The sequence below is a fragment of the Poecilia reticulata genome, chromosome 17 (assembly GCF_904066995.2).
Source record: "Poecilia reticulata chromosome 17, P_reticulata-male-v2, whole genome shotgun sequence".
In the NCBI taxonomy this organism is placed as follows: domain Eukaryota; kingdom Metazoa; phylum Chordata; class Actinopteri; order Cyprinodontiformes; family Poeciliidae; genus Poecilia; species Poecilia reticulata.
The window spans coordinates 30,183,607-30,255,695 of NC_088846.1; the positions used below are offsets into that span (position 1 = coordinate 30,183,607).

Below are 72,089 nucleotides of genomic sequence, written 5' to 3' on the forward strand. Positions count from 1 at the left end.
TGTGCTGGTTTAGGTGTTATTATGAGGACTTGACAAACGACTAACATTGTGTGGACATTTATAGTTGTGAGGACATTTTGCCATGTCAACACAATAAAAACATAATTTTTGAGTTAGGCGTTGGGAAACGTCAAGATTAGTTATAGAATCTATTGGGAATCAATAAAAGTGAATAAACGTACCCTGAGGCAGGAGTGTGTCTTTGTGTGTGGTGGCAGAGCTCAACAAAGGCGGTGCTTACTCAGTGCGGCATGCACACTGGATCCACAGCTGGCTGTGAAGAGAACAACAGTCAGACTGAATGTTGAACATCAGCTGCTTTCTCCTGCTGGTTTAAACCTTGTTGGACAGATGGAACATTGGCTGTGGATTATTCTGGCTGCTCTTTTCTCTGGTAAGATACAAAGATCAACATGTTTCCTCTGCATGGAGGAGAAGTCTGGAAAGCTGCTGATTGTTCTCCTTTAATCAATCATCTCTATTGATCCATCTCTTCCTCTGCATGTTCTGTTCTTCCCCAGAGTGTAAAGGAGACTCAGTGAAGCAGACAGAAGGAGAAGTTGTTGCTGCTGCAGGAAGCTCAGTGACTCTGGGATGTAATTTTAAACCCAGTGGTGGAACTGATGCCTTGTTCTGGTATAAACAAGAAGAAAACAGTTTCCCAAAGTACATGCTGAAAGAATATGCGAAAGTACCAGATAAAGCTCCAGAGTTCGACAACGACAGATTCAATGCAGAGATCAACGACAAATCCTTCAACCTGAAGATCCAGGATCTCCGTCCGTCAGACTCTGCTGTGTACTACTGCGCTCTGCGGCCCACAGTGACAGGAAACACCAGAACCCTGTACAAAATCCTGCAGTACTCCACAGCAGCCACTAGAGGGCCTCACTCCCTGTTAAACTACTAAAACCTGCAGTACTCCACAGCAGCCACTAGAGGGCCTCACTCCCTGTTAAACCACTAAAACCTGCAGTACTCCACAGCAGCCACTAGAGGGCCTCACTCCCTGTTAAACCACTGGTTGTTGAGTCTTTGCCCTGAAAACAAAGAGATGAGATGTTGTGACTGAGCTTCGTCTCAACCATCACCATTTTCTGCATTAGATCATGGAAAGAGGACAGGATGAAGACAAAAACAAAAAAAATGCTACAATAAAATTATTTGCTGTTAATGTTTAACTGGTTGAAGGTTCAGATCCATGAGCTTTTGTTGCTTTAAGTAGAAGATAAAGAAAATGTTTGACTAAATATCTCAGACTCCCTCAGTAAATAGACTCAGAGGAACCAGATTAAATAACATAAACTTTATTTAAGGGGGGAGAAATTACAGACAAGTCTTGGTCTTCAGCAGTGGAGTTTTGTTGAACAGTTGTTAATGCATTATAATCTGCAGTGACTCATAGTGGGATGAATATGAAATGAACAGAAACCTCTGAAATGTGTGTGTGTGTGTGTGTGTGTGTGTCTCCATACTGACGGCATTAAATGAACATCTTAACTGATTATGTACAGAAACGTTTCCTGATGTTCATCCAGCTTTACTCTGCAGACCAGAGTCCTCCAGTCCATCCTTCTGGATGCATCTCTGCTCCTAAACGTCTGAATTCAGCAGCGTTCATTCAGCTCTGCAACAGGCCGGTAACAAGCGCTTCACTTGATCCAGGTGTGTGAGCAGATATGCAGCTGGAGGCCTGCTAACCCTCCCCCATGAGAACTACAGAGCAGAACTGATCATCTGATCAATAACTGATCATCATGAGGCGTAACAGTTGGAACCGACTGATGATTTAGTAAATATTAAAACTCAAGTCACTTCTATACTGGTTATACTGGTTGATTTTAGGTAAACTATAACATTTTAAATAAAGCCAAAAAACATGTGTTAATTAATAGCTAAATGAAGCAATATGGGTTTATTATGTGAATTTTCCACTGCATCATATTTAAATATTTAGTTTTACTGGCTGATCAGCTGGCTGTCCAGCACCATGGACAACAGCAGCAGAGGTCAGGGGTCAAACAGGAAGTTCATGTTCTCTGGTTGCTGGAGAACTGAAGTGATTTCAGTCTGTGACATTTACTGAGGAAATATTTAGTAACTTTTGACTTAATTAATCTAGAAATGAACTGCAGCTTATTCAAATAGTTTAGCAGAAGAAGAACAAGATAAAGATTTGGTGATATTTAATTAAATATAAATCATTTCAGTTTGGAGAATCTTTAACGTAGAGTATGATTCTCTGTCAGAGCCAGCAGGACATTGAGGCCGACCCGTTTTAAAATGTTCTGTCGTTGTTGGATCTGAACCGAGCATCATCTTCCTCTGGGCACAATGAGTCCAGTTATCAGCAAGACTTCATCTCTGAGTAAAAATATTCTGCATCAACTTCACAGAACTCATGAAGTTTCAGACAGTGAGAAACTTCATGAGTTTAATATTTATTAAATTATTCACGGATTTTAAGAGAAAAACACGTTTCTTTGAATAAAACAGCTGAAGCTGTGAGGAAAAGGAGGAAGAGGAGGAGCTGATCTGTTCCTGATCTCTAAGAGACTCAAACTTCCTCCTTCAGTTCAGTTCAACTCTCCAACATTAACTCTGCTCAACATGGACTATTATGGTCTGTCTATGCTCATCGCCTCCCTGCTAACAGGTCAGATTGGATTGTTTTTATTAAAGCCTGATTATCTACTTTTTGTAACGGCCTCATTATGAAGAATGAATCACAGAACTTTAATGTTTCTCCCTTTTCCTTCAGCAGTCACCTGTGAAGAACTGACTCCAGTCAAACATGCAGAATCCAGACCAGAAGGAAGCCCAGTTTCTCTGTCCTACACTTACTCCAAACCAGCAGTTGGAACTGATTATTTCTTCTGGTATCGACAATATCCTGGAAACCCTCCACAGTTCCTGATCTCCCACACAGGAAATGGAGCAAAACTCCTGAATACGGTTCCTGGATTCTCCTTCAACATGAGTGAAGATAAAACCCGGATGGATCTGCTGATCTCCTCTGCTGCAGTGACAGACTCTGCTGTGTACTGCTGCGCTGTGAAGCCCACAGTGACAGGAAACACCAGAACCTTGTACAAAAACCTGCAGTACTTCACAGCAGCCACTAGAGGGCCTCACTCCCTGTTAAACCACTGAAACCTGCAGTACTCCACAGCAGCCACTAGAGGGCCTCACTCCCTGTTAAACCACTAAAACCTGCAGTACTCCACAGCAGCCACTAGAGGGCCTCACTCCCTGTTAAACCACTGAAACCTGCAGTACTCCACAGCAGCCACTAGAGGGCCTCACTCCCTGTTAAACCACTAAAACCTGCAGTACTCCACAGCAGCCACTAGAGGGCCTCACTCCCTGTTAAACCACTGGTTGTTGAGTCTTTGGACTGAAGACAACACAGACATGATGTTGCTACTGAACTCGGTGTAGAAATACTCCAGGAAGTCTGCAGACGTGTAACACCCGACATTCAGCATCCCAGAGTTTGACAGACTTTCTAAAATAAGTGATTTTTAACTGTTCAGATCTTAGAGAAAGTTGATCCTCTTCAGTTCTCTTTTGTCATGTGTCCCTTCAGCCATACCGTATGGAGAAGCTGGTTACCTCCATATGCCATGAAAAGGATTTCTGGAGATGCCATCACAATTGCTGAATTGACTATCAGATCACAGACGCATCAACACAGGCAGGTTGCATTAATAAAGTATGAACATGTGTTTCAACGTTATAGATTTTGTGCATAGTTGAGTCCAGGGGCATTTCATTGTAGCCACTAATCCAAAAACCCCTGGAGGTCAAAGGTTCAGTCCTTCAGCTTGCAGTCAGCCCAGATCAACTTCCTTCATCATCAGAACTCTTCAGTAATCTCAAACTATTGATCTCAATATTCACATTCATATGAACTTTATTAACCCTGAAGGGAAATTAAATGTTGTAAATCATTAATTTAGATTCTTCAGTTATTGAAGATGCTGTTGGCAGGAAACATCTCCTGTAGCAGTCTGTGTTACAGCGAGTCTGAAGAAGCCTCTGACTGAAGATGCTCGGGGTTGGCCATAATCTTCTTGATTTTATGAAGAATCATTGTTTGTATAATCATCTCCAGAGGTTCCACAGTCAGAACCAGAACCAGAACAGAACCAGAACAGAACCAGCCTTCTTAGTCAGGCTGTTGAGCCTCTTTAGCTCCTGGTTCTGGTGGTTCTGATGGTTCTGATGGTTCTGATGGTTCTAGTTCTCTCTCCAACAGACTGACAGCAGATCCAAACCCTGAAGGATCTTCTCTCTCTCTCTCTCTCTCTCTCTCTCTCTCTCTCTCTCTCTCTCTCTTCCTTCCTCTTGTCCAGATGAACATCCAGGTTTTATATTCCTCATCTCCTCCACTTCTTCTCCCATGATGGAAATAGGGTTTGACCTTTGACCCTGTTCCTCCTGAAACCAACAAGCATCTCCTGTGTTTTGTTCCCATTTCAGATGATTTGACTGTTCCCTCCGTGACCCAAAGCGGTCCACCAGGTCAGCCTCTGGTCTCTGATGAACCACCAACTGCAGAGTCTCTACCTGTGGTTTGTTACTGACCACCTGGTTGGACGCTCAGTCCTCCGGTCTCCACCTGTTACTGGCCACCTGGTTGGACGTTCAGTCCTCCAGTCTCTACCTGTTACTGACCACCTGGTTGGACGCTCAGTCCTGCAGTCTCTACCTGTTACTGACCACCTGGTTGGACGTGCAGTCCTCCAGTCTCTACCTGTTACTGACCACCTGGTTGGACGCTCAGTCCTCCGGTCTCTACCTGTTACTGACCACCTGGTTGGACGCTCAGTCCTCCAGTCTCTACCTGTTACTGACCACCTGGTTGGACGCTCAGTCCACCAGTCTCTACCTGTTACTGACCACCTGGTTGGACGCTCAGTCCTCCGGTCTCTACCTGTTACTGACCACCTGGTTGGACGCTCAGTCCTCCAGTCTCTACCTGTGGTCTGTCATCAGGTGTCACGGATCCAGGTGAGGGTTGAGGCTCCACCTGAGTCTCCTGCAGTTCCTCACAGAGCAGATCAGGCTGAATCGTGTTAAATGGGTTCATGAAGCAGGTTAAGATGGCGTCTCCGTCTCCATGGCGATAAGCAAACAGCAGGGGGTCCTGAGATGAGCTTGTTCAGGTGGGCCTGATGATGATGTGTTGTCATGGAAACTCACATCATTGTCGTTGACGACTAAAGTCCATCAGAAAGCAGCTGAAGCTGAGAGTCTGTTAAACAGGAGGAAGAGGAGGAGGAAGAGGAGGAGCTGATCTGTTCCTGATCTCTAAGAGACTCAAACTTCCTCCTTCAGTTCAGTTCAAGTCTCCAACATTAACTCTGCTCAACATGGACTATTATGGTCTGTCTCTGCTCATCGCCTCCCTGCTAACAGGTCAGATTGGATCGAGATGCTTTGAACTGTTAAGATTTAAATGTTTCCCTATAAAAATCTTTGCAACTTAAAGATTGATAAATATTTCTTCTTTAAGGTGTCAGCTGTGATCAACTTACTCCTCTTGATGATGAAGTCTTCACATTAGACGGCAGCTCTGCTACTGTGTCCTATAAATCTTCAAAACAAGCCACGTCTGATTCTTTCTTCTGGTATCGACAATATCCTGGAAAACCTCCAGAGTTCCTGATCTCCCACACAGGAAATGGAGCAAAACTCCTGAATCCGGTTCCTGGTTTCTCCTTCAGTGTGAGTGAAGATAAAACCCAGATGGATCTGCTGATCTCCTCTGCTGCAGTGACAGACTCTGCTGTGTACTACTGCGCTGTGAGGCCCACAGTGACAGGAAACACCAGAACCCCTGTACAAAAACCTGCAGTACTCCACAGCAGCCACTAGAGGGCCTCACTCCCTGTTAAACCACTAAAACCTGCAGTACTCCACAGCAGCCACTAGAGGGCCTCACTCCCTGTTAAACCACTAAAACCTGCAGTACTCCACAGCAGCCACTAGAGGGCCTCACTCTCTGCTCTGCTTCTATGGTTTGTTAGGTTTTAGTCTGATTGTTTACAGTGAGAGAAAACAATCCATCTGAGGAAGAGGAGGAGCTGATCTGTTCCTGATCTCTAAGAGACTCAAACTTCCTCCTTCAGTTCAGCTCAACTCTCCAACATTAACTCTGCTCAACATGGACTATTATGGTCTGTCTCTGCTCATCACCTCCCTGCTAACAGGTCAAACTGTCTCTGTTTTTTAAAAAAACACATTTTCAAAGTTTTATTAATGTGAATTAATTTCCAGAAACTGAAACTAACAGATTTCTCTTCTAGGAGTCGGATGCCAAAAACTCACTGAGCTTCAGAAAGAAGAGTTCGCTGTAGAAAAGAGCAACGTTACTCTGTCATACACTTACTCCAAACAAGCAGCTGCAACTGATTATTTCTTCTGGTATCGACAATATCCTGGAAAAAGTCCACAGTTCCTGATCTCCCATTTAGGAACAGGAGCTAAACTGCAGGATCCGGTTCCTGGTTTCTCCTTCAGAGTGAGTGAAGATAAAACCCAGATGGATCTGCTGATCTCCTCTGCTGCAGTGACAGACTCTGCTGTGTACTACTGCGCTGTGAGGCCCACAGTGACAGGAAACACCAGAACCCTGTACAAAAACCTGCAGTACTCCACAGCAGCCACTAGAGGGCCTCACTCCCTGTTAAACCACTAAAACCTGCAGTACTCCACAGCGGCCACTAGAGGGCCTCACTCCCTGTTAAACCACTAAAACCTGCAGTACTCCACAGCAGCCACCAGGGGGCCTCACTCCCTGTTAAACCACTAAAACCTGCAGTACTCCACAGCAGCCACCAGAACCAGAGCCAAACATGAAGAAGCAGCATTCAGCTTCTATGCACCAGAAATCTGGAACAAACTTCAGTAAAACTGTAAAACAGCTGAAACACTGAGATCCTTTAATCTCGACTAAAACCCACCAGTTCAGAGCTGCTTATGGATCATAAACAAGTGGAATTTGAATCCCAACCTGGGTTCATATTTTTGATTGTTTATTCAATGTTGCATGACTCTGTTCTAGAGTTTAATGATGTAAAGCACTGTGAAATAGCTTGCTGCTGAAATGTGCTATAGTGTGATAGGCTGAGTGAACAGACTGAACAGAAGCCTGGAACAAGCTACATGCAGCCTGTGTCTCCTGTAGCTGTCAAGGTATTTTGTAATTATGTTTGTAATACTTTGTGAATTTATCAGTTATGGTGATTTAATTACTTTATATTTTAATTTAGAGTGGAGAAGACAAAGACTGTTTCTTAAAGACCTCCGAAGTGGCAGGTGGCCATGATGCAACTTCTGTTAAAGTGTGTCGCCTTTCTGTCTGTCTGTAAATGTATCTATACCTACAGGTTTGTCTTTTATTTCTATATTGTCAAGGCGTTTAGTAAACAGCCCGTCTAAATGAAGCTGTGCTGTCTTTGGAGTTACATTCCCAGCTCTCAGAGCTTTGGTACCAAAACCCAACCTGGGGATAGGTTGGACCACCAAGTCTGGAACATCGGACTCCTGCCAGGACCAGCTTTTAAAAACTGCCATGTACAGACAGCTTTCTTTTATATGCTAACTAAAGCCTGGAAAGAAAAGAACAACACCTAAGGACTTTTTAAAAAGTCCTGTTTGTTATCTGATGGACAAACAGAATTAAGCAGGAACATGTTTACTGTCCCAGACCCCAGGCAGGACTCTGACCTGCAGTCTGGCAGTCACACCTGACTGCTTATCAACATGCTGACAATATTTTAGTAGTTTATCACATGTGAAGGACAGGTGTGGACATGTCCTCACCCACTCTGGCCTGATGGGGACAGTCCCCTCTTCTCTTTATGTGCCTTCATCTATTTGCAGTCAGTAACTCAGCAGCAGCTGCTCTGTACTCAAAGCAATAATAACCAATTAATGCTTTTTAAAACTCCTTTGTAAAACGTAAATGTCCAGTCCGCTCAGCGATCTGGTGGACTGGACATTATGTGACTTGCAATGCGCCTCATGCGCTGCTGCTTTGCAGGAATATCCGTGGTCGGGGAAATGACACAATCAAGCAAAGGATCTGAAAATGGGACGCAAAGTTTTGATATTAATTGTCAATTCTATGACGGCAAGATAACAAGATCCAAGGGGATCACATTTCACAGGTCAGTAAAAAGCTTTAATTAAAATAAAGTGGAGAGTAGGCTAGCTATGCTAGCTTATCTTCAGCGATAATAATTTAGAAAATGTTAAGGATTGGATTATAAGTCATTTTAGCACATAAGTGCTAAAATCCAAAATTTGGAATTTTGGATTTTACAAATTTGCTAAATTATAACGTTTTAAAACTGATTTTTAAGTGTTTAAATGGACTAGCACCCATGCCATTAAGCGATTGCATACAGACATTGCAGGGCAATAGCAGATCTACCAGAGCAGCCTTGGAGGGAAATTGTAAGGTTCCCTTTCGAAGAACCACTTTTGCTCAAAGTGCACTGTCTGTGAGAGGATCTGCAGCTTGGAACTCACTCCCTGTTCACTTAAAGTCTGTAACCAGTTTTAGTATGTTCAAAAATCAAACAAAACTCTGGTTATGCCAAACACAGACCTGTACTCATTCTTAATTTTTAATTTTTTTTATTTTACACCTCTCTGAATATATTACGTTTTGTTGTTTCAAATGATTTCACTTCAATTTTTAGAGATATTATTTTTAGGAAAAAAAAGCCCATCTAGGGACAAGTGCTGCGAATTAGCTGTTGCTATTGCACCATGATGCTAACATGGGACTGCTGTTTCATTCCGTTTGTCTATGTAAATGTGTGTCTGTCCCTATCAAATAAACTTTGAAAAAAAAAAAAAAAAGTATATATTTAGTGGTGTGTGTGTGTGTGTGTGTGTGTGTGTGTGGGTGTGCGTGTGTGTGTTAGTGTGTGTGAGGCTGAGGGTGTGTGTGCGTTTGTTTGTAATACCTTGTAGGGACAATTTTCCTGAGACATACTATGTTGTGGGGCCCAATTGCTCCTTGTGGGGACCAGGCTTCTGTCCCCACAAGGGGAAACCCTGTTTTTGGGTCAGGGGTCAAAGTTAGTAACAAGGTATGAATTGAGTTTTGGTTGGTTGGGGTTAGAAAAAGGGTAAAGGTCAAGTTTAGGCTGTAGAAATGAATGGAAGTCAATGGAAAGTCTCCACAAAGATAGCTACACAAAAATGAGTGTGTGTGTGTGTGTGCTGGTTTAGCTATTATTATGAGGACTTGACAAACGACTAACATTGTGTGGACATTTATAGTTGTGAGGACATTTTGCCATGTCAACACAATAAAAACATAATTTTTGAGTTAGGCGTTGGGAAATGTCAAGATTAGTTATAGAAATTAATGGGAGTCAATAAAAGTGAATAAACGTACCCTGAGGCAGGAGTGTGTCTTTGTGTGTGGTGGCAGAGCTCAACAAAGGCGGTGCTTACTCAGTGCGGCATGCACACTGGATCCACAGTTGGCTGTGAAGAGAACAACAGTCAGACTGAATGTTGAACATCAGCTGCTTTCTCCTGCTGGTTTAAACCTTGTTGGACAGATGGAACATTGGCTGTGGATTATTCTGGCTGCTCTTTTCTCTGGTAAGATACAAAGATCAACATGTTTCCTCTGCATGGAGGAGAAGTCTGGAAAGCTGCTGATTGTTCTCCTTTAATCAATCATCTCTATTGATCCATCTCTTCCTCTGCATGTTCTGTTCTTCCCCAGAGTGTAAAGGAGACTCAGTGAAGCAGACAGAAGGAGAAGTTGTTGCTGCTGCAGGAAGCTCACTGACTCTGGGATGTACTTTTGAGAGCAGTCGATCAGATGATACTTTGATCTGGTATAAACAAGAAGAAAACAGTTTCCCAAAGTACATGCTAAAAGAATATGTGAAAGTACCCGATAAATCTCCAGAGTTCGACAACGACAGATTCAATGCAGAGATCAATGACAAATCCTTCAACTTGACAATCCAGGAACTCCGTCCGTCAGACTCTGCTGTGTACTACTGTGCTGTGCAGCCCACAGTGACAGGAAACACCAGAACCCTGTACTAAAACCTGCAGTACTCCACAGCGGCCACTAGAGGGCCTCACTCCCTGTTAAACCACTAAAACCTGCAGTACTCCACAGCAGACACTAGAGGGCATTTTCTACAGTTTATTAGGGTTCAGTCTGATTCTTCTCCTGTTGATACTAAGATCATTATATTAAATCAAGGCAAACATTTTTATAAATCAGTCAAGTACATGGTAGAAACAGCAGCAATAACCTGGGTGGATATCGTAAAACCTTAAAGTCAAACTTTGAGAAACATTTTTGATGAATTTCAGTTTTTAGAATCTGAAAATCACTTTTGCCACAAGTTAAAGTGAACAAACATAAAGTTCAGTTCTCAGAGATATTTTGCTGACATCTGCTTTGCCTCTTCACTAGAGTCTGCAGCAACGTTACAGCAAATCTAAATGTTCAGACTGGAAGTGTAAGTCAGAAGAATAAAGATTCCAGCCTGACAGGCAGGAAACCATGAGGCCTTTAAACATGATGTCAAACTGGACACCAGGCGTTTGGCCACTGTTGCATCACTAAAGTCCAGAAAACCAAAATGCCAGAGTCTCTCAGGAGGAGGTTTTCAACTCAAAGACAAAATGAAAAGCACTCGGAGACTTTTCTGATTTCACAGAGTTTCTTTTACTTATAAAGATAAAAAATAATCTGTGAGTTGACTTCAAATATAAACGTTAATTTGTGGCACAAAAACCTTTTCACTCTTCACCAAACATTCAGATCAAACCAGCAGCTGCCTGTTGATCCCTGCAGGAGGCTGACCAGGAGGGTCTAAGCAAAACAAATACACAACAATAGATCTACCATTCACATCACCTTAGATCTGCGAAAATTAATAATTTAGAAAAAGATAATCTAATTCTTAACAGTCTCCAACATCAGATCCTGAGCAGCAGCAGGGAGACAGCAGGACATTATATGATCTACAACATGCTACACCCAGGCTCATGGTCACTTAGTTCAGACAAATTAAAAGGTACAAGTTGGTCGTTGAGTTAAAAAGCTTCAATAGAGTGAAATGTAACGTGACCCGTGCAGTCAGTCTGGTTCTAAATAAAACGTTGTTTAAACATCGTTTCAAAGTTCTGGGCTGAACATTTGCTTCTGATTTGCTAAAACATTTAGTACTTAGTCATTTGTTAAACCACCAACCATAACCTGACAAGATCCTCAGTAATCCACAATTTAGCGACTATGGTGAAAAGTTATCATGAAATTAGACTTTATTCTGGTCCAACTTTACTCGTATTTAAAACCCAAAGGAGGAGGAGGAGGAGGAGCTGAATGACTGAAGAGACACTTCATCATTCAGTGCAGATCAGCACAAACCACCAACATCAACTCTCTTCAACATGGACTATGAGCTTTTCTTGATCATTACCTCACTAACAGGTCAGTTTGATGTTTGGTCAGGAATTTGTTTATGACAAATCATAATAGAAATAAAAACAATGAAAAAAGTTGACATGTTTTCCTTGTTCAGGTGTCATCTGTCAACACGTTACTCCAGTGAAAGATGAGACGACTGGTTCAGTCGACAGCTCTGTTTCACTATCCTGCAATTACAGTAAAGGGGCAGCAGATTATTTCTTCTGGTATCGACAACATCCAGGGAAACCGCCAGAGTTCCTGACATTTAATACGGAAGTTGAAGAAACGCAGAAAGACTCTCAGTCTAAATTCTCTGGAAGAGTACGAAAAACGGAAACCCGGATGGATCTGCTGATCTCCTCTGCTGCAGTGATAGACTCTGCTGTGTACTACTGCGCTGTGAGGCCCACAGTGACAGGAAACACCAGAACCCTGTACAAAAACCTGCAGTACTCCACAGCAGCCACTAGAGGGCCTCACTCCCTGTTAATCCACTAAAACCTGCAGTACTCCACAGCAGCCACTAGAGGGCCTCACTCCCTGTTAATCCACTAAAACCTGCAGTACTCCACAGCAGCCACTAGAGGGCCTCACTCCCTGTTAATCCACTGGTTGTTGAATCTTTGGACTGAAGACAAAGACAACAGAGACATGAAGCAGTAAAGATCAGAGACAGAGCTGCTGAGGAAGCAGAAAACTCTCTGATTGGTTGAGTTGAAGTGGCCCCGCCCACTGACCTCCAGCTCATCCAATGACATCATTTCCTCCTGCTGCAGTGGAAGAACCTTGTTGAACTGCTGTGTGGCTCTAAGGCCTCCAAAGACATGTTGCTCTCCCTCGATTTGCTTCCGTCTCTCATTAGAGGTGAGTTTTATTCAATGCAGTTTATTTCTAAAGCCTCAGTCCACAACACATTTCAATGCACTACATATTACTGAACAAAAATATAAAGGCCCCATGTTAAATAATGTTGCCATGTGGAGGTAACAACTGTAAATGAACATTTGCTGACATTTTATTGTACAAACTAATATTTCCCTTAATCTGTGTATAATTTTCAAACCAACCTGCTGTCAGTGAGTTGTTTGTTTTTTTTACACTCAGTGCATTGTGGGGCATGTCCACTGGGTGATCAGACAGAAAAAGCAACAGCTGGACAATAAAAGGCCCTAAAATGTGACATTATGTCTCCAGTCATAAAGCCTCAGATGTTATGTGGAGCCATTGGCATGTTGGATGCAGGACGTCCACCAGAGCAGCAGCTGGACGACTCAGTGTCCGTTATCGGACCATCGGCCGTTGAAGAGCTGGTTTCCAACAGATCGGCTCTACTGCAGATCGACCTCATCCTCGTGTGACCAACTCCAGCACAACATCGCCACATCGACTCGTCCATCTGAGGATCGGCTCAGACCATTGACACACAGCTGATGAGACTATCGGTCTGCACAACAGACGCATCAAACCTCAGACTGTCTGTAATTGCCTACGGGAATCCAACTGGGTCAGAGTGTAATTCCTCAACCTGACCCCTATCAGGTTCATAGGACTGTCGATCCACTAAAAATGGCCGAACCATCATGTTATCAATGCTGATATGAAGATCAGTAATGAGAATATAGTTTATGTTTCTCTATATATTGCATAACTCAAATGTTCATAAAACTCTTATATTTGACAGGGGACTTTATATTTTTGCTAAGTGTGCATATATATATATACATATATACACAGATATATCAGGAGTCACGTTAACGGAATATTTTCTGTATTTTACCTTTTTTCTTTTTTTAAATGATGGAAAAATTTGAAGGCTGTCCGTCATTTGACAGGTTATAATTCAATATAAACTTTACGCAAAGAGTTCATTGCAGAGGAAACCAAGATCAATCAATAAAACAAGAATCTTTTCTGAGAATCATCTCATGGACACTAAACTAAATGCCTTTTTCTGACCTGGAGTGTTGAAGAGTTACGGATCGGATGCTTTGCAGCATCTGGTTCAGAAGCACATTCCAAAACTTTAGTTGAAATGGTGTGTGCATAATTCCAGTCTCCATTACATACAGAACAGAGAAAACTAAAGCGAATGCAATGTGGTGTTAATCTATTTATAGTCTAAACAGAGGAGTCGGCAGTTTATCTTGAGAAAATAAATAACGGTGCAGGAGTTCATTAGAACGTAACATGCGCAGTGCGCTGCATAATCAATGCATAATCCGCCTCTGCAAATTAAACTTAACTCACCCTGTGGTTTCAACAAATGGAGCAGTAAGACGGTATTGTCCCGCACACAGGGTAAAAAGCTTGTAGAGTTTAATTGATCGGTTTGATCAGACAGATCCAACTGACTGATGAACCAGCGCACATTTCTCTGCAGATGCGACCAGGAGGAATTCGTGAAGCTGAGCGTTCAGACACCAGCAGGTGAAGTGATGTAATTTAAGTGAAGTCGCTTAATTTAATTTATTATAAGTTATTGGGGCCACAGTCAGTGGTTTTGAGAGAAAAAGTTAGATGCATTTATCTGCTTTATGTGTGACGGGATCTGGATTTGTAGTTCAACTAGGTGAATATTAACCATATTCATAAAAATGCGGCTCAATAGCTGATGTTAATATGATAATAATTCTCTCCCTCCTTCCCTCCTGGGAACTTAAGGTTCTCCTCCAGTATCTTGGCTGTTCCTAGAACTGTACATTTCTGGACTGAGATGTCTGATGTTGTTCCTGTTTGAGCCACTGCTCCAGTTTGGGGGTGACTGCCCCGAGGGCCCCGATGACCACAGGCACCACTGTGGTCTTCACCTTCCAGGCCTTTTCCAGTTCCTCTGAGGTCCTGGTATTTCTCCAGTTTCTCGTGCTCCTTTTTCCTGATGTTGTAATCACTTGGTATTGCTACATCCACCACAACGGCTTTCCTCTGCTGTTTATCCACCACCACAATGTCCGGTTGGTTCTCCATTACCATTCTGTCTGTCTGGATCTGGAAGTCCCACAGGATCTTAGCTCAGTCATTCTCCACCACTGTTGGTGTTCCTCACTTTGATCTTGGAGCTTCCAGTCCATATTCTGAACAGATGTTTCTGTACACTATGCCCGCCACTTGGTTATGTCGTTCCATGTACGCTTTCCCTGCCAGCATCTTGCACCCTGCTGTTATGTGCTGGACTGATGCTGCTGATCCATGATCAGGAACCATGTTGTTTCTAGAGGATAAACAGGAGCCTGAAGGTCAGAATGACGTCAGGAGACCCAGATGTTGTCTCGTAGCTACAGCTGAGTGAGACAGGTTGTCCTTTTGTCCCTCTGACTTCATGTCCAGGAGAAGTTGAGTGTCCAGCTGCTGGTCCTGGAGACTCAATGAAATCCGTTGGATCACTGACTTTCATTTAGTGAGATACTCCCTGGGCAGGCATGAAAGGCAAGCAGATTTATTTATATTGTTGCCTTTATTCATGCTTGAATAAAAAACCAGAGTCCAGTGATGAGGTAGCAGCGAGACCTGCCCTTATGTCCTGAGTATCCAGACATCATGACAATGTCCAGGTTTTTATCGGGTTTCTTAGGCGTGTGGAATAAAACAGCCTTTTCTTTACAAAACAATAATAAATCGGATCCAATATATTATATTATCATTGTCCATGAGGCTGAGACAGACCTTCTTGGCCCCGTCTGTTTCACCCCGTCTCTCTCATTGTGGCAAATTTATTAGATCTCCTGTTGTTGTGACAGCATGAGCTCTCTTTCATACTTTAGCCTTTAAAACTAGCCTGGTAAAAACCAGCGCATTGTTCTACATTGTTGCTTCATACAGAAGCTCTCAGCTCTTGACAATAGTCTCCTCTCTGGTGAACTCTACCTCTCCTCTCCACCAGGGGGCGACATGCTCCAGCAGGCGGCGCTCTCCTTGTGCTCTGTGTTCCAGCATTGTGTCAATAAGAAGTGGTGCTGTGAAGAGAACAACAGTCAGACTGAATGTTGAACATCAGCTGCTTTCTCCTGCTGGTTTAAACCTTGTTGGACAGATGGAACATTGGCTGTGGATTATTCTGGCTGCTCTTTTCTCTGGTAAGATACAAAGATCAACATGTTTCCTCTGCATGGAGGAGAAGTCTGGAAAGCTGCTGATTGTTCTCCTTTAATCAATCATCTCTATTGATCCATCTCTTCCTCTGCATGTTCTGTTCTTCCCCAGAGTGTAAAGGAGACTCAGTGAAGCAGACAGAAGGAGAAGTTGTTGCTGCTGCAGGAGAAACTCGGTTTCTGGGATGTACCTTTGAAACCAGTGATCAATTCCCAAGACTGTTCTGGTACAGACAAAACAGAAATGATTTCCCAAAGTACATCATGAAACGTTATGGAGATACTGTGGAGACTGCTCAAGAAATAAACAATCACAGATTTACTGGAAAACCTCAGAAAACGTATTTTAACATGACGATCCAGGATCTCCGTCCGTCAGACTCTGCTGTGTACTACTGCGCTCTGCAGCCCACAGTGACAGGAAACACCAGAACCCTGTACAAAAACCTGCAGTACTCCACAGCAGCCACTAGAGGGCCTCACTCCCTGTTAAACCACTAAAACCTGCAGTACTCCACAGCAGCCACTAGAGGGCCTCACTCTCTGTTAATCCACTAAAACCTGCAGTACTCCACAGGAGCCACTAGAGGGCCTCACTCTCTGTTAATCCACTAAAACCTGCAGTACTCCACAGGAGCCACTAGAGGGCCTCACTCTCTGTTAAACCACTAAAACCTGTAGTACTCCACAGGAGCCACTAGAGGTCCTCACTCCCTGCTCTGCTTCTATGGTTTGTTAGGTTTTAGTCTGATTGTTTATGTGGCAATAAAAAACTGAACAGAGAGAAAACAATCCATCTGATAAGTCGGTCTAACTGGATGGCATTTGCATAATTATTTCTATGAAATATTTTCATTATTGATCACTGGATCCGATACATATTTTATAACCAGCAGTGTTTTATTAATTGCAGCCCTGATGCCATAAAGGTGCTGCTGTTTACCTGCATGGCATCTCCATCTGGATGTCAGAGAACAGAATGTCTCTGGCTCTTTCCATGCTCCCAGCTCTCAGTGCTTTGGTACCAAAACCCAACCTGGGTATTGGTTGGACCACCAAGTCTGGAACATCGGACTCCTGCCAGGACCAGCTTTTAAAGGCTGCCATGGACAGACAGCTTTCTATGATGTTTTAGGAATCCAAACTAAATTGGATCAGAGATCTGAACCGACAGAGCCTGGATCTGATCTGGGTTTCTATGGCTTGTATTTTATTCAGGAATATCAGCTTGGAAACAGGATGGAAGTGGAAAATCAAGGCAGAATCAAGACTAAGGTTTCTTTAAGACTGGCTTCAATTCACACGTTTTAAAATCGCTCAGGATTTAATTATTCCCAAAACTGATGAACCAAAGCAGATTAGAACCTGAACAAATAAAGATGGTGGGGAAAAGGTCTCGTCTTCCAGTTAATGAGGTCAAGTCATTTAATGCAATCAGAACAAAGGACTGAGAGTCTCATCTTCACAGGTAGACCAGCTTGGGGGCGCTGCAGATTACCACCCCTCCTGGTGAGCTAAACCCAGGGACTGTTGGACGCCAAAGGAAACAATGTGGCTCATAGCTGACCCTACATCTGACCCTACATTGGATCCTACATCTGACCCTACACATGACTGTACATCAGACTGTTGGGGTCCAGGAGTTGTGTTCACCTATTCCTCCAGTCCTGTTCTGCAGTTTGTGTGATCTGCCTCATGAGGGCGTCAGGCAGCAGGTACGATCCTCTGCAGCTTGTTTCCATCTCATCAGGTGTTCTACTTCAGAACATGCAGGGCAGGAATCTGGTGCCCGAGTGTTAACCAGTAGTGGTAAAGCTCCAACCCCTTCTAGAACTCAGCATCTCGTAGTGTCGCTCCTCCACCTTGATTACCTGAACCAATCTCTGGATCTGGATTTCCTGTTGTTCCATTCCACTCATATTCTGGTCAAGGCTCCACAGTTGGCTCCTTCCACTCCACTGCTGCTGGGTACCCTGTCTGCCCTCCTACTTCTCCATCACATGGCTGGTGAACAGGCGTGTCATGGAGAAGTAGGAGGCTCAACATAAAGACGTCAACGACTGACTTTGTGTTTCGTTGACTCGCCTCCAGGGCTGCATCCACCACCCCATCGTCAAAATGCTTCCAATCTTCTGTAAGAACCTCAAATCCTGCTGTTTTCACATTGTGGAGATCATGGGTTACCTTCCTGTCCGCTGATGAACCCATAGGCCACGCCCCTCACCGAGCGCTCTGCTGAATCCCTTCCACTCCTGAGTGCAGCTCTTCACTAGACTCTATTTATTAGAAATCTCTAAATTCTGCTTCTTCTCCTGAGAGAGGTTTGCATGTGGGTTAAACATATTCCAAACATCAACATCACACTGACCTCCCATCTAAAGAAAACAGGTAACAGGCTTCAGGTAAAACCATGTTGGCCCAGTCCAACATGGTTCTGCCTCCAGGAACCATCCAGAGCTCAATGTCCTCCTCCTCATTAACCAGAACAGCTAGTTCAACCATTTCCTGTACTGTTTCTGCATTGGCTGGTCTTCAGACTCACACCAGATCAGGTAACTCTGACAGAGCTGTTTCTTCCTGTTACAAGTAGTGAATGCTATAAATTAAGGACTTGATGCAACCCACTGGGTTTCTTCATGCAGAAAACCTTTTAGCCAATTTGAATAAACTGAGCTTAATGCACTGATTTAGAATTTCAATGGATGATTCAATTGAATTGACTTCAGATTTCTCAATTCAAACTTTATATTTATGTTTTATAATTGAATTTCATTTATTTCCATCAGAAAGCAGCTGAAGCTGAGAGTCTGTTAGCCAGGAGGAGGAAGAGGAGAAGGAAGAGGAGGAGCTGATCTGTTCCTGATCTCTAAGAGACTCAAACTTCCTCCTTCAGTTCAGTTCAACTCTCCAACATTAACTCTGCTCAACATGGACTATTATGGTCTGTTTCTGCTCATCACCTCCCTGCTAACAGGTCAAACTGTCTCCGTTTTTCAAAAAAACACTTTCAAAGTTTTATTAATGTGAATTACTAGCCAGAAACTGAAACTAACAGATTTCTCTTCTAGGAGTCGGATGCCAAAAACTCACTGAGCTTCAGAAAGAAGAGTTCGCTGTAGAAAAGAGCAACGTTACTCTGTCATACAACTACTCCAAAACAGCAGACGGCAACGATTATTTCTTCTGGTATCGACAATATCCTGGAAAACGTCCACAGTTCCTGATCTCCCATTTAGGAACAGGAACACAAACATCTCAGCCGCTTCCTGGTTTCTCCTTCAACATGAATGCTGAAAAAACCCAGATGGATCTGCTGATCTCCTCTGCTGCAGTGACAGACTCTGCTGTGTACTACTGCGCTGTGAGGCCCACAGTGACAGGAAACACCAAAACCCTGTACAGAAACCTGCAGTACTGCACAGCGGCCACTAGAGGGCCTCACTCCCTGTTATACCACTAAAACCTGCAGTACTCCACAGCAGCCACTAGATGGCCTCACTCCCTGCTCTGCTTCTATGGTTTGTTAGGTTTTAGTCTGATTGTTTATGTGGCAATAAAAAACTGAACAGAGAGAGAAAACAATCCATCTGAGGAAGAGGAGGAGCTGATCTGTTCCAGATCTCTAAGAGACTCAAACTTCCTCCTTCAGTTCAGTTCAACTCTCCAACATTAACTCTGCTCAACATGGACTATTATGGTCTTTCTCTGCTCATCACCTCCCTGCTAACAGGTCAAACTGTCTCTGTTTTTCAAAGAAACACATTTTGAAAGTTTTATTAATGTGAATTAATTTCCAGAAACTGAAACTAACAGATTTCTCTTCTAGGAGTCGGATGCCAAGAACTCACTGAGCTTCAGAAAGAAGAGTTCGCTGTAGAAAAGAGCAACGTTACTCTGTCATACACTTACTCCAAACAAGCAGCTGCAAGTGATTATTTCTTCTGGTATCGACAATATCCTGGAAAACGTCCAGAGTTCCTGATCTCCCATTTAGGAACAGGAGCTAAACTGCAGGATCCGTTTCCTGGTTTCTCCTTCAGAGTGAGTGAAGATAAAACCCGGATGGATCTGCTGATCTCCTCTGCTGCAGTGACAGACTCTGCTGTGTACTACTGCGCTGTGAAGCCCACAGTGACAGGAAACACCAGAACCCTGTACAAAAACCTGAAGTTCTCCACAGCAGCCACTAGAGGGCCTCACTCCCTGTTAAACCACTAAATCCTGCAGTACTCCACAGCAGCCACTAGAGGGCCTCACTCCCTGTTAAACCACTAAAACCTGCAGTACTCCACAGCAGCCACTAGAGAGCCTCACTCCCTGTTAAACCACTAAAACCTGCAGTACTCCACAGCAGCCACTAGAGAGCCTCACTCCCTGTTAAACCACTAAAACCTGCAGTACTCCACAGCAGCCACCAAAACCAGAACCAAACATGAAGAAGCAGCATTCAGCTTCTATGCACCACAAATCTGGAACAAACTTCAGTAAAACTGTAAAACAGCTGAAACACTGAGATCCTTTAAATCTTGACTAAATGCTTATGGATCATAAACAAGTGGGATTTGAATCCCAACCAAGGTTCATGTTTTTGAGTGTTTATTCAATGTTGCATGACTCTGTTCTAGAGTTTAATGATGTAAAGCACTGTGAAATAGCTTGCTGCTGAAATGTGCTATAGTGTGATAGGCTGAGTGAACAGAATGAACAGAAGCCTGGAACAAGCTACATGCAGCCTGTGTCTCCTGTAGCTGTCAAGGTATCTTGTAATTATGTTTGTAATACTTTGTGAATTTATCAGTTATGGTGATTTAATTACTTTATATTTTAATTTAGAGTGGACAAGACAAAGATTGTTTCTTAAAGACCTCCTAAGTGGCAGGCGGCCATGATGTAACGTCTGTTAAAGCGTGTGTCGCCTGTCTGTCTGTCTGTAAATGTATCTATACCTACAGGTTTGTCTTTTATTTCTATTTTTTCACAGCGTTGAGTAAAGAGCACGTCTAAATGAAGCTGTGCCAGTGTCTTTGGAGTTACATTCCCAGCTCTCAGAGCTTTGGTACCAAAACCCAACCTGGGGATTGGTTGGACCACCAAGTCTGGAACATCGGACTCCTGCCAGGACCAGCTTTTAAAAACTGCCATGTACAGACAGCTTTCTTTTATATGCTAACTAAAGCCTGGAAAGAAAAGAACAACACCTAAGGACTTTTTAAAAAGTCCTGTTTGTTATCTGATGGACAAACAGAATTAAGCAGGAACATGTTTACTGTCCCAGACCCCAGGCAGGACTCTGACCTGGAGTCTGGCAGTCACACCTGACTGCTCATCAACATGCTGACAATATTTTAGTAGTTTATCACATGTGAAGGACAGGTGTGGACATGTCCTCACCAACTCTGGCCTGATGGGGACAGTCCCCTCTTCTCTTTATGTGCCTTCATCTATTTGCTGTCAGTAACTCGGCAGCAGCTGCTCTGTATTCAAAGCAATAATAACCAATGAATGCTTTTTAAAACTCCTTTGTAAAACGTAAATGTCCAGTCCGCTCAGCAATCTGGTGGACTGGACATCATGTGACTTGCAATGCGCCTCATGCGCTGCTGCTTTGCAGGAATATCTAGGGTCGGAGAAATGACACAATCAAGCAAAGGATCTGAAAATGGGACGCAAAGTTTTGATATTAATTGTCAATTCTATGACGGCAAGATAACAAGATCCAAGGGGATCACATTTCACAGGTCAGTAAAAGCCTTAATTAAAATAAAGTGGAGAGTAGGCTAGCTATGCTAGCTTATCTTCAGCGGTAATAACATAGAAAATGTTAAGGATTGGATCATCTGTCATTTTAGCACATAAGTATATATTTAGTGGAGTGTGTGTGTGTGTGTGTGTGTGTGTGTGTGTGTGTGTGTGTGTGTGTGTGTGTGTGTGTGTGTGTGTGTGTGTGTGTGTGTGTGTGTTTTAGTGTGTGTGAGGGTGTGTGTGCGTTTGTAATACCTTGTAGGGACAATTTTCCTGAGACATACTATGTTGTGGGGCCCAATTGCTCCTTGTGGGGACCAGGCTTCTGTCCCCACAAGGGAAAACCCTGTTTTTGGGTCAGGGGTCAGAGTTAGGACCAAGGTATGAATTGAGTTTTGGTTGGTTGTGGTTACAAAAAGGGTAAAGGTCAAGTTTAGGCTGTAGAAATGAATGGAAGTCAATGGAAAGTCCCCACAAAGATAGCTACACAAAAATGAGTGTGTGTGTGTGTGTGTGTGCGTGTGTGCTGGTTTAGGTGTTATTATGAGGACTTGACAAACGACTAACATTGTGTGGACATTTATAGTTGTGAGGACATTTTGCCATGTCAACACAATAAAAACATAATTTTTGAGTTAGGTGTTGGGAAACGTCAAGATTAGTTATAGAAATTAATGGGAATCAATAAAAGTGAATAAACGTACCCTGAGGCAGGAGTGTGTCTTTGTGTGTGGTGGCAGAGCTCAACAAAGGCGGTGCTTACACAGTGCGGCATGCACACTGGATCCACAGCTGGCTGTGAAGAGAACAACAGTCAGACTGAATGTTGAACATCAGCTGCTTTCTCCTGCTGGTTTAAACCTTGTTGGACAGATGGAACATTGGCTGTGGATTATTCTGGCTGCTCTTTTCTCTGGTAAGATACAAAGATCAACATGTTTCCTCTGCATGGAGGAGAAGTCTGAAAAGCTGCTGATTGTTCTCCTTTAATCAATCATCTCTATTGATCCATCTCTTCCTCTGCATGTTCTGTTCTTCCCCAGAGTGTAAAGGAGACTCAGTGAAGCAGACAGAAGGAGAAGTTGTTGCTGCTGCAGGAAGCTCAGTGACTCTGGGATGTACTTATCAGACCAGTTCTACAACTCCTACTTTACTCTGGTATAAACAAGAAGAAAACAGTTTCCCAAAGTACATGCTGAAGCAATACTTCAAAACCAGAGATAATGCTCCAGAGTTCAGCAAAGACAGATTCAATGCAGTAAAGTAAAGGCATCATATTTCCACCAGAGAGCAGCTGAAGCTGTGAGGAAGAGGAGGAGCTGATCTGTTCCTGATCTCTAAGAGACTCAAACTTCCTCCTTCAGTTCAGTTCAACTCTCCAACATTAACTCTGCTCAACATGGACTATTATGGTCTGTCTCTGCTCATCGCCTCCCTGCTAACAGGTCAGATTGGATTGTTTTTATTAAAGCCTGATTATCTACTTTTTGTAACGGCCTCATTATGAAGAATTAATCACAGAACTTTAATGTTTCTCCCTTTTCCTTCAGCAGTCACCTGTGAAGAACTGACTCCAGTCAAACATGCAGAATCCAGACCAGAAGGAAGCCCAGTTTCTCTGTCCTACACTTACTCCAAACCAGCAGTTGGAACTGATTATTTCTTCTGGTATCGACAATATCCTGGAAACCCTCCACAGTTCCTGATCTCCCACACAGGAACAGGAACACAAACATCTGAGCCGCTTCCTGGATTCTCCTTCAACATGAGTGAAGATAAAACCCAGATGGTTCTGCTGATCTCCTCTGCTGCAGTGACAGACTCTGCTGTGTACTACTGCGCTGTGAGGCCCACAGTGACAGGAAACACCAGAACCCTGTACAAAAACCTGCAGTACTCTAAAGCAGCCTCTAGAGGGCCTCACTCCCTGTTAAACCACTAAAACCTGCAGTACTCCACAGCAGCCACTAGAGGGCCTCACTCCCTGTTAATCCACAGGTTGTTGAGTCTTTGGACTGAAGACAAAGACAACAGAGACATGAAGCAGTAAAGATCAGAGACAGAGCTGCTGAGGAAGCAGAAAACTCTCTGATTGGTTGAGTTGAAGTGGCCCCGCCCACTGACCTTCAGCTCATCCAATGACATCATTTCCTCCTGCTGCAGTGGAAGAACCTTGTTGAACTGCTGTGTGGCTCTAAGGCCTCCAAAGACATGTTGCTCTCCCTCGTTTTGCTTCCGTCTCTCATTAGAGGTGAGTTTTAGATCAGGGATTCTAGTTCAGGTCCAGCAGGAGACAACATCTGGGTCTCCTGTCCTCCACTGGCCCAGACGTGGTTCTGACCTTCAGGCTCCTGTTTGTCCTCTAGAAACAACATGGTTCCTGATCATGGATCAGCAGCATCATCTTCCTCCACTGAGCTGACCATCAGAGAGCTAACCCTGGCAGACACAGCTCTCTGCTACTGCTACTGGAAACACAGTGATACAAAGTGGAGAAGAGGCTGTACAAAAACCTGAACACAGATATCTGACTCCTCTTCAAAGAGGAGGGAAGTGGTATTCACAGCTCAGCTTCATATCAGATGGATTCTGATCATTCCTGCCTGATCAGAGTCTCTGTGGTTGCAGCTGCTAATCACTGAGGAGCTCAGATACCTCACTCACAGGGCGTGTGGGGAATAAAGACACCGATAGAAATGCTACTCTTCCTCATTCAGTCTAACGTCTTTCTCTAACGCTGAAACTAAAGTGGAGGCTTTTGGAGACAGAAATAGCTTTTTATACTCCCATCAAATTGCATCTTTTGGAAAAAGGCTTGAAAGTTTCTCGACCAGAAAGCAGCTGCAGTCAGCAGTTGCTTTGCTCTGACAGCGTCGATGGATTTTCACTGACCAAATTCTCTGTTTGCCTTCTGGATTTGAGCCTTAGCCCATGACAGATGCATAATCTGGAGCCAGTTTTCGGAGTCGGGCTGGGCGACGCATCGAGTCTGAGATTTAAAATTTAAAATGGCATTTTCACCACCATCGAATATAAATTGTTGTTGAAATAATAAAATAATAAGCTTTTGGCATCTACTTAACTGTGAGTGTGGTTTATCCGACGTGCTATGAATGCATCACTAGTCCGTCCCTGAAAATGATCTGCCCGAAACGCTGATGCATCAGGATACATGTTGTTTCCAAAGAACAGAACATTCAGTCCATTACGGCTTTACGTTTAAGGCTTGATGTTAATTTTGTGATTATTAATAAATGATGTCAGATTAGCTGCTGCTGCTATTAGCTAATCGAAGGCTAAAGTTAGCTATGATTAATTAGCTAATTTAAAAATCTGCTCCACCAATGACGTGTCAGGATTGGCGTTAAAGTTGCCTTGTTGTATATTTGAACCCAAAACTCAGAAGTCCACATCACGTCTTGTCAAAGTCCAGCTAGCATCGCTGAGCTCTCGTTATTTTTCTTAATTAAAACATTTTCCTGACCTTGTAATTGTTATAGTGTTGAAAATCTCTGCGTCTCTCTATAACATTTCATGCTTTCAGTTAATATTCAGCCTGTTGACAAGCTGACAGTCATCATCTCCAAGCAGCTTTTGTCCCTCTAGCAGGGAAACGGGGTCTGTAGTTTAAAAAACACTGGGACTCATTCGACTGTATCGTGATATATATTGTGTATCGTGATATAAGAAATATTGAGATATTATATTTTCCTACGTTAGCGCTCCGGTGTCCGTCTTTCTCCATCTGGATCTCGGCTGATGGCCGTTCTTCCCTCATCCTGCTCCTTCTCTGCCCCTCCGTTTGCTGATTGGTCCGGTTTTATTTCCTGTCTCAGAGGTGATGACATCCTGGGTTTGGAAACAGTTCAACCTTAAGCCTCTAATCTGTGCTCTAAATGGCCCTTTTTCTATCACAGCTTGTTCTTACAGCAGGTAGATTATAAACGATACTTTTAAAAACTTCAGACAGAAGTAGAACAGTTACAGGAAAATCTAATATTTTTAATCACTCGATTCTTTAATAGTTATGACTGGATTACTTCTGTAAAAGTAGAAAATAAAAGAGTTCAGCAGAGATTGTTAAGACGGCCTCTCTAACGTCTGCAGGAAAACATGAACGATCTCATCTTTTCTCAGCTCCATCAGGGTTCAGCGTAAAGGGAACCATTTCCTCAGACGGAGGCCAGGAGGAGCTGCTGTTCATCGGAGAGCAGCAGGTTCAGGGGCCAGTTGTTGGGCAATCAGCAGGCTGGGTCTGCAAAGGAACCTTTGACTAGGCCAATAGACAGCACATCCGATTCTTAGAATCTAACATTGTTTTATTGCTTTGAACTCAGTTTAGACAATATGCAGAACATTCTGGTCCAAATTTACTGTGAAAGTAAAGAGTCTTCAGCTTTGAATGATGGGATGAATCTCATGTTATTTTCACACCTGATGGAGATAAATTACATCTCCAAGAAGCAGATGGACTCCAGCAGCAGGAGACCAGACCAGGAGCCCCTCCTGTCAGACAACAGCTGCCCTGCATGCTTTAGATGTTCCCTGCTTCAACACTCAGATGACTGCAGTGAAGCCTGTTAATCATCCACCCATTGAAACCAGGGAAGCGTCTGAAACATGCCGGGCAGAGTGAGGGCTGAAACACGACTTGCCAGACGTTTCCTGGTCTGATGAGTCGAACCTTCAGACCTTCAGGTCAGACTTTGGTGGAACCGAGATAAAAACATGGATCCATCCTGCTTTATGTTGACAGTTCAGGGTCTGGGACAGCAGCTGTTCAGTCCATCAGCTCCTCCTCATTCCTGGGACGGTTACTGTAGAAATGACTGAGGGTGACTTCACTGTAAGTCATAGTTTTCATGCTAATCTATATTCATAGCTCTTTCGGTTATATTAAGTAAAATAGCAGACGGACATGCAGTCTTATCAGAGCTGCTCAGTACAGTGGAGCGTAATTATGAGTTTAATCACAATCAGCGGCAGAAACACCAACGTCCAGTTCGGAGGGGGATGACAGACGTAGCAGCTCGTCTGAAGAAATGAAGACGGAAACGTCGCAGCTTTCTGCCCACAGCGTCAAACATCTCAGCCTCATAACATTAGCTTGGTGTGATGTGAATTTTATTTCTGTTTGGGTTTTTGAAAACATAATAAAGTTCATGTGTGGCTACTGGTTTCCATCTTTTAACTGAATCACGTAAATCCAACAGATTAAATATCAAATATCTGAGTTTTATCTTTACGTTTGGGGCAGCAATACTTTTCTATAAGACCATAAGAAAATAAGGGATCTGGGTCTATTTGAGTCCATCAGAACCAGAACCTCGAGGTTCTCCATTACCAAGTGTTGCTGCAAACGGAGAGTTGAGCACAACTGCTGCGGTCCAATCCACAATACGCAGACGCTCAGAACTGGGCTAGAACCGAACCGAACATCAACCCGTTGGAGAGCAACATGGAAAGTGAAAACTACCCCTCAGGTAACTGGCTGGGCTCTCATAATCAGACCATCTTGTGGCTGTAACAGGTGTGTTTTAATGGAGAGTTCCTGACAGAAGCGGTGAAGTTTGATCGTCTACCAACAGATGAGGACACAAGAATTTGGCTGAAAAATCTAAACTTGAGGAAAGAACCCAAAATGCTTTACCTGTTTGTTTCACTGGTGGACAGAAAGCCACCAGGAGAAAACCAGAGTCAGTGAAGCAGCTACAAATGCTAGTGCAGGTTATTTGGGGCGACTTCAAGTCGTCCTCCCTCCCCTCACAGGTAGCAGAGAAACATTACTGCCAGAATGAAGCAGTGACAGCTGCAGTTCCCACATATTTTACAGCTGAAAACCTCTGAAGAAAGCTGGTTAGCTAGCTGCTAACATGTAAACAAACGCCGATTCCAGTTTGCAGCGGATGTCGTGTCCCAAATTCACACAGAGCCTCATGAGGGCTGGGAATGAGGTGGATACACCCAGCAAGCAGCTCTGGGAGGAGAAAGGTTGTTGTGTTCTTCGCATCGCGCCTGTTTTAACGATGCCATCAGTTCATTTCAAAGTTTATTTGAAATGACAAACTGTTTCATTCAGTTTGTCATTCATAGACAAACTGAATGAAACAGAAGTCCCATGTTAGCATCATGGTGCAATAGCAACAGCTAATTCGCAGCACTTGTCCCTAGATGGGCTTTTTTTTCCTAAAAATAATAACTCTAAAAATTGAAGTGAAAACATTTGAAACAACACGACATAATATATTCAGAGAGGTGTAAAAAAAAATTAAAAATGAGTACAGGTCTGTGTTTGGCATAACCAGAGTTTTGTTTGATTTTTGAACATACTAAAACTGGTTACAGACTTTAAGTGAACAGGGAGTGAGTTCCAAGCTGCAGATCCTCTCACAGACACTTTGCACTTTTGCACTTTGAGCAAAAGTGGTTCTTCGAAAGGGAACCTTACAATTTCCCTCCAAGGCTGCTCTGGTAGATCTGCTACTGCCCTGCAATGTCTGTATGCAATCGCTTAATGGCATTGGTGCTAGTCCATTTAAACACTTAAAAATCAGTTTTAAAACGTTATAATTTAGCAAATTTGTAAAATCCAAAATTCCAAATTTAGCCAAAATGCGACAATGATGGAATCTAATTGGCTTTTGATATAAAACCTTTAAGGCCCGATTATAAAGACTTGCTAGAGGTTTGAGAGTAGTTTGATTAGTTTGAGACCAGACAGTAGCTCCATAGGCAAAATGTGAGAGGATCAGTGAGTTCATAAACATCTCTGCACAGTGAAGTGTTAAACAATGTCTAATAATTTTAAAGCAATTTATATTTGATCTAACAGTTTTGCAGATTTTATCGACATGGCTCTTGAAAGTTAACTGAGCATCTAGAATGATTCCTAAATATTTTTCTTGTGATACTTGTTCAATAGGGTCCCCATTGATCTGAATATTCAAATACTGTGATGCGGTTTTCCTAATTGAAAAGCAAATGCACTTTGTTTTGTTTGTACACAAACATCGACTAAAACCCAGACATTGTTGTCAATAAATAAAATCCCCCCAGTTCCAACTTGAAAACTGGACATTATGCTGCTAGCACTTAGCAACAACTTATAGACGGAAATGAGGACGGTGCGCAGCATAAATAATCACCTGCTGGAACATGGTGCGCTACACGACAAAACTTAACTTAAAGAAGCTGTGAGGAATCGAGTCACTGATTCTAGGAATCATTACAACCCTGCAGGTGATCAGCTGCTTCTTTCTGGCTCTTTGTGACAAATCAGGAAGATTTCTGTTGAAATGAGACACTTTACTGAGAAAAATGATTCAACTGAAGGAATCCTACATGAGATATAAAAAAAAGCTCATTTTGTTAACAGCAGCAGTTGATGTTTCTGTGGTCATTTATTAACTTAACAATATCCAGTAGAACCAGTAAAACCAGTTCCTCCTGACCATCTGACCAGCTGCTGGAGCCTCGTCTCCTCTCTGGTGAACTCCACCTCTCCTCTCCACCAGGGGGCGACATGCTCCAGCAGGCGGCGCTCTCCTTGTGCTCTGTGTTCCAGCATTGTGTCAATAAGAAGTGGTGCTGTGAAGAGAACAACAGTCAGACTGAATGTTGAACATCAGCTGCTTTCTCCTGCTGGTTTAAACCTTGTTGGACAGATGGAACATTGGCTGTGGATTATTCTGGCTGCTCTTTTCTCTGGTAAGATACAAAGATCAACATGTTTCCTCTGCATGGAGGAGAAGTCTGGAAAGCTGCTGATTGTTCTCCTTTAATCAATCATCTCTATTGATCCATCTCTTCCTCTGCATGTTCTGTTCTTCCCCAGAGTGTAAAGGAGACTCAGTGAAGCAAACAGAAGGAGAAGTTGTTGCTGCTGCAGGAAGCTCAGTGACTCTGGGATGTACCTATCAGACCAGCTATACTGCGACATTGTTCTGGTACAAGCTCGAAGAAAACAGTTCTCCAAAGTACATGCTGAAGCGATTCTCAGCAGATGGAGATAATGCTCCAGAGTTCAGCAAAGACAGATTTGATGCGAAGGTCAACAACTCAGAGTTCAACCTGAAGATCCAGGATCTCCGTCCGTCAGACTCTGCTGTGTACTACTGCGCTCTGCAGCCCACAGTGACAGGAAACACCAGAACCCTGTGCAAAAACCTGCAGTTCTCCACAGCAGCCACTAGAGGGCCTCACTCCCTGTTAAACCACTAAAACCTTCAATACTCCACAGCAGCCACTCGATATCCTGTGGCTGGATATCCATCCATCCATTTTCTTTACACCCTTGTCCCTCAGTGAGTCAGGAGGTGCTGCTGCCTCTCCAGCCAACATTCCGGGTCACCTGGACAGGTCACCTGGACAGGTCGCCAGTCTGTCGCAGGGCCTCACAGAGACACACAGGACACTCACATCTAGGGAGAATTTAGAGACACCAATTAACTGACAGTCATGCTTTTGGACTGTGGGAGGAAACCGGAGTACCTGGAGAAAACCCACCATGCACAGGGAGAACATGCAACCTCCATTCAGAAGTCCGGGAATCAAACCCAGAACCTTCTTGCTGCAAGGCAGCAGCTCTACCAACTGCGCCACTGTGCAGCCGTGGCTGGATATCTGACCGTTAAAAAGGTTTAACATCCTGAAGTTACACCTTTACATTCAGGATTAAGTCAGATTTTCTGGGGATAAAAATGTGAGTGAGAGAGAAAATGTGATTGAATCCTGTTCAGTTCTTCTTTAAAGGTCCAGAATCAGAATGAGTTTGTTCCCATCGCCAGTAAACACATTCACCCGCTGGACACCGTTTTTGATGTTATCATGCAAAAGTAAATAAATAAAATATGAATCAGACATAAAAATGTGCATGTCTGTGCAGAGTAGCAGGTGGATAACGAGGCTGTTTAATGGCTGAGGGAAAGAAACTTTCTCACTGATGTAACATCGACCCAAAGTTAATTACAGCATTAAAATCTATTTACTCTGCGTTTTGTTTGTTTCGGGTTAATAATGCAACATGCTTTTTTCCAGCTTTATTATAGAAACATAGCATTAAGCCTCACTGTTTAACATGAGGGGCTGTTCAGGACAAAAACTATGTTTTGTCTCACACACAGATGTAAAGAAAGGATTGCAGAGGTCAAAGGTTAAACACTGGCTCGATTTTCCTCAACTATTTCTTCAAGTCAAAGTTGAACTAGCAACATTTATCAGACCAAAATATATTATGATTAAAACTAAATGTAATGTAAAGAGAATAAAATCATCAACTTCTGGCTCGTTATATTCTCTTGTTCTCCCGGATTCAATGATTCCATGCATGGAAACAAAAGCCACACAGAGATGACAGCGTCACAATAATCAGCATTTATTCAAGACAGATGCAGACTATCACCAGAAAAGCACATCACACAACATCAGAAACCTCAGAGCACAAACAACCCATGAATTTACCTGAGAAAAGGAAAAAAGACAAAAGATGGAAATGACAGACGAAAGGCAACGACGTCTTTGGAGAACTGCAAGCGCAAATCTGATTTGTTACTTTGTGTAGAAAGTTTTATATTCTTGTATTTAATTTATTTAAATAAGGCGTATCTTTGCTCATCCAACCAGAACCTGTCTCTGACCCTTTTAAAAGTTAGAAACTCCCTACAATTTGTTCACAAGATCAAACACCAGTTGTCACCATTGTCTAAATAAGGTGGAAGCAGACTCTCCTGATCTCCTGCTGTTTCATGGCTTTTCACAGATCAGCGTGAAAGCTGGAACTTTTCCTGATGTATTTTCCCACCCAGACAAGGGGCAGATCAAAGATCTTGGCAAACAATCTGTTTTAACTACAGGTAAAATAAAGGTCAATAGGCCAGAATAAGTTATTAATTCTAAAACTATAATTAGGCTATTTCAATCAAAACATGTTAAGTTTTAAAGCTAGCTTATTTTTATTTTATTTTCTTAACAATGAAACCAGAAATGTAATCAAAATGTTCTTTAGGAAAGTTTTAACTTTGGGTGTGAAAACATATAGAACCAGATTGTTCCAGATTTTAACTCTTTGTCTTTCATTCTGGCAGATTTTCATGCAGAACCAATTTTGCATGTTTCTGTGATTAATTGTGCATTTAGTGGTTCATAAAAGTCAGAGTTTAAACATCATCATTTTAAACCACAAAAACATTAATTTACAGACTCTTGAAAAAGTAAAATTATTTTAATTTGTAGTTTGTTATAATTAAATATGTTATAGAGCTATTTGCATAGATATCTATACTGTAATCATCAGTGTGCTTCTTGTCTAGATATTTTCTTCAAAAAGTGGTTGTAACATCAGAATGACTTCTGTAGTTTCAAATATTGTAAATATTAAAATAAAATAGACTACAGTATATTTTATTCATTACAGAGAGGAAATTGTTTTTAAATATTTTAATATTCTTGGTCCACAAACTAAAGCGGTTTGCTAACATCAGCAGTAAACTCACGAAATGATGCAGATCAATGAAAGCAAAATCTAACCATTCAGTAAAAACATCCTATAATGCAACGCGGCTCTTACTGGTTCCTGAAAACACAAAATAAAAACTACCTCTAAATATTCAACCTGCTTTTCATTTTGTGTGTTTGGAATAATTTTCTGTTCATTTTAATGCAGTTTGAACTGAGATCAGATTTTAGTCTTAAAGAAAAGAGAGCAGCTGAAGCTGTGAGGAAGAGGAGGAGGAAGAGGAGGAGCTGATCTGTTCCTGATCTCTAAGAGACTAAAACTTCCTCCTTCAGTTCAGTTCAACTCTCCAACATTAACTCTGCTCAACATGGACTATTATGGTCTGTCTCTGCTCATCGCCTCCCTGCTAACAGGTCAGATTTATTTTGATTTCACTAAAATGATAAAAATTTAAAACCTGAGCCAATCTGGAAAACGTCTCTTCCTTCAGGTGTGAACTGTAAAGACCTTGTTCCTGTTCAGAAGGAAGAGTCCGGTGTGGAGGGGAGAACTGTTTCTCTGTCCCACCCTAAAGACTCCTCTGGGACGTATTTCTTCTGGTACCGACAGCATCAGGGAAAATCACCAGAGTTTCTCATTTCTCACTCACCTTCAGGAGAAACAGGGATGCAAATAACCACTGGACTGAAGATCCAAGTGGACAAAAGTGAAATAAAGCTGCTGATCTCCTCTGCTGCAGTGACAGACTCAGCTGTGTACTACTGCGCTCTGCAGCCCACAGTGACAGGAAACACCAGAACCCTGTACAAAAACCTGCAGTACTCCACAGCAGCCACTAGAGGGCCTCACTCCCTGTTAAACCACTAAAACCTGCAGTACTCCACAGCAGCCACTAGAGGGCCTCACTCCCTGTTAAACCACTAAAACCTGCAGTACTCCACAGCAGCCACTAGAGGGCCTCACTCCCTGTTAAACCACTAAAACCTGCAGTACTCCACAGCAGCCACTAGAGGGCCTCACTCCCTGTTAAACCACTAAAACCTGCAGTACTCCACAGCAGCCACTAGAGGGCCTCACTCCCTGTTAATCCACTGGTTGTTGAGTCTTTGGACTGAAGACAAAGACAACAGAGACATGAAGCAGTAAAGATCAGAGACAGAGCTGCTGAGGAAGCAGAAAACTCTCTGATTGGTTGAGTTGAAGTGGCCCCGCCCACTGACCTTCAGCTCATCCAATGACATCATTTCCTCCTGCTGCAGTGGAAGAACCTTGTTGATCTGCTGTGTGGCTCTAAGGACTCCAAAGACATGTTGCTCTCCCTCGTTTTGCTTCCGTCTCTCATTAGAGGTGAGTTTTAGATCAGGGATTCTAGTTCAGGTCCAGCAGGAGACAACATCTGGGTCTCCTGTCCTCCACTGGTCCAGACGTGGTTCTGACCTTCAGGCTCCTGTTTGTCCTCTAGAAACAACATGGTTCCTGATCATGGATCAGCAGCATCATCTTCCTCCACTGAGCTGACCATCAGAGAGCTAACCCTGGCAGACACAGCTCTCTGCTACTGCTACTGGAAACACAGTGATACAAAGTGGAGAAGAGGCTGTACAAAAACCTGAACACAGATATCTGACTCCTCTTCAAAGAGGAGGGAAGTGGTATTCACAGCTCAGCTTCATATCAGATGGATTCTGATCATTCCTGCCTGATCAGAGTCTCTGTGGTTGCAGCTGCTAATCACTGAGGAGCTCAGATACCTCACTCACAGGGCGTGTGGGGAATAAAGACACCGATAGAAATGCTACTCTTCCTCATTCAGTCCAGTCAGATTTCTGCTTCTATAGACTTTCCTCCTGATCATCAGACTCCAACAGTTTGAAAACACTTGTTAGGTCAGAATCTGATAAATATGTGTATCATTAATACCTTAGCATATGTACATTTTGCTCACTTAAAAGACAAAACAGTTTCTGTAGTTGTTTACATGGCGCCACTGAAATGCATTTAGTCACCTAAATGTGGTAAAATTCCTGCTCTCCACTTCAGTGGCTTCTGGCCCAGTTTGCCATGTTATGGATTAAATGATTATGTTTCATCTGAAAACTGTGAGCAGATAGAAGAGATTTGCTCTTCTTACAGATTTATGTTATGTCTTACAATGAAGCATAAGACTGGTGACAGTCACACATAAACAAAATGAAACTGATTAACACTTCAACGTAGAGAGGGAGCAGAACTCGCACTACAATCTTTGCTTGGCTTGGTGAATGTCCAGCGCTGTGGACAGTCTCTCTGCATCCGTTCCATTTGCATGGCTTGTAACATTTGATCATGTTTTCTACTTGACCAAATCTCATTACTTCTCAAGGTAATGAGGGGTTTTGGTCGGGTCGCTGCTGAACTGACCTGGGTGATGCGCAGAGGGGAAGATGGGTGAACTACAGCAGCCACATCCAGATTCAACTCATTTAGCAGATCCTGACTGGTTCTGACTGGTTCTTCCCTGCTGTCTGTAACCAACCCACTGGAGGCGGTACCAGCTGAATGCTGCATGGGATTTCTGACAGCAGAACGAACTGGTTGATCGGTCTGTGATTTAGCTGCATGAGTGAAGGCTGGACCTTGCAAACTCCAAACATTTCAAACATCGCTGTCTGCTGCCAGAGAGATGCTCAGTGTGGAAGATGTGGAGTATGAGTTTAGTCTTCATTTGGACTGTTGGACCAGAATGACCATGATTTAACAAGCAGGATATCTCTCTGGAGATTCAGGAGCAATATCCAGTAGAACCAGTAAAACCAGTTCCTCCTGACCTTCTGACCAGCTGCTGGAGCCTCGTCTCCTCTCTGGTGAACTCCACCTCTCCTCTCCACCAGGGGGCGACATGCTCCAGCAGGCGGCGCTCTCCTTGTGCTCTGTGTTCCAGCATTGTGTCAATAAGAAGTGGTGCTGTGAAGAGAACAACAGTCAGACTGAATGTTGAACATCAGCTGCTTTCTCCTGCTGGTTTAAACCTTGTTGGACAGATGGAACATTGGCTGTGGATTATTCTGGCTGCTCTTTTCTCTGGTAAGATACAAAGATCAACATGTTTCCTCTGCATGGAGGAGAAGTCTGGAAAGCTGCTGATTGTTCTCCTTTAATCAATCATCTCTATTGATCCATCTCTTCCTCTGCATGTTCTGTTCTTCCCCAGAGTGTAAAGGAGACTCAGTGAAGCAGACAGAAGGAGAAGTTGTTGCTGCTGCAGGAAGCTCAGTGACTCTGGGATGTACCTTTGAAACCAGTGGTACAAATTATGCCTTGTTCTGGTACAAACAAGAAGAAAACAGTTTCCCAAAGTACATGCTGAAAGAATATGCTAGAATTAGAGATGAAGCTCCAGAGTTCAGCAAAGACAGATTTGATGCGAAGGTCAACAACTCAGAGTTCAACCTGATGATCCAGGATCTCCGTCCGTCAGACTCTGCTGTGTACTACTGCGCTCTGCAGCCCACAGTGACAGGAAACACCAGAACCCTGTGCAAAAACCTGCAGAGCAAATCAACGCAATACCCCACGTTGTCCACTGGAGGGCATCAGGCTCATACCGGTCATTAAGTTCACTTCTCAAGGAGTTTTTATGGATATGTTTTTCCTTTCCATTTTTAACTAAAGCCAGAGTTTTCAGATGAGCTACAAAGGATCAAAATGATCTTATATAATAAAAGTTTCAGTTCAGATAAGAGGGCAAATATAATCCAAAGTGTGACAAAGTATACTATCAAACTAATTGAAGACAGCCATCTCTGTTCAGAGAGAAGATCTAATAAGGTTTTTATTTTTCATTTCTCTAAATTGATAATATGCTGAGAGACAAACTGGGCAGGCAGCAAAACTGGAGGAAAACTCAGAGCCTTTTGAGACAAAATATAGTGACTTAGGGCAGCTCCCATCTTTATTAAATCTGTCATCATCATAACAGTGGAAACATGTTTGTTTAATATGCAGTCAAGTATAAACGAATAAAGAACAGTTCTAGGATGCCTGAACTGAGCCTTGTGCATCCCACATGATGGAGGAGCAGAGGATGAAATGTGGCCACCGAAGTAGCATCTAAACCGACCCATCGGAGTATCACCGATACGCCGCACCAGGTGAGAGGGTCACATGAGGTGGTTCACTGTATGAAATGCAGCTGATAAGTCTAAAAGGACAAGAACTTCCAAGTCACTGGAGGCGGAAGCTAAAATGTATAGCTAGACATTTCTATTTCCATCATCTAAAGCCGCTTGTCCCAAAGGAGGGTCACAAGGGAGACGGTGTCTATCTACAGCAATCACTGGGCAAGCAGCAGGCTAAACTCTGGGCAGGTCATCAGTCCATCATCAGACCTTGACTAGACTATCAAGAGAGGTGAGGAGCTCTCCAAAGAGTTGGGTGGAACCAGCTTCAGGTGACCAACACGCTCATGTAATCACTACATAATCTTGCCCCGGCTGACCTCTCTGAGCTTCTTCACCCCTACGTACCCTATCGGTCTCTCAGGTCAGCAGATCAGCTGCTCTTGGAGGTACCAAGATCCAGGAGGAAGCTCAGAGGGGACAGGACTTTCTCTGTCATGGGCCCAAAGTTATGGACCGACTTGTTGTTGCAGGTCAGAGAGGAACCTTCACTGTCCACTTTTAAAGCTCGTTTTAAAACCCATTTATTTTACTTGGTTTTCAACTCCAGCAGGATCTAGTTTTAAATGGTATGTTTTTGTTTTTAAACTGTAAGAGTTTTTATGTTTTTATTGTTGTGTTTTAATGTACAGCACTTTGTATCAGCTGTGGTTGTTTTAAAGTGCTTTATAAATAAAGTTGGTATGTTATGTAAAGGTGACTTGTTGGCTCAAACTCGTCAAAAACCAAAGAGCAGGTGACAGAAACCAATGAATCATAATCAGCTCATGAGATTAGAGTCCCAGTTTTTACAACTTTATCAATAAAGAAATTAGGAGAGTTTTCACAATCTGCAGAAAATGGGTTAATACAATTAGCCTGTGGAGAATGAGACTCTGGGTCATGAGTCAGGAACAAAACAATCGATTGCTTTCTTTGGCATTTTTCACAGTTTTTTGATAATCTCGCCAGCAGTTTGTTCTTTTTCTTCTTTCGCTCAGCTTGTCAGCTCTCATGTCTGAGTGCTCATGTCATTCAGCTTTGGCTCAGACTTAATGTTAGGCTGCTTAGTTTTCATTGCTGCTTTGAGTCCAAAACATTTAAAGTAGTGAGTATTGCTTGGTCGATCCCAGTCAATATGCTGGACTCATCATCACCGTGTCACAAACAGAAAACCCCCTGCCATTTTTTAACCAGATCAACTGGTTGAAACCTGAATATCCAGCAATTGTTGAATGTGATCCAGTGGAGAGTTAACAATTACCGTCAAAATCGACACCAATAGTACAAAGATACACAGAGTTGGCAGAGGACAGAAGCTGCCGACATCGTCTGCATCAACCTTTCACTTAATGTTTCACATAACAAAGTATCTGGCAGTTAAATGCCGAGAGCGAGACAGAGAGCTTTAGGGAGGAGCTGATCTGTTCCTGATCTCTAAGAGACTCAAACTTCCTCCTTCAGTTCAGTTCAACTCTCCAACATTAACTCTGCTCAACATGCTGTCTCTGCTCACATCTGGATTCTCTCTGCTGGTTCTGATCACTGGATCAGGTTGGTTGGAGTCTTTCAGAGAATAATCTGATCCTTGTTGTTCTTCACTTATATCACTTTTTTCTTCCTTCAGGTGTAAACTGTCAACAACTCACTGCAGGGAAGATTGAGGAGTTCAGTTCAGAGGGCAGGTCTGTTACTGTGTCCTACAGTTTCTCTAAAGCTGCTGTTTATAGTGATTACTTCTTCTGGTATCGACAATATCCTGGAGAACCTCCAGAGTTCCTGATCTCCCACTCAGGAACAGGAGATAAACTCCTGAATCCGGTTCCTGGTTTCTCCTTCAGTGTGAGTGAAGATAAAACCCAGATGGATCTGCTGATCTCCTCTGCTGCAGTGACAGACTCTGCTGTGTACTACTGCGCTGTGAAGCCCACAGTGACAGGAAACACCAGAACCCTGTACAAAAACCTGCAGTACTCCACAGCAGCCACTAGAGGGCCTCACTCCCTGTTAAACCACTAAAACCTGCAGTTCTCCACAGCGGCCACTAGAGGGCCTCACTCCCTGTTAAACCACTAAAACCTGCAGTACTCCACAGCAGCCACTAGAAGGATGTTTGAAAGTACATTTGAGCATCTACAGACATACATGTTTGTTTTGGCAGTAATTAGTCTTTTTTGATTAAATATTAAAAAATGTGTTAATATATAGCTTATTATTTGAATAATTTTTCATTAAGAATATTTTCAGAGTTAATTAACTATTGATTAATGGTTAAAGAACGATAAATATGGTTTAGTTATTTAAGTTGCCATTGAATTTTTTCCAGTTTTCCTTGCATCGCCTTGGAACCAGTTGCAGAAACACATGGACCTAGAGGGACTTTTGTCTAAATATTTTTTAATGTGTTCTTTGAGAAGAAAACATGTAAAGTTGTGACTGTGAACTTTTTCTGCTTTGCTGTGTAAATGTTCTGTACATTGTGTGCTGCTGCCAGTTTTGGCCAGAATTCTCTTGTAAAAGAGATTTTTAATATCAGTGGGAAAATAAATAATTAAAAATAAATAATTATTATCTTATGATTCTTTCCTGACTGAATGAGTCACATTATAAATAACATTGGTGTAACTGCATTCGTCTGACCCTACATCTGACCCTACATCTGACTTTACATCTGACCCTACATCTGACCCTACATCTGACCCTACATCTCACCCTATATATGACTTTACATCTGACCCTACATCTCACCCTATATATGACTTTACATCTGACCCTACATCTCACCCTATATATGACTTTACATCTGACCCTACATCTGACCCTACATCTGACCCTACATCTGACTTTACATCTGACCCTACATCTGACCCTACATCTGACCCTACATCTGACCCTACATCTGACCCTACATCTGACCCTACATCTGACTTTACATCTGACCCTACATCTGACCATACATCTTACCCTACATCTTACCCTACATCTGACTTTACATCTGACTTTACATCTGACCCTACATCTGACTTGACATCTTACCCTACATCTGACCCTACATCTGACCCTACATCTTACTTTACATCTGACCCTACATCTGACCCTACATCTGACTTTACATCTGACTTTACATCTGACCCTACATCTGACCCTACATCTGACTTTACATCTGACCCTACATCTGACCCTACATCTGACCCTACATCTGACCCTACATCTGACTTTACATCTGACTTTACATCTGACCCTACATCTGACCCTACATCTGACCCTACATCTGACCCTACATCTGACTTTACATCTGACCCTACATCTGACTTTACATCTGACCCTACATCTTACCCTACATCTGACTTTACATCTGACCCTACATCTGACTTTACATCTGACTTTACATCTGACCCTACATCTGACCCTACATCTGACTTTACATCTGACTTTACATCTGACCCTACATCTTACCCTACATCTGACGTTACATCTGACCCTACATCTGACTTTACATCTGACTTTACATCTTACCCTACATCTGACCCTGCATCTGACTTTACATCTGACCCTACATCTGACCCTGCATCTGACTTTAAATCTGACCCTACATCTGACCCTACATCTGACTTTACATCTGACCCTACATCTGACCCTACATCTGACCCTACATCTGACTTTACATCTGACCCTACATCTGACCCTACATCTGACTTTACATCTGACCCTACATCTGACCCTACATCTGACCCTACATCTGACCCTACATCTGACTTTACATCTGACCCTACATCTGACCCTACATCTGACTTTACATCTGACCCTACATCTGACTTTACATCTGACCCTACATCTGACTTTACATCTGACTTTACATCTGACCCTACATCTTACCCTACATCTGACTTTACATCTGACCCTACATCTGACTTGACATCTTACCCTACATGTGACCCTACATCTTACTTTACATCTTACCCTACATCTGACTTTACATCTGACCCTACATCTGACTTGACATCTTACCCTACATATGACCCTACATCTGACTTTACATCTTACCCTACATCTGACCCTACATCTTACTTTACATCTGACCCTACATCTGACATTACATCTGACTTTACATCTGACCCTACATCTGACCCTACATCTTACTTTACATCTAACCCTACATCTGACCCTGCATCTGACTTTACATCTGACCCTACATCTGACCCTGCATCTGACTTTACATCTGACCCTACATCTGACCCTGCATCTGACTTTACATCTGACCCTACATCTGACCCTACATCTGACTTTACATCTGACCCTACATCTGACCCTACATCTGACTTTACATCTGACCCTACATCTGACTTTACATCTGACCCTACATCTGACCCTCCATCTGACCCTACATCTGACTTTACATCTGACTTTACATCTGACCCTACATCTGACTTTACATCTGACTTTACATCTGACCCTACATCTGACCTTACATCTGAGTGTTGTACGTTTTCAGGAATCTGTGGTGCAACAGATTCCTGTCATCATTCTTCTTATATTTTGTTGGAAAAGTCCAATTTTAATGCACCATTCTTCAATGGGAGACTTATTAGCATAAAGTCTTAAAGATAATTTTAATGACGCTGAATAAACTTACACCCCTCAGTCTTGCTTTGTGTGTTTTTCTGAGTCTCCTGCTGAGGTTTTTATAGGACGTTCAGATACGTTTTAAGTGTTTTTTCCGCTGGGCTCTTAACCGTGGAAGTCCAAGGAATGAATGCTGCAAATCAACAACTCAATACGATCTGCAGGGTTTACTTAGGTAGAAAACTATTGAAAGTAATTTCAATAGTAAGCTGAACTTGATACATTGATTGATGACTATGATCAGTTGGAATCGATGGAACTGATCTGGAATCTATCTGGATGATTCATTTGAACTGATTAGATTTTTCTTCATGAACTGGATATTTTATCTGTAAGTTTTTTTAATGTATATTTAAAGATGGTGTGCATTTTGATCCTGCATTCTTTTATTCTCTTGATATTTCTGCTGAGAGGAAGAGGAGGAAGAGGAGGAGCTGATCTGTTCCTGATCTCTAAGAGACTCAAACTTCCTCCTTCAGTTCAGTTCAACTCTCCAACATTAACTCTGCTCAACATGGACTATTATGGTCTGTCTCTGCTCATCGCCTCCCTGCTAACAGGTCAAACTGTCTCTGTTTTTCAAAAAAACACATTTTCAAAGTTTTATTAATGTGAATTAATTTCCAGAAACTGAAACTAACAGATTTCTCTTCTAGGAGTCGGATGCCAAAAACTCACTGAGCTTCAGAAAGAAGAGTTCGCTGTAGAAAAGAGCAACGTTACTCTGTCATACAACTACTCCAAACAAGCTACTGGAAGTGATTCTTTCTTCTGGTATCGACAATATCCTGGAAAAAGTCCAGAGTTCCTGATCTCCCACACAGGAACAGGAACACAAACATCTCAGCCGCTTCCTGGTTTCTCCTTCAACATGAATGCTGAAAAAACCCGGATGGATCTGCTGATCTCCTCTGCTCCAGTGACAGACTCTGCTGTGTACTACTGCGCTGTGAGGCCCACAGTGACAGGAAACACCAGAACCCTGTACAAAAACCTGCAGTACTCCCCAGCAGCCGCTAGAGGGCCTCACTCCCTGTTAAACCACTGAAACTTGCAGTACTCCAGAGCAGCCACTAGAGGGCCTCACTCCCTGTTCTGCTTCTATGGTTTGTTAGGTTTTAGTCTGATTGTTTATGTGTCAATAAAAAACTGAACAGTGAGAGAAAACAATCCATCTGAGGAAGAGGAGGAGCTGATCTGTTCCTGATCTCTAAGAGACTCAAACTTCCTCCTTCAGTTCAGTTCAACTCTCCAACATTAACTCTGCTCAACATGGACTATTATGGTCTGTCTCTGCTCATCGCCTCCCTGCTAACAGGTCAAACTGTCTCTGTTTTTCAAAAAAACACATTTTCAAAGTTTTATTAATGTGAATTAATTTCCAGAAACTGAAACTAACAGATTTCTCTTCTAGGAGTCGGATGCCAAAAACTCACTGAACTTCAGAAAGAAGAGTTCGCTGTAGAAAACAGCAACGTTACTCTGTCATACACTTACTCCAAACAAGCAGCTGCAAGTGATTATTTCTTCTGGTATCGACAATATCCTGGAAAACGTCCAGAGTTCCTGATCTCCCATTTAGGAACAGGAGCTAAACTGCAGGATCCGGTTCCTGGATTCTCCTTCAATGTGAGTGAAGATAAAACCCGGATGGATCTGCTGATCTCCTCTGCTGCAGTGACAGACTCTGCTGTGTACTACTGCGCTGTGCAGCCCACAGTGACAGGAAACACCAGAACCCTGTACAAAAACCTGCAGTACTCCACAGCGGCCACTAGAGGGCCTCACTCCCTGTTAAACCACTAAAACCTGCAGTACTCCACAGCAGCCACTAGAGGGCCTCACTCCCTGTTAAACCTCTAAAACCTGCAGTACTCCACAGCAGCCACCAGAACCAGAACCAAACATGAAGAAGCAGCATTCAGCTTCTTTGCACCACAAATCTGGAACAAACTTCATTAAAACTGTAAAACAGCTGAAACACTGAGATCCTTTAAATCTCGACTAAAACCCACCAGTTCAGAGCTGCTTATGGATCATAAACAAGTGGGATTTGAATCCCAACCTGGGTTCATGTTTTTGATTGTTTATTCAATGTTGCATGACTCTGTTCTAGAGTTTAATGATGTAAACCACTGTGAAATAGCTTGCTGCTGAAATGTGCTATAGTGTGATAGGCTGAGTGAACAGACTGAACAGAAGCCTGGAACAAGCTACATGCAGCCTGTGTCTCCTGTAGCTGTCAAGGTATCTTGCAATTATGTTTGTAATACTTTGTGAATTTATCAGTTATGGTGATTTAATTACTTTATATTTTAATTTAGAGTGGACAAGACAAAGATTGTTTCTTAAAGACCTCCGAAGTGGCAGGCGGCCATGATGCAACGTCTGTTAAAGTGTGTCGCCTGTCTGTCTGTCTGTAAATGTATCTATACCTACAGGTTTGTGTTTTATTTCTATTTTGTCAAGGCGTTTAGTAAAGAGCCTGTCTAAATGAAGCTGTGCTGTCTTTGGAGTTACATTCCCAGCTCTCAGAGCTTTGGTACCAAAACCCAACCTGGGGATAGGTTGGACCACCAAGTCTGGAACATCGGACTCCTGCCAGGACCAGCTTTTAAAAACTGCCATGTACAGACAGCTTTCTTTTATATGCTAACTAAAGCCTGGAAAGAAAAGAACAACACCTAAGGACTTTTTAAAAAGTCATGTTTGTTATCTGATGGACAAACAGAATTAAGCAGGAACATGTTTACTGTCCCAGACCCCAGGCAGGACTCTGTCCTGGAGTCTGGCAGTCACACCTGACTGCTTATCAACATGCTGACAATATTTTAGTAGTTTATCACATGTGAAGGACAGGAGTGGACATGTCCTCACCCACTCTGGCCTGATGGGGACAGTCCCCTCTTCTCTTTATGTGCCTTCATCTATTTGCTGTCAGTAACTCGGCAGCAGCTGCTCTGTATTCAAAGCAATAATAACCAATGAACGCTTTTTAAAACTCCTTTGTAAAATGTAAATGTCCAGTCCGCTCAGCAATCTGGTGGACTGAACATCATGTGACTTGCAATGCGCCTCATGCGCTGCTGCTTTGCAGGAATATCTGTGGTTAGAGAAATGACACAATCAAGCAAAGGATCTGAAAATGGGACGCAAAGTTTTGATATTAATTGTCAATTCTATGAAGGCAAGATAAGATCCAAGGGGATCACATTTCACAGGTCAGTAAAAGCCTTAATTAAAACAAAGTGGAGAGTAGGCTAGCTATGCTAGCTTAGCCAAGCTAAGCCAAGTTTATTTCTATAGCACTTTAAAACAGTTCCACTGACCAAAGTGCTGTACAGCCACAGAATTAAAACAGGTGAAATAAAAATTAAAAGCACACTAACACCAAAAATACAATCACTTAAAATGAAGACACACAATGCAATACAAGAACATACCCAAATATGCAGTCATAATAAATATCACAATAAGTAATCTAAAAATCAATAAAAGTAACTAAAAGTAACAGCAGCTCAAACTGAATCAAAGGCCAGCCGAAAAAGGTGAGTCTTAAGAGCAGATTTAAAAGTTGCCAGAGAAGTGGCCTATTTAAAAGCTTAACTTCAGCGGTAATAATTTAGAAAATGTTAAGGGCTGGATTATCTGTCATTTTAGCACATAAGTATATATTCAATGGTGTGTGTGTGTGTGTGTGTGTGTGTGTGTGTGTGTGTGTGTGTGTGTGTGTGTGTGTGTGTGTGTCTGTGTGTGTGAGGCTGAGGGTGTGTGTGCGTTTGTTTGTAATACCTTGTAGGGACAATTGTCCTGAGACATACTATGTTGTGGGGCCCAATTGCTCCTTGTGGGGACCAGGCTTCGGTCCCCACAAGGGGATACCCTGTTTTTGGGTCAGGGGTCAGAGTTAGGACCAAGGTATGAATTGAGTTTTGGTTGGTTGGGGTTAAAATGGTAAAGGTCAAGTTTAGGCTGTAGAAATTAATGGAAGTCAATGGAAAGTCCCCACAAAGATAGCTAAACAAAAATTAGTGTGTGTGGGTGTGTGCTGGTTTAGCTATTATTATGAGGACTTGACATACGACTAACATTGTGTGGACATTTATAGTTGTGAGGACATTTTGCCATGTCAACACAATAAAAACATATTTTTTGAGTTAGGCGTTGGGAAACGTCAAGATTAGTTATAGAAATTAATGGGAATCAATAAAAGTGAATAAACGTATGCTGAGGCAGGAGTGTGTCTTTGTGTGTGGTGGGGCTCAACAAAGGCGGTGCTTACTCATTGCGGCATGCACACTGGATCCACAGCTGGCTGTGAAGAGAACAACAGTCAGACTGAATGTTGAACATCAGCTGCTTTCTCCTGCTGGTTTAAACCTTGTTGGACAGATGGAACATTGGCTGTGGATTATTCTGGCTGCTCTTTTCTCTGGTAAGATACAAAGATCAACATGTTTCCTCTGCATGGAGGAGAAGTCTGGAAAGCTGCTGATTGTTCTCCTTTAATCAATCATCTCTATTGATCCATCTCTTCCTCTGCATGTTCTGTTCTTCCCCAGAGTGTAAAGGAGACTCAGTGAAGCAGAAAGTAAGAGAAGTTGTTGCTGCTGCAGGAAGCTCAGTGACTCTGGGATGTACCTTTGAAACCAGTGATACATATCCATATCTGTTCTGGTACAGACAAGAAGTAGACAGTTTCCCAAAGTACATGCTGAAGCGTTACTCCCAAACTGCAGAGAATACTCCAGAGTTCAGCAAAGACAGATTTGATTCTGATCTCAACATCGAGGCAAAAGAGAAATCAGTCAACTTGACGATCCAGGATCTCCGTCCGTCAGACTCTGCTGTGTACTACTGCGCTCTGCGGCCCACAGTGACAGGAAACACCAGAACCCTGTACAAAAACCTGCAGTACTCCACAGCAGCCACTAGAGGGCCTCACTCCCTGTTAATTCACTAAAACCTGCAGTACTCCACAGCAGTCACTAGAGGGCCTCTCTCCCTTTTAATCCACTGGTTGTTGAGTCTTTGGACTGAAGACAAAGACAACAGAGACATGAAGCAGTAAAGATCAGAGACAGAGCTGCTGAGGAAGCAGAAAACTCTCTGATTGGTTGAGTTGAATTGGCCCTGCCCACTGACCTTCAGCTCATCCAATGACATTATTTCCTCCTGCTGCAGTGGAAGAACCTTCTTGATCTGCTGTGTGGCTCTAAGGCCTCCAAAGACATGTTGTTCTCCCTCGTTTTGCTTCCGTCTCTCATTAGAGGTGAGTTTTAGATCAGGGATTCTAGTTCAGGTCCAGCTGCTGCATTAACTCAGATACAGACTGAATTTTACTGCTTTCTCTGCTCTGACTGAATGAAAATCAACTTTTCATCACCCTGGAAGTTGAACTGACATTTCTACAGTTGATGATGTTCGTCTAATGGCTTCATTTTCTCCACTTTTTCCAGGACTAGCTGCTGCAGACATAATATCTGCTGTTAGCCATGAAGTCAGAGGGACAGAAGGACAACCTGTCTCACTCAGCTGTAACTACGAGACATCATTTGACTATGCTGACCTTCACTGGTACAAACATCCTTCTGACCTTCAGGCTCCTCAGTTTCTACTCTTAAAAAATGGAAAAGGAGGCTCAGCTGATTTCAACCTCGATCAAAAACGATTCAAATCCCAAACATCCTCTTCCTCCACTGAGCTGACCATCAGAGAGCTAACCCTGGCAGACACAGCTCTCTACTACTGCGCTCTGGAAACACAGTGATACAAAGTGGAGAAGAGGCTGTACAAAAACCTGAACACAGATATCTGACTGCTCTTCAAAGAGGAGGGAAGTGGTATTCACAGCTCAGCTTCATATCAGATGGATTCTGATCATTCCTGCCTGATCAGAGTCTCTGTGGTTGCAGCTGCTAATCACTGAGGAGCTCAGATACCTCACTCACAGGAGTGACATGAAAACGCCTCAAACAAAGTCAGACTGAAAACCCAACATTTCTTCTGTTCGTCTCAGTCTGGACTAAAATACAACATTTGATTTTTCAGTCAGATTCTGTTTATTAGGGTGAACCTGAAACTCCAAAGGTGTTAAAACATTTGTGTTTCCAGTGAACTGCTGATTTTACTCAGTAAAAACCATTCGTCTGGCCATGAACGGCTCCTTCATTTATTAAAAGTTGGGATATGAGAGCCGATTGCTGCCCATCACAAGAATTAGCTGTTAACGTTTTGCTTTAGGTATAAATGCTACTATGTGATGTACAAAATGGAAAAAATGATTTGGTAATGAAATCACCTAATTTATAGATAAACCATGCACAATACTTACAGGCACAAAACAGCAGCTATCAGTCAAGAGACAGCTGAAAAACCTGCAATCAGTAAAACAATATTTAACAGTAAGACTCTCATTACAATAAATAATATACAAGTCAAATAAATCTGCCTTTATCAAATAGAGTCAAGTAAAAAGGAAACATCAAAGTCAAATGCAGGTTGCATCAAAATAAACAATCTTGAGTTGCTAAATCAAAACTTCCTGAGAGCATTAACTCTGGCTCTGATTGGCCAGCTGATTAACGCTGGTTCTGATTGGCCAGCTGATTAACGCTGGTTCTGATTGGCCAGCTGATTAACGCTGGTTCTGATTGGCCAGCTGATTAACTCTGGCTCTGATTGGCCAGCTGATTAACTCTGGCTCTGATTGGCCAGCTGATTAATGCTGTTTCTGATTGGCCAGCTGATTAACGCTGGTTCTGATTGGTTGCTTCTGAATCAGCTGAGTAATTCTGCAGGGAAGAGGCAGAGGATATTGGTTCCCCCCGATTATCTGTCTTATGTTAGGACATAGCGAAAGTTTTAATACATTGTAAAATCTTATTTTTTTAAGTTTCCTGCTGCGGCTGTCTGTGAATATCCACCGTCTATTTCTGTGAAATATTACCAGTAGCGGCGGTTCAACAGCAGGAGCAGAACCAGCGTCTCACTTCGCAGCTCCAAGACTTGAATTACTGGTCACATTATCTGTTTAGCTTTCTGACCGTGATGCTGATCCGGACGAGTGTCGGTAGCTGTGCTGCTCTGGACAGCAGCCTACATGTAGCCAAACTCCATCAAATGTTTGGTTTTTAAATGCTGTATAAGGTTTGTTGTGTTGATGCATGTTGACTTGCTTCACCCGAGGTAATTTTCCACTGCAACAGCAAACGTCCTCTCAGAGCGTTAGAGTTCCTCCCCACATCGTTTAGGATTTGTGTGAAGGACAGATGAGACCAGCTGCCCAGGCAGACTGCGAAGTGAGATACATTTGATCAGTTTTGGTGATCGACAACAAGTGACAGGGATCTGCGATCACTGATCATACACTTTTTCATGGATATAGGACGAGTATGATCGGTGGCCGATCGATCGGCACACGTCTAAATAAAAGGTCACTGCAAATACAAAAACAACTATTGGTAATCTACATCACCAGTGGAAGACTGATTAAAAACATGTTTCCAAATATATCTAATATTGGTAAAATATTTCAAACAATTCTCAGTTCAGCCATAAAGGCTATTACATTTACAATTTGCAATTTTAAAAAAAACTTAAACATTTTTAATTTTGTTCCACAAAAATAAGCTACTTTTTGTTGGTTTATGTTAAATCCTATTGAAATACCAACATCTGGCTGAAATGTTATAAAGTCTTTTGGAGATTAATGTTCACGTTTGGTTTTGGTGTCTTCAGAAACTTCCTAGGTTTATGCCATTAAATGGAATTATGTGGCTTATTATACTGATAATGTAACAATGTATCAATGACACCGAACCTGTAGATCAGGGGTGTCCAAAGTCGGTCCTCGGGGGCCGGCATCCCGCATGTTTAAGTTCTCTCCCTAGTGGTAGAAACAACCTCCTCAGCAAGTCAGTGTTCTCCTTACGCCTCTAATGATCCATCATTTGATGCAGGTTTGCTAAACCAGGGAGAACTAGAACATGCAGGATGCCGGGCCTCCAGGACCCACTTTGGACCCCCTGCAGTGGATCTTAGAATGACCCTCCATCAAATCAACCAGAGTTTGGCAGTAAAAACTTTACATTCTGTTACTATATACCTTAAAGGAGTAGAGATGGTCGCTTGGTGCTGTAAGAGGTGCCACTGAATGTGAGATGAAGATAAATCACTCAGTTGACCTCTGAAGAAGTTATACTCTCACTTCTGACATGATTGTTATAACTCTGGTTGCAACTGATCATTTCTGCTGTCAATATCCAGTAGAACCAGTAAAACCAGTTCCTCCTGACCATCTGACCAGCTGCTGGAGCCTCGTCTCCTCTCTGGTGTACTCCTCCTCTCCTCTCCACCAGGGGGCGACATGCTCCAGCAGGCGGCGCTCTCCTTGTGCTCTGTGTTCCAGCATTGTGTCAATAAGAAGTGGTGCTGTGAAGAGAACAACAGTCAGACTGAATGTTGAACATCAGCTGCTTTCTCCTGCTGGTTTAAACCTTGTTGGACAGATGGAACATTGGCTGTGGATTATTCTGGCTGCTCTTTTCTCTGGTAAGATACAAAGATCAACATGTTTCCTCTGCATGGAGGAGAAGTCTGGAAAGCTGCTGATTGTTCTCCTTTAATCAATCATCTCTATTGATCCATCTCTTCCTCTGCATGTTCTGTTCTTCCCCAGAGTGTAAAGGAGACTCAGTGAAGCAGACAGAAGGAGAAGTTGTTGCTGCTGCAGGAAACTCAGTGACTCTGGAATGTAATTATGAGAGCAGTGTCAGTGTCACATTGTTCTGGTACAAACTAGAAGAAAACAGTTTTCCACAGTACATGGTGAAGCAGCTGTCATCGTCAAAATATAAAGCTCCAGATTTTGACAATGATAGATTTGATGCTGACTTCAATAAAGACAAGAAATCCTTCAACCTGAAGATCCAGGATCTCCGTCCGTCAGACTCTGCTGTGTACTACTGCGCTCTGCAGCCCACAGTGACAGGAAACACCAGAACCCTGTACAAAAACCTGCAGTACTCCACAGCGGCCACTAGAGGGCCTCACTCCCTGTTAAACCACTAAAACCTGCAGTACTCCACAGCGGCCACTAGAGGGCCTCACTCCCTGTTAAACCACTAAAACCTGCAGTACTCCACAGCGGCCACTAGAGGGCCTCACTCCCTGTTAAACCACTAAAACCTGCAGTACTCCACAGCAGCCACTAGAGGGCTTCATACACCAGGTTACATTACGATGAGGTGCAGCTGCTGGAGCCAAACTAACCTGAAGCAGCAGAATCTCCACCTGCTTCTTGTTCAAACTGGGAGAAGTCAGTGGAAACCAGTGGAACCAGTTAGGATGACCAGAGTTAGGAAACCCACCAGCAACTGTGTTGGAGATAAAACATCCATGTATTTTTTAATTGTTTTACTGATTATATATTTGTTTGTTCTTCCCTCTAGAGTGAATGTGGGTTTTTAGAAAGGTGCTCTTAAATAAAATGTGTTTTTATTATTATTATTATTACCTCCCCTAAACTGGCCTTCTGGAGACCTTAACATATTCAAAAACTCACCAAACTTCATCCACAATTGTCCCCCATGTGAAATTTTCAGAGTCCAGTGAAATCAAAAGATGGTGTGGCCAAGCTGCTCTACAGCGCCTTCTCATGTGAGAAGGACAAACCGTACATCATAAAGATATAAAATTCAGTATGTATGTAGGCCCACCCAAATCAAGAAAAAACGTTTCCTGGCGGTGTGTCCTAAAATGTAGCTGGAGCAGGGCTGGCCCAAGCCTCCATGGGGCCCTAAGCCTCCATGGGGCCCTAAGCCTCCATGGGGCCCAAGCCTCCATGGGGCCCTAAGCCTCCATGGGCCCCTAAGCTAAATGTGGTTTTGGGGCCCTCTAGTTCTGCTAACAATGTGGACAGGCTGCAGTCAGCAGTCCCATCATTAGATCATTCACACACCTGCTATAAACGTATTGCATCTCTGATGGTGTTGTTTGCATTATACCATATGCATGTATAATATAGGATACATTCATCAGCAAGTTGATTTCTGGGTTAATTTTGGGGGATCGTACTCGGCCGATACTTACACGTGAAGCTGATATTATCCCCTAATCCAGGGGTGTCCAAGGATCCAGGGCCTGGAATCCTGCTTGTTTTAGTCTCTCCCTGGTCAGTCGAAATGAAAGACGACATGTTTACATAGAAACTAAGCTCGGCGAGGCTTTGTTTGTGAGACATGCAGCCACGTGGGATTTTAGAGGGCGTTTCTGGGCGGAGCTTGGTAAGGTCCTTTGAGTTTGAATTCCACATATTTAAGCTGAGCTGCACAAATTAACTAGGATTGATCCTAGTCCACCCCCCAATGGGAATCCACTCTAATATTTGGTGGGTGTGGACTTATTCCTCCACAGCGCCCCCTAGAAACCTCTAAAAGAAATCAACCCCAAGCCATGCTTTGACCGAGAATTACATAATTCCGTACACATGTTTATCTTGCAAGGACGAACCAAAAATGATCTTGTAGTGGTTAAATTTGGAAAAAATCTTGCTCTCTTTCTTCCTGTTGGATCCCAGGTTCTCTCGATAGTCACAGATAATACAATTTCAAATTCAAATTGACTAAATTAGTAATTCTAAAACTAGATATTACAATTTTCAGTCAGAGCATGCTATTAATAACTAAGAAAAATATCTTACAAATTAAATGTTTACAACATTGTACACCATCCCAAATGTTCACGGAAGGGTTCTGATCTACCGTGAACTGGGTAAATGTATCTTTCCCACAGTAATTCAAATGATACTGCCTTGCCTCCTGCATATGCTAATTTTATGGCCTCCTGTCCTGTCTGATAACTTCCCAGGGGTCCGAGCAGAAGCTCTCCTGCAGATCTCTATTTTACTTTTCCATTATTTCAATGCTTACCCAGTGTTACGACTGGCTCAAGGTCATAACAAAACGGGAGACCATGCAGGGGTTAAAGTGTAGAAAAATGAATATTTATTAACAAAAACAACAATGGATTGTGGATATCAGTGGTGAAATGCAAAGGCTTGGATGTGTTGTATGAGTGCATATGGAAGTGTTGAAGTGCCAAAACAAAGACAAACGCAAATGTGCAAAAAGGAGGGGAGCAGAGGCCTGGCAACAAAACACCACAAGCGTCAAGCGGCAGAGTGGACGCTGAAGGCGACCAAGAAGATGGAGACAGCCAGGTTTAAGTACTCTGTACTCCCAATCAACTTGATCAGCAGCACCTGTAAAGGGGAGGAGCACAAGGACAGACAAAAGGAACATCTGCAGCCCAGCCCTGAAGGCCCAGGGCCGTAACACCCAGCAATAGTTTAATTTTAAACCACTAAGAGAAACCTGTTCAAAGTTAAGACATTTGTTCAAAAAAGATTAAACTGTATTAAACACTAAAAATAATCATTTTTCCTCAACACTCTTCTACATACATATGAGCGAACTCCTGCTGCAGCTTTTGAGAATCGCTCAGCATTGAGTGATGTGCTCAGTACATAATAGTCATCAGAGGATGTGGGCGTGTCTCACAATCTGACCATGAAACATCGAAGTCTGGCTGCTGGCGGCAGCATGTGGCCGTGGCAGAGCGGCGGATTAAATCCCTCACCGTTTGCATATGATTGACCCTAAATCACACAGGCACCATCTGATTTGCATCAAAATTAACATGATTGACCTTTGTTAACCTCTAAAGAGGCCAATAGCATTAAATTGAAATTTGACTCCACTGCGCCCCCTAGGTTATTCCGACAGCTATCTCTCCCTGCCGAATACATGAACCGATCTGCACCAGATTTTCTGTGCGTCATTAGGAAACATTGCTCAACACATTGATGTGCACCTCCTAGTGGACCGGTGTGAGAATTACGCAAGAGGATTGACAATGGCGAGTGGGTGGCGTTGCTGGAGCGCCCATGGTGGCCATGACACCGGAGTGGCTGGCCACCAAACAAACCCAACAGAACTGGCTTTGACTTGAGAGCTGGGCACATTTCCAGTAAAGCCTCCATGCGCTTTAATTCTGTGGTGATCATTGGTCATCTTGTAGCTTATCATCTGTATTTGGTTGGAGGATTTCTAGTGAGACTGCTGGTTCTTATCTGATCCTGTACACAACAACATGAAGGTACAAGAGTCTCTAGTTTTAAATCTGAGATCCTCTGACCTCTGTGTGTCTTTACTTTTGGTCTTCCTGTTATTCTTGGCTCTTATTTTCTCTTTCACCTTTAAGTCAGCATTCATTCTGAAGTTGGCTGTGTTTTTCCTCTTTACTTGTTTTCTTAGTGTCTAGTTTTCCATATATTCTTGGAAATTATACATATTCTTCCTGTCATAATTCATCTCCCCTCAAGTTCTTAGACCAACATACATTGTTTTCATTTACCCCCCTGAAGCATTTCTAGAAAATGTTGCCATTACCTGCTAGGTTATTTGCTTTTCACATGATTCCTGTTATGTCTTCAGTTTTTAGGTATTTCTGCTTTTACAAGTTTTCCTTGTTTTATATTTGAACACCTGGTTAACTGTCTGCCTGCTACTTGTGTCCCACTGAGAACAACATTTGACACGTTTGTAAAGTATTTTCAAAGACTGCACATGGAAAAAAAAAATAAGAATCTAAGTCTCCCTACAGACTGCTCCCCTTACTGGTTAAGGGGAACAAGCCAACATTTTCAGCTCCACATGGACCATTCCTGAAGAATCAACCCAAAAACATCTTCCCACACATGTTGTTGTGAGCCAATTGATGAAATGTCTTCAAATTGTGACATAATCTATGTAACTGTTCATAAACAATGGCGGCCAATAAGGATGAAGTTACATCACAGCGTGATTTTAAATTTGTGAAGTGATTTTTAAGACTCTTGAGAATGTGGCAGAAATATCCATCGTATCTTGTGCCTAATAAACCGGAAGGGGGAGTTCCTGCTTTCAGACCTTTTGATCCTTTGCTGTGGATGTTTACAAGTCAGCAGAGGAAAGAAGACAGTGGAGGAATCTCCAGCAAGCTGAGGTCCTCCCTGTGTTAGAAACTATAAACATTTAAATTACTTTCTTGTGAAAATTCCTTTAAAAGAAAATTCCCCAAGAAGCAGCTGAAGCTGTGAGTCTGTTAACCAGGAGGAAGAGGATGAAGAGGAGGAGCTGCTCTGCCCCTGAACTCTAAAGAGACTCAAACTTCCTCCTTCAGCTCAGCTCTCCAACATTAACTCTGCTCAACATGCTGTCTCTGCTCACATCTGGATTCTCTCTGCTGGTTCTGATCACTGGATCAGGTTGGTTGGAGTCTTTCAGAGAATAATCTGATCCTTGTTGTTCTTCACTTATATCACTTTTTTCTTCCTTCAGGTGTAAACTGTCAACAACTCACTGCAGGGAAGATTGAGGAGTTCAGTTCAGAGGGCAGCTCTGCTGCTCTGACCTGCAGTTACACCAAAGATTCAGCTAATTATTTATTCTGGTATCGACAAAATCCAGGAAAACATCCAGAGTTCCTGAAGTCTCACTCACCTTTCGGTGGAGAAGAACATCTGGACAGGATGACATTTAAAGGAAGCAAAGAAGAAATGTCCATGACGATCTCCTCTGCTGCAGTGACAGACTCTGCTGTGTACTACTGCGCTGTGAGGCCCACAGTGACAGGAAACACCAGAACCCTGTACAAAAACCTGCAGTACTCCACAGCAGCCACTAGAGGGCCTCACTCCCTGTTAAACCACTAAAACCTGCAGTACTCCACAGCGGCCACTAGAGGGCCTCACTCCCTGTTAATCCACTAAAACCTGCAGTACTCCACAGCGGCCACTAGAGGGCCTCACTCCCTGTTAATCCACTAAAACCTGCAGTACTCCACAGCAGCCACTAGAGGGCCTCACTCCCTGTTAAACCACTAAAACCTGCAGTACTCCACAGCAGCCACTAGAGGGATGTTTAAAAGTACATTTGAGCATCTACAAACATACATGTTGGTTTTGGCAGTAATTAGTCTTTATTGATAAAATATTAATAAATGTGTTAATATATTATATAGCTTATTATTTGAATCATTTTTCATTAAGAATATTTTTAGAGTTAATAAACTATTAATTAATGGTTAAATAACGATAAATATGGTTTAGTTATTATAAGTTGCAATTGAATTTTTTCCAGTTTTCTGCTGCATCGCCTTGGAACCAGTTGCAGAAACACATGGACCTAGAGGGACTTTTGTCTAAATATTTTTCAATGTGTTCTTTGAGAAGAAAACATGGAAAGTTATGACTGTGAACTTTTTCTGCTTTGCTGTGTGAATGTTCTGTAAACTGTGTGCTGCTGCCAGTTGTGGCCAGAATAGACCCTTTTCACATGACGTCACACAACTTCCGTTATGGCTCGAAGCAGTGTATCTTTAGTTCCGGTGTGTGTAGTTAACGCTGTTTCTGGACTCTAAAGCTGCTGCCACAAATGATTTGAAGATATATCACTATTTGCAAACAATTTTTCTTCATCAACATAATCTAAACTGGACAAATTCCTCGCTGACTGACACCAGTTTGACTACGAAGGTACGTGTTTTGGTTTTTTCTAGCTGTTAGTTGACATGCTAGGATAGCAATAGTAATTTGTTAGCTGGCTAACATTACGTAGCCTTTCTGTTTTGGAAATAGAACATATTTAGGCTCTAATCTTAATCAGATGTTTCTAGATGACTGGGGTTGCCACCCGTCATGTAAAATGCTTGATCATATTAAACCCTCCTCACTTACGCTAGTTTCACCACCCGCTAAGTAGCAACATTACCTGAAGCCACAAGTCCAAAACTTAACAGTTATGCCAAACACCCACTGCTCCACCACGTCCTGAGAAGTTTAACTCTTGCTACGATCAAGACATGAGGAGGAAGACGCTGTTTTAGATATAGATATTAACGTTTCATTGGAGAAATGTGATGATCCATCTATCTACACTGCTCAAAAAAATAAAGGGAACACTCAAATAAAACATCCTAGATCTGAATGAATGAAATATTCTCATTGACTGCACCAGCATATGGTCTCACAAGGGGTCTGAGGATCTCATCTCGGTACCTAATGCCAGTCAGGCTACCTCTGGTGAGCACATGGAGGGCTGTGCGGCCCTCCAAAGAAATGCCACCCCACACCATTACTGACGCACTGCCAAACCGCTCATGCTGAAGGATGTTGCAGGCAGCAGACCGCTCTCCACGGCGTCTCCAGACTGTCACGTCTGTCACATGTGCTCAGTGTGAACCTGCTTTCATCTGTGAAGAGCACAAAGCGCCAGTGGCGAATTTGTCAATCCTGGTGTTCTCTGGCAAATGCCAAGCGTCCTGCACGGTGTTGGGCTGTGAGCACAACCCCCATCTGTGGACGTCGGGCCCTCATACCATCCTCATAGAGTCAGTTTCTAACCGTTTGTGCAGACACATGCACATTTGTGGCCTGCTGGAGGTCATGTTGCAGGGCTCTGGCAGTGCTCCTCTTGTTCTTTCTTGCACAAAGGCGGAGGTAGCGGTCCTGCTGCTGGGTTGTTGCCCTCCTACGGCCTCCTCCACATCTCCTGGTGTACTGGCCTGTCTCCTGGTAGCGCCTCCAGCCTCTGGACACTTCGCTGACAGACACAGCAAACCTTCTTGCCACAGCTCTCATTGATGTGCCATCCTGGATGAGCTGCACTACCTGAGCCACTTGTGTGGGTTGTAGAGTCCGTCTCATGCTACCACGAGTGTGAAAGCACCACCAACATTCAAAACTGACCAAAACATCAGCCAGACAGCAAAGGTACTGAGAAGTGGTCTGTGGTCCCCACCTGCAGAACCTCTCCTTTATTGAGTGTGTCTTGCTAATTGCCAATAATTTCTATCTGTTGTCTATTCCACTTGCGCAACAGCAGGGGAATTGATTGTCAATCAGTGTTGCTTCCTAAGTGGACAGTTTGATTTCACAGAAGTTTGATTTACTTGGGGTTATATTGTGTTGTTTAAGTATTCCCTTTATTTTTTTGAGAAGTGTATATTCTCTCATTAACTTCTCCAATGAATATTTATCAAATGATTAGAAGGTTAAGTTTCTTATACTTTGTTTTCCTGTGGTTGTAGACTTGGCAGTAGAAAATTGATAACATAGGAATAATAACTTTATATCCCTTTTAACAGGTTAAACTTGATTCTGCTGTGGAAACAAAGTGCATGAAGTTTGTGCTCAGCTGGGAAAACCCTGTGGATCACATGGTGGGACTTCTGCTTCAAACTGCTCACTACAGTATAGCATCGTCTCTCATCCATCAGTTCACTGCAGACTGGCATCAGTTCACTGCAGACTGGCATCAGTTCACTGCAGACTGGCACCAGTTCACTGCAGACTGGCACCAGTTCACTGCAGACTGGCACCAGTTCACTGCAGACTGGCACCAGTTCACTGCAGACTGGCATCAGTTCACTGCAGACTGGCACCAGTTCACTGCAGACTGGCATCAGTTCACTGCAGACTGGCATCAGTTCACTGCAGACTGGCACCAGTTCACTGCAGACTGGCACCAGTTCACTGCAGACTGGCATCAGTTCACTGCAGACTGGCATCAGTTCACTGCAGACTGGCACCAGTTCACTGCAGACTGGCACCAGTTCACTGCAGACTGGCATCAGTTCACTGCAGACTGGCACCAGTTCACTGCAGACTGGCATCAAGTCACTGCAGACTGGCACCAGTTGCAGACTGGCACCAGTTCACTGCAGACTGGCACCAGTTCACTGCAGACTGGCATCAGTTTACTGCAGACTGGCATCAGTTCACTGCAGACTGGCACCAGTTCACTGCAGACTGGCACCAGTTCACTGCAGACTGGCACCAGTTCACTGCAGACTGGCACCAGTTCACTGCAGACTGGCATCAGTTCACTGCAGACTGGCACCAGTTCACTGCAGACTGGCACCAGTTCACTGCAGACTGGCATCAGTTCACTGCAGACTGGCACCAGTTCACTGCAGACTGGCATCAAGTCACTGCAGACTGGCACCAGTTGCAGACTGGCACCAGTTCACTGCAGACTGGCACCAGTTCACTGCAGACTGGCACCAGTTCACTGCAGACTGGCATCAGTTCACTGCAGACTGGCACCAGTTCACTGCAGACTGGTACCAGTTCACTGCAGACTGGCATCAGTTCACTGCAGACTGGCATCAGTTCACTGCAGACTGGCACCAGTTCACTGCAGACTGGCACCAGTTCACTGCAGACTGGCATCAGTTCACTGCAGACTGGCACCAGCTCACTGCAGACTGGCACCAGTTCACTGCAGACTGGCATCAGTTCACTGCAGACTGGCACCCACCAAGGACCCAACATGGACGTCTTCTTAAGTTGTAAACCCTGAGTACATAATGTTGAAATAAAATTGATATGCCTTTTGTAAATACATTTTCTCTAACAATTACTTAAATTGTTAATTGTAGTAATTATGTTTGTGTAATGTAGTAACCATGCAGTGTTTAATATAATTGTTAAATAGATGTTTTAAAGAAACAGTCACAAACCTTATGTCTTTGTTCCACAATAGCAGCTTTAATTTTAGCATTTCCTCTTCTCCACATACTTCATTGCCAGATGTGTAAAATTTACAAAAGGAAGCAATTTAAATGTAAAAGTTGCACATATGTAGATTAGTCAAGAGAAGCTATTTACAATAGTTTTTATAGAACTCTACACAACATCAATTCATTTATTAATAGAATAGATACATAGATAGATGAGTGTTCATCCAAGAAGTTTGACTTGTAGGAGCAGAGAGGCTCTGTACTGGTTTGTCCTTTTAAATCAAGAGGCCCATGATACTTTGACTAGGCAGCAGCTGTCAATTTTACAGCTGATTGACTGAACCTGCCATAGAGAGAGGAACAGGATCATCCCAGATATGGTAGGTTGTTAGGTTGGCTACTGTTGAGAAAGATGGACAACAAAAGGAGAAATTATGAATCACATCAGAATATGGAAATTATTTGGCAGATAGCGCTTAAATCAATATTTAAAAAGCTTTTCTAAACAACAGTGTTGGAAGATGTCAGGGATTTTAATGAAACTTTTAACAACACACCACTGAAAGGCAATGGTGTTTATGTTTCCTAACTGTGGCTAAAGCTGCTGCTAGCTGGCTTACTCTCCGATCGGAAACTGTTTATTTTATACACAGAGAATGATGGCTTGACAATGAGTAATGATGGTTATCTAACACTTTAATGCTGTTATTATTAACCTTACCTTTTATTATATCCTTAAGATAATGAGTATCCGTGAATTTTTCAGTCAGGTTTCCCGAGGCAAAATCACACCATAAGTAAAGATACACCTCTTCGAGTTATGGTGGCCATTGTCTGACGTCACTGTGAAAAGGGTCTATTCTCTTGTAAAAGAGATTTTTAATCTCAGTGGGAAAAATAAAAAATTATCTTGTGATTCTTTCCTGACTACATGAGTCGCATTATAAATCACACTGGTGTAACTGTGATGTGGTGTAGAAGTCAGATGTTACACCAACATCTGACTTTACATCTGACCCTACATCTGACTTTACATCTGACCCTACATCTGACCCTCCATCTGACCCTACATCTGACCTTACATCTGACTTTACATCTGACTTTACATCTGACCCTACATCTGACTTTACATCTGACCCTACATCTGACCCTGCATCTGACCCTACACGTGACCCTACCTCTGACCCTACATCTGACTTTACATCTGACCCTGCATCTGACCCTACACCTGACCCTACATCTGACTTTACATCTGACCCTACATCTGAGTGTTGTACGTTTTCAGGAATCTGTGGTGCAACAGATTCCTGTCGTCATTCTTCTTATATTTTGTTGGAAAAGTCCAATTTTAATGCACCATTCTTCAATGGGAGACTTATTAGCATAAAGTCTTAAAGATAATTTTAATGACGCTGAATAAACTTACACCCCTCAGTCTTGCTTTGTGTGTTTTTCTGAGTCTCCTGTTGAGGTTTTTATAGGACGTTCAGATACGTTTTAAGTGTTTTTTCCGCTGGGCTCTTAACCGTGGAAGTCCAAGGAATGAATGCTGCAAATCAACAACTCAATACGATCTGCAGGGTTTACTTAGGTAGAAAACTATTGAAAGTAATTTCAATAGTAAGCTGAACTTGATGCATTGATTGATGACTATGATCAATTGGAATCGATGGAACTGATCTGGAATCTATCTGGATGATTCATTTGAACTGATTAGATTTTTCTTCATGAACTGGATATTTTATCTCTAATTTTGATTTTAAGTTTTTTTAATGTATATTTAAAGATGGTTTGCACGGTATTTTGATCCTGCATTATTTTATTCTCTTCATATTTCTGCTGAGAGGAAGAGGAGGAAGAGGAGGAGCTGATCTGTTCCTGATCTCTAAGAGACTCAAACTTCCTCCTTCAGTTCAGTTCAACTCTCCAACATTAACTCTGCTCAACATGGACTATTATGGTCTGTCTCTGCTCATCACCTCCCTGCTAACAGGTCAAACTGTCTCTGTTTTTCAAAAAAACACATTTTCAAAGTTTTATTAATGTGAATTAATTTCCAGAAACTGAAACTAACAGATTTCTCTTCTAGGAGTCGGATGCCAAAAACTCACTGAGCTTCAGAAAGAAGAGTTCGCTGTAGAAAAGAGCAACGTTACTCTGTCATACACTTACTCCAAACAAGCTACTGGAAGTGATTATTTCTTTTGGTATCGACAATATCCTGGAAAAAGTCCAGAGTTCCTGATCTCCCACACAGGAACAGGAACACAAATATCTCAGCCGCTTCCTGGTTTCTCCTTCAACATGAATGCTGAAAAAACCCAGATGGATCTGCTGATCTCCTCTGCTGCAGTGACAGACTCTGCTGTGTACTACTGCGCTGTGAGGCCCACAGTGACAGGAAACACCAGAACCCTGTACAAAAACCTGCAGTACTCCACAGCAGCCACTAGAGGGCCTCACTCCCTGTTAAACCACTAAAACCTGCAGTACTCCACAGCAGCCACTAGAGGGCCTCACTCCCTGTTAAACCACTGAAACTTGCAGTACTCCACAGCGGCCACTAGAGGTCCTCACTCCCTTTTAAACATTTAAAACCTACAGTACTCCACAGCAGCCACCAGAACCAGAACCAAACATGAAGAAGCAGCATTCAGCTTCTATGCACCAGAAATCTGGAACAAACTTCCATAAAACTGTAAAACAGCTGAAACACTGAGATCCTTTAATCTCGCCTAAAACCCACCAGTTCAGAGCTGCTTATGGATCATAAACAAGTAGGATTTGAATCCCAACCTGGGTTCATGTTTTTGATTGTTTATTCAATGTTGCATGACTCTGTTCTAGAGTTTAATGATGTAAAGCACTATGAAATAGCTTGCTGCTGAAATGTGCTATAGTGTGATAGGCTGAGTGAACAGACTGAACAGAAGCCTGGAACAAGCTACATGCAGCCTGTGTCTCCTGTAGCTGTCAAGGTATCTAGTAATTATGTTTGTAATACTTTGTGAATTTATCAGTTATGGTGATTTAATTACTTTATATTTTAATTTAGAGTGGACAAGACAAAGATTGTTTCTTAAAGACCTCCAAAGTGGCCGGCGGCCATGATGCAACTTCTGTTAAAGTGTGTGTCGCCTGTCTGTCTGTCTGTAAATGTATCTATACCTACAGGTTTGTCTTTTATTTCTATTTTTTCACAGCGTTGAGTAAAGAGCACGTCTAAATGAAGCTGTGCCAGTGTCTTTGGAGTTACATTCCCAGCTCTCAGAGCTTTGGTACCAAAACCCAACCTGGGGATAGGTTGGACCACCAAGTCTGGAACATCGGACTCCTGCCAGGACCAGCTTTTAAAAACTGCCATGTACAGACAGCTTTCTTTTATATGCTAACTAAAGCCTGGAAAGAAAAGAACAACACCTAAGGACTTTTTAAAAAGTCCTGTTTGTTATCTGATGGACAAACAGAATTAAGCAGGAACATGTTTACTGTCCCAGACCCCAGGCAGGACTCTGACCTGCAGTCTGGCAGTCACACCTGACTGCTTATCAACATGCTGACAATATTTTAGTAGTTTATCACATGTGAAGGACAGGTGTGGACATGTCCTCACCCACTCCGGCCTGACGGGGATAGTCCCCTCTTCTCTTTATGTGCCTTCATCTATTTGCTGTCAGTAACTCAGCAGCAGCTGCTCTGTATTCAAAGCAATAATAACCAATTAATGCTTTTTAAAACTCCTTTGTAAAACGTAAATGTCCAGTCCGCTCAGCGATCTGGTGGACTGGACATCATGTGACTTGCGCCTCATGCGCTGCTGCTTTGCAGGAATATCTGTGTTCGGGGAAATGACACAATCAAGCAAAGAATCTGAAAATGGGACGCAAAGTTTTGATATTAATTGTCAATTCTATGACGGCAAAATAACAAGATCCAAGGGGATCACATTTCACAGGTCAGTAAAAAGCTTTAATTAAAATAAAGTGGAGAGTGGGCTAGCTATGCTAGCTTACCTTCAGCGGTAATAATTTAGAAAATGTTAAGGATTGGATTATCTGTCATTTTAGCACATAAGTATATATTCAATGGTGTGTGTGTGTGTGTGTGTGTTAGTATGTGTGAGGCTGAGGGTGTGTGTGCGTTTGTAATACCTTGTAGGGACAATTTTCCTGAGACATACTATGTTGTGGGGCCCCATTGCTCCTTGTGGGGACCAGGCTTCGATCCCCACAAGGGGAAACCCTGTTTTTGGGTCAGGGGTCAGAGTTAGGACCAAGGTATGAATTGAGTTTTGGTTGGTTGGGGTTAGAAAAAGGGTAAAGGTCAAGTTTAGGCTGTAGAAATGAATGGAAGTCAATGGAAAGTCCCCACAAAGATAGCTACACAAAAATGAGTGTGTGTGTGTGTGTGTGTGTGTGCTGGTTTAGCTATTATTTTGAGGACTTGACAAACGACTAACATTGTGTGGACATTTATAGTTGTGAGGACATTTTGCCATTTCAACACAATAAAAACATAATTTTTGAGTTAGGTGTTGGGAAACGTCAAGATTAGTTATAGAAATTAATGGGAATCAATAAAAGTGAATAAATGTACCCTGAGGCAGGAGTGTGTCTTTGTGTGTGGTGGCAGAGCTTAACAAAGGCGGTGCTTACTCATTGCGGCATGCACACTGGATCCACAGCTGGCTGTGAAGAGAACAACAGTCAGACTGAATGTTGAACATCAGCTGCTTTCTCCTGCTGGTTTAAACCTTGTTGGACAGATGGAACATTGGCTGTGGATTATTCTGGCTGCTCTTTTCTCTGGTAAGATACAAAGATCAACATGTTTCCTCTGCATGGAGGAGAAGTCTGGAAAGCTGCTGATTGTTCTCCTTTAATCAATCATCTCTATTGATCCATCTCTTCCTCTGCATGTTCTGTTCTTCCCCAGAGTGTAAAGGGGACTCAGTGAAGCAGACAGAAGGAGAAGTTGTTGCTGCTGCAGGAGAAACTCGGATTCTGGGATGTACCTATCAGACTAGTGATACAAATCATGCTGTGTTCTGGTATAAACAAGAAAAAAACAGCTTCCCAAAGTACATCCTGAAGCAATACTTCAAAACCAAAGAAAATGCTCCAGAGTTCAACAGCAACAGATTCAATGCAGAGATCAACGACAAATCCTTCAACCTGACGATCCAGGATCTCCGTCTGTCAGACTCTGCTGTGTACTACTGCGCTCTGCAGCCCACAGTGACAGGAAACACCAGAACCCTGTACAAAAACCTGCAGTACTCCACAGCGGCCACTAGAGGGCCTCACTACTAGAGGGCCTCACTCCCTGTTAAACCACTAAAACCTGCAGTACTCCACAGCTCCACAGCAGCCACTAGAGGGCCTCACTACCTGTTAAACCACTAAAACCTGCAGTACTCCACAGCGGCCACTAGAGGGCCTCACTACCTGTTAAACCACTAAAACCTGCAGTATTCCACAGCGGCCACCAGAGGGCCTCACTCCCTGTTAAACCACTAAATCCTGCAGTACTCCACAGCGGCCACTAGAGGGCCTAACTCCCTGTTAAACCAGTAAAACCTGCAGTACTCCACAGCGGCCACTAGAGGGCCTCACTACCTGTTAAACCACTAAAACCTGCAGTACTCCACAGCGGCCACCAGAGGGCCTCACTCCCTCTGTTCTTCCTCTGTTTCGTTGGGATTCAGTCTGAAATGGCTTTGTGCTCATTTTAAGTCTTTTGTTCTGTCAAAAGTGAAAAACCTGCCTAATTTATTTCTATAGCAACTTTCAAAACAACAATTATTGACCAAATTTTTCAGAATTACATCAACAGTCATAAGATAGTAGACAGAATAAAAGAGACATATAAAAAGGAATAATTAAATTTTTAAGAAGTTAAGGTCTCTAAGACGTATGTAGCTTCCCGTCTTCAGTCCAATCCAGTTAAAAGAGAAAAGTTTATTATAGGACATTTCATCCGATTTTCTGCTGGGATCTGAATCAAAATAACTGTTGAGTAAAAGAAGAACATATGAAATAATAGAAATTTTAAATACACATTTAATTTTAGATATGAAATAAAAGCCTTACAACACTGCCTAATTTAAAAATGACAAGACTGTATAATTATTGCACAAATATTCAAATCAATTCTTTATTATTATTGTCATAACAGACATGACGACAGTTCATTCAGAGCGTTCATACTCTGCACAGCCTGGTGCTGCACAGGTTGGTGCTCCTATGTAAAATTATCACAACACGCAATAAACCGTTTCAGCGTAAACCAGAGGACGCACAAGACATTTTTATTCTACATTGTTTTAACTGATGGGGTCAACAACATCCAGCAATAATTTTATAAATCAGTTTTATAAATTATGGCTGTTGTAACTGTTGTAACTGATTACACCCGTCTGTGTCAGGATGATAAAATGCTGCTGCTTGTTCTTTAAGGTGAAGGTGATGAGTTTGATCAGCTGTTGGTTCATCGATCAGAAGAGGAAAGAAAATCAGACTTTCAGTTTTCTCATCTCATCTGTCCAAGCAGAGCAGGAATCCTGCAGAGGCTGAGGGAGGAAACGCCCAGGGTGTCTGTTTGTTACAACATGTTTGTTATAACATGTTTGTTACATGGAGTTTAAGAAGAGACCAGAAGCAGCTGAGGGGAACCAGACAATCTAATCATGTCAGTTTTGTTGTAATATCTGGTAGCCAGGGGTGAAAGTAAGGGGGTACGGCAGGGTACTGCTACCCCTAAAAGATTTAGCGGGGGTTCGCAGTACCTGCTAGAGGAGCGGCTGTCTGCTAAAAATCAGTGGGTTCACTGTGCAGCCATGAGTGCTCCCACTAATCAGCCGTGACTGATTAGTTTTTCAAGAACAATCTAAAACAGACTTAATCAGTTAATAAGTAGCTTAACGCCGCCAGGAGGCTGAGAGCAGCACGTCCTCCTCTGACTCCTTATCAAAACTTTCATAACTTTATTAAAGAACAACAAAAAAAGTCAACAAAACGTCTTCAAATTAATGACCCAACAACAATAATGATTTCAGTGATTATTTTTGTTGAGCAATTCTGTGCATTTCGGTTCCATTAACAAAATAACCAGCAGAGCAGGAGTTTAAAATGAACTAATCAACCACCGCTAAGTTCATGAGGATTGTTAATGATTGGAAGATAAATATCAGGCCTGAAAACCTGATATTGTAACGGACTGAATGTTTTTAACATAATCTGTGCTCGGCTCGAGCGGTTGCCACAGCAACGGGTATACTTCAACGACAGAAAAAGAGAGAGAGAGAGAGAGAGAGAGAGAGAGAGAGAGAGAGAGAGAGAGTAAAAAGGTGCGACTGGTTTAGAGTTGATCACCTGTTCAGGTTGTTTTACCTTTAACCTTTACAGCCGCTGTAGTTTCTGAACGTCCTACATACGACAAACTTGGACTAATTATCTCGTTCGTTTGTTACTATAGTCATTCACAACAAACATCAAACACGGTAAATATGTTTCATTAAGTATTTAACAAACAAATGGCTTCTACCGCGATAATTATGTTAAATTAAATTGTCTAATAAAAATAATAGTTTTATTGCTCTCTGGGATCTCGCTTTGCGCTCAGACTCTGAGAGGCTTTTCCTCTAACACTTTGTTTTTGCTTTTTATTTAGTGGAAATATTGATGATGATGAGATTTTCTCCAAAATAATAACCTTTTCCATCCATCCATCCATCCATCCATCCATCCATCCATCCATCCATCCATCCATTCATTCATTCATTCATTCATTCATTCATTCATTCATTCATTCATTCATTCATTCATTCATTCATCCATCCATCCATCCATCCATCCATCCATCCATTTTCTAACACTCTTGTCCTGTTGGAGGAAAAACATCCCAACTTCAGAAGATGAGCTTTAACCTAACAGAGCTCTGTGGTTCCTCCTGTCAGTCTGAGAGTCAGGGTGAGGAGGCGCCGGGTTAGGAAGAGAAGCTGCAGGATCTTCAGAACAAACAGGTCATGATGACCTGTTTGTTCTGACCTGTTTGTTCTACTGATTATCCCTCTGTCTGGACACAGGATCAATAGAACCAGTTTAAAAGATAAAATGAATGGTTATATGCCAGACATGGAAAATTTTCCTGTTTTTTGTAGAATTGTTTTTAGATTAATCTCAAAATTTCTGCATATTTTGGTGGAAATTTACTCCCCTTCGTAGTCGTCAGATAAATGGTTCATTTACACCTGATTAAAGGTGATAGTTAACCCTTTGCTATCACTTTTTGTCCTACAGGCCAGCAAAAAATGCTAAATTAGTTTGTGATTTTTTTAGTTTGTTTGTTTTACTTCCTCAACAATGAACAACATTGTTATGAAATTAATGATCCAAAGAGCTTCGGACTGTTGGCATCATATTAAAATAAAAACAGACAATTGTTTTTCATTTTGTTGGCCAATTTTTCACCATGAAAACATTCATGAAGCAAAAGTTGATGGAGCAGAAATAGAAACTACTGTCTGTCAATAAGGGTCTGTTTTAATAACTCACCTAGTTCAATAATAATAGTAATAATCATAATGCTGCTAGTCTGTTTCTGTTGCTACATAAAGAAAATGATCCTTGTATTTTTTGTTTTGAATAATTAGTGTTCATATGTTGTATCATAATATATCTTTTATCTGTTTGTGTAGTTGGTCATGTATTTGTGAAAGCTGCATATTAGAGTGATAAGAGGTACAAAACATTTTAAACAACAACGTGCAAAAATCTTAAATTTAGCTTTTTTTACATTTAGACTCTAAACAGTAAAGATTTGATGTGTTTAAAGAGATATTGATGGTAATGCAAACTTTCTGAAGGCATTTAAAGTTTTTCTGAAATCGCTTTAAGTTAAGATTTGTATTATCCATCCATCCATCCATCCATTTTCTTGCACCCTTGTCCCTTAATGGGGTCGGGAGGGTTGCTGGTGCCAATCTCCAGCTAACGTTTTGGGCGAGAGGCGGGGTCACCCTGGACAGGTCGCCAGTCTGTCGCAGGGCAACACAGAGACACACAGGACAAACAACCATGCACACACACTCTCACACCTAGGGGCAATTTGGAGAGGCCAATTAACCTGACAGTCATGTTTTTGGACTGTGGGAATAAACCGGAGTACCCGGAGAAAACCCACGCATGCACAGGGAGAACATGCAAACTTCATGCAGAAAGACCCCAGGCCGGGAATCGAACCCAGAACCTTCTTGCTGCAAGGCAACAGCTCTACCAACTGCGCCACTGTGCAACCTAGATTTGTATTATCGACGTGTGAAAATGGACAGACTCTGTGGTTTAAAGTTATACAAAACAGATTAGTTTTACTTTGATTTATTTGCTGAAATTGAAAATTTCTAAGAACTTTAGATTTTTAATCTGGTCCAAAATGGAAATTAGTTTGATGCCCCTGAAATATGGAATAAAAACAAGTGAACCATGGACTATTTGAATGTGAACAAGACTAAAGAGTGAGATAGTTGGTGGTGGAATGATGTCACAGCAAAGGAAGACTGTGATGTCACTGGCAAAGAGGTCTGTGATGTCACTGGCGATGAGGTCTGTGATGTCATCACCTGCAGAATTGTATGTAACACAAATCTGCATATTTTTCATTGCTTGCAATATCACTGACCCGTTCAGACATTGGCAGAGCCCTCTCAAAGCGACCGTTCAGGTACTTTACGAAGCAACGATTTTAATTGATCGGATTTCGGAGAACATGTCACATCGTGCACCGAGATACCAGAGTGGAGTGATGGGGCCCCATCACTCCACGACAAGGGGAGCCCAGCAAAACCCCCAAGGCCGGTTCCCTCCTGCGGACCCGAACGCCTTTCATGGGGAAATCCAACGACTGCGCTCCCTTCTGGAGATGGAGAGAGCCGGAAGGTACGAAGACCACCAGAAACTGGCCCACCTGGAGGCAGAACTGGAAGAGACCAAACTCCAGTTGAAAAGACAGAAAGCTCTCAAGGAAACTTTCATTAACAAGAACAAGGAGGCAATGAGGGAACTTGAGAGAGTAGAGAAGTTCAGTGACCCAGCAGTCCTTAACGCTGCGGCCATTGCGTCAAAGGTCAACAACGACATGAAGGGCAAGAAGAAGAAGTCCTTGCAACAGGACTTCGTGGAGCTGAAGGTGGCCCACATCCTCAGCCAGGAGTCATTTGTGGCTGAATTGCTGGCTGAGAGGAAGAAAAGTCAGACGGTCCAAGAAGAACTGGACCAAGTAAAGAGTACCTACGAGGAGCTGAACTGTAGGTACGAAGCCGATTTTTCTCTCATGAGGCAGGAGGCCGAGACACAAAGGATTTGTGTAGAGAAGCTCAGGGAGCAACAACGGCTCCTGGAGAACATGATGGCTGAGAAGGATGACATGATTCAAACCATGTCAGAAAAGATCGATTTCCTGCAGGACCGTGAGAAACATCTGGAACAAGACCTGGAGCAGACCAAACTTTCCCACAATGATCTAATGTGCAAGTATGACAGCCAGGTTTCAGGACTACAAGCAGACATAGAAACATACCGGCAGATGGTGAACGATCAGGAAGACGCCCAGCTCAAAACAACCAATGAGAACCTTAAGCTCATTAATCATCTCAGAGCCGAGAAGGAGGAGCTCTCTCAGAAAATGTTGAGAGAGAAAACAGTCATGCACAAGATGGAGAATCTGCTGCTGAGTGACCTGGATCGGCTTCACGTTTCGTACGAGGAGCTGCAAGGCAGGTATGACGAAGACATCCAGGGACTACAGCAGCAGCTCCAAACATCGTCCCAGAAGCTGAGGGAGCAGGAAGCGGCTCTTTCTAACAACGACATGAAACAGAGGCTTGTGCGGGAGTTACACCACAGGTTTTCTGCCATGCTGCACCAGCAGGTAGAAAACCTGCAGCTCCTGGTCATTGAGCAGAGAAACGCTTTTCTGCAGAAGTCGGAGGAGGACGAGGCGCTGATGGACAGACTGAGGACAACTAATGCCGTCCTCCTAGAAAACTCAGCCAATGAGATTCACTTCCTGCATCAGAAGGAAAGAGAGTCTCAGGCTGAGTTGGAGACTTTCACATCTTTGCACCAGGAGCTGATCAGCCGGAATGATTCTGAAGTGTCTGCAGTGAAACAGGCTGGCAAAGACCAGCAGGAGATCATCTGTGTGGAAGAGCTGGAAAAAGAAGACCTGATGCCTGAAACTCCAAGAGCTGAAAAGGGACATTTCCAAGAGGAGGAAAACTATGAGATTCATGTCAGCCAGTTCAGATCTCTGAGTCTAGAGGATTTTCCAGAGGAGGAATTCTCTGCAGAAACATGTCAAGGTTGTTCCGCTGGTCTGGAATCGGCAGAAGAAGCAGAAGAAGCAGAGATCCCTGCAGAAACCATCCTGGAGGGTTTGGATAAAACTCAAACCCTCCAGGATGGTAAGAAGAAAAAATCCAGAAATTCTATCTGGAAAAGAGTCAGAAACTTCTTTCGCCTGAAGAAGTCAAAAAAACAACCAAAGACAGAAGAGAGTCAAGATCAGGGTGAAGAATAATTTGGGTTATGAACGGGGCGCCGTGCGACGCTCCGTCCCCCCCCCCCCGACTGCCAAAGTAGAAAAAAGATCCCTTCCCAACCCAATTGGAAAAAACATGGGCGGCACGGTGGTGCAGCGGGTAGCGCTGCGCCTTCACAGAGAGGGTCTGTGTGGAGTTTGCATGTTCTCCCCGTGTCTGCGTGGGTTTTCTCCGGGTACTCCGGTTTCCCCCCACATCTCCCAAAACATGTGGGTCAGGTCAGTTGGTCGCTGTAAATCGCCCCCAAAAGAAACTCCAGATTGAATTAGCCCAACTTTTCCCTTCGCTGCTCTAGCGGCAGACGGTTCGATGCCCCAGCGACACACAGCTCCACGTTTATGCCAACGTATTGATTGAAGAGTCTAAATTCTTCTTGTGATTCTAATGATTTCTGTTTATTTTCGCTGTACTTGTGTTTTCATGGTTTGTCCTTTAGTTTTGCCTTTTCTGCTCACTTTTTGTGTTGAATTGCACTGAATTGCAGCTCGTTAGTTTAAATCTGTGTTTTAAAGCAGATTAGCAAAAGCATCATGCAGTGGCTTTTTCAGGGCGGCTGTGGCTCTGTGGTACAGTGGTCGTCTTGTGACCAGAGTGTTGTAAGTTCGATTCCAGCTTCCTCAGCCACATGCTGAGTTGCCCCGGGGTGGGGCACCTGGCAGCACGCTGCCCCCCGACCTGCATGTCGGCGTGTAAATGCGACTGTAGTGTGAAGCGCTTTGAGTGGTCAGTGTGTCCAGCAAGGCTCTTCACGAGTTCAGTCCATTTACCTTTGATAAATCCTGTTTTATACCAAACATAAAGCTGATTTAACACGTTTGGACCTTTTCAGTTCGGACCCTGAAGAAGCCCAAACTTGTTACATCTGGTTTGTTTGTTATAAGAAGCAAACAGGTTTTATCAAAGATTAAAGTTACTGTGTGATGTTTCTGCTCATCTGTATTTAGAATAACGGATCCAAGATAAGATAACAAACCTCACAAAAAATGCAACTTAACATGAAAAACTGTAGGAAAGGGAAGAAAGAAGAACAATCCATCAAAGTATGAAAACAGAGAATTTAATGAGAAATCATTTCTATTCAGGAAGAAATCGATTCTTAGATGAATACTTTGTAATAAATATAAAGCTTTTGTGTTGTTGAGATATGAGTCGTCTGCAGACACACACACACACACACACACACACACACACACACACACACACACACACACACACACACACACACACACACACACACACACACATCCCCTCCATGGGCTGCCACCTTATCGTGGTGGTGGGGTTTGAGTGTCCCAGTGATCCTAGGAGTTGTGCTGCTGGGGCTTCATGCCTCCCAATGCAGACGGTCCAGGTGAGGAACCAGACCAAGTGCAGCCCAAAGATCCCTGATGATGAATCCGACCGTTGGAAACGGGTTTAGGATGTCAGACGGTTTATCTGATGCTTCATTCATGCAGGTTTTCAAAAGGCTCCTAATCGACAAACTTAAAGTCAAACCAGATCTGCAGGGCCTTTATTGTCACAATTTGCATTTTGTATTTTTGCAAGTGTAACAAACAAACCTTCAAATTATATAATGTCTTTTGAAGAAGTGACAAAACAAAAATATATGTCAATTAGAAAGAACAAAACAAAACTTGATAGCAAAACCTTCATGTTTTTGGTTGAACTTCATTTAAATCCCATTCTGGTTGGAGAAATCCTATAAAACAAATATTACACTGCAAAAACACAAAATATTACCTCGTATTTCTGTGCAGTTTCTTGTGGAATATCTTAGTACACTTAAAAAGACTAAAATAACTTAGAAATAAATTTTAGCAAGAAGTATGAGCTTATTTTAAGTAAATATTCCCTAATATGTCATCAATATTCTGGTTTTGAGCATTTTTAAGTGACGTGTCTCCATTTCGTCACCAGGTGGCGGTAGAGCGCTCCTTATGAAGAATCACCATGACAACACGCGTTCGACTTCGAGGATGCTGAAAGAGCGCGAAGCTCTGTGACGTAATGTGATGACGTTGGAAGGAGAGCGAGCGGGACCCGGTGCTGCCTTCAGGCGCGGCTCCAAAATCTTACAGCCGACAGGAAACATTTACTGACTTTAGGAATGTAAAAAGGAATCATATGAACCTTAATAATTAAATAAAAGATTGTTGTGGTTGTTTAAAATACATTGACGTTTGTATCAAAGGCAGGAAAATAAATATAAACATTTTTACTCATTTGTGGTGAAGTTTGCCGTTTTAAGCTGAGTTTGACCCTTAAAACACTTAGTAACTGTTTTTAGCTTCTAACTGTTTAATAGGCTGAGGCTGTTTATTACATAGTGTTAGAGAATGGTGGATTAACAATGAGTAATAAAGGCTATCTAACATGTAAATACTGTTTTATTAAAGTTGATACAGAA

The 72,089-nt window shown here is 42.7% G+C and overlaps 1 protein-coding gene and 1 gene segment (V, D, J or C); both read left to right on the forward strand.

The window, feature by feature from the left end:
• Positions 1-4,938: 4,938 nt before the first annotated feature.
• LOC145547917 (T cell receptor alpha variable 3-like) lies at positions 4,939-19,245 on the forward strand. The segment is given in 3 exon segments: positions 4,939-5,424; positions 5,522-5,559; positions 18,662-19,245. Coding segments are annotated over 3 exon segments (444 nt in total).
• Positions 19,246-22,013: 2,768 nt separating this feature from the next.
• On the forward strand, positions 22,014-23,554 carry LOC145547974 (uncharacterized). Its single transcript, XM_081598256.1, has 4 exons — positions 22,014-22,219; positions 22,347-22,567; positions 22,613-22,748; positions 22,854-23,554. The coding sequence occupies exons 1-4, from the start codon at positions 22,177-22,179 to the stop codon at positions 23,243-23,245; spliced, it is 792 nt and encodes a 263-aa protein (XP_081454382.1). The 5' UTR covers positions 22,014-22,176; the 3' UTR covers positions 23,246-23,554.
• Positions 23,555-72,089: the final 48,535 nt, after the last annotated feature.

Coding starts and splice junctions, on each gene's coding strand:
- LOC145547974 (XM_081598256.1), top strand. CDS start 22,177: ATGGAACATTGGCTGTGGATTATTCTGGCTGCTCTTTTCTCTG. Junction 22,220..22,346: donor TCTGGCTGCTCTTTTCTCTG/GTAAGATACAAA, acceptor GTTCTTCCCCAG/AGTGTAAAGGAGACTCAGTG. Junction 22,568..22,612: donor ACAGATTCAATGCAGTAAAG/TAAAGGCATCAT, acceptor AAGCTGTGAGGA/AGAGGAGGAGCTGATCTGTT.